This window comes from Castanea sativa, chromosome 1 (genome assembly GCF_040712315.1).
Source record: "Castanea sativa cultivar Marrone di Chiusa Pesio chromosome 1, ASM4071231v1".
NCBI lineage: Eukaryota > Viridiplantae > Streptophyta > Magnoliopsida > Fagales > Fagaceae > Castanea > Castanea sativa.
In genome coordinates, this window is record NC_134013.1 from 42,691,962 (window position 1) to 42,764,050 (window position 72,089).

The 72,089-nt window shown below is 34.8% G+C and overlaps 4 protein-coding genes, 2 long non-coding RNA genes and 1 pseudogene across 12 annotated transcripts in view; 5 read left to right on the top strand and 2 right to left on the bottom strand.

Annotated features, from left to right (window-relative positions):
* Nucleotides 1–17,418: 17,418 nt before the first annotated feature.
* Nucleotides 17,419–20,491, top strand: LOC142608948 (uncharacterized). The gene is made up of 3 exons (XM_075780602.1): nucleotides 17,419–17,591; nucleotides 17,677–17,721; nucleotides 19,527–20,491. The coding sequence occupies exon 3, from the start codon at nucleotides 19,590–19,592 to the stop codon at nucleotides 20,031–20,033; it is 444 nt and encodes a 147-aa protein (XP_075636717.1). The 5' UTR covers nucleotides 17,419–17,591; nucleotides 17,677–17,721; nucleotides 19,527–19,589; the 3' UTR covers nucleotides 20,034–20,491.
* Nucleotides 20,492–22,137: 1,646 nt separating this feature from the next.
* On the top strand, nucleotides 22,138–23,516 carry LOC142642325 (uncharacterized; annotated as a pseudogene).
* A 2,474-nt stretch (nucleotides 23,517–25,990) lies between these two features.
* LOC142616367 (uncharacterized) lies at nucleotides 25,991–29,972 on the bottom strand. 5 transcript variants are annotated; one of them, XR_012840881.1, is made up of 6 exons: nucleotides 29,591–29,972; nucleotides 28,875–28,937; nucleotides 28,708–28,757; nucleotides 28,329–28,570; nucleotides 28,028–28,206; nucleotides 25,991–26,214 (listed from the first exon to the last, which is right to left on the bottom strand). It is a non-coding gene; the product is annotated as an uncharacterized LOC142616367 (long non-coding RNA). The 5 variants fall into 5 exon arrangements; XR_012840884.1 differs by having other exon boundaries at nucleotides 25,991–28,206; nucleotides 28,329–28,350; nucleotides 28,545–28,570; nucleotides 29,591–29,809; XR_012840882.1 differs by having other exon boundaries at nucleotides 25,991–28,206; nucleotides 28,329–28,440; nucleotides 28,545–28,570; nucleotides 29,591–29,809.
* A 60-nt stretch (nucleotides 29,973–30,032) lies between these two features.
* On the top strand, nucleotides 30,033–32,426 carry LOC142616378 (uncharacterized). Its single transcript, XR_012840885.1, has 2 exons — nucleotides 30,033–30,325; nucleotides 32,112–32,426. It is a non-coding gene; the product is annotated as an uncharacterized LOC142616378 (long non-coding RNA).
* A 6,353-nt stretch (nucleotides 32,427–38,779) lies between these two features.
* LOC142640184 (transcription factor MYB3R-1-like) lies at nucleotides 38,780–47,067 on the top strand. Of its 2 annotated transcripts, none has more exons than XM_075814273.1 (12): nucleotides 38,780–38,919; nucleotides 39,163–39,363; nucleotides 39,787–39,841; nucleotides 39,927–39,984; nucleotides 40,255–40,349; nucleotides 40,477–40,580; nucleotides 40,924–41,052; nucleotides 41,238–42,939; nucleotides 43,506–43,795; nucleotides 44,558–44,672; nucleotides 46,089–46,319; nucleotides 46,698–47,067. In XM_075814273.1, exons 2-12 carry the CDS (start codon nucleotides 39,260–39,262, stop codon nucleotides 46,827–46,829), a joined length of 3,015 nt encoding a protein of 1,004 aa, XP_075670388.1. In that variant the 5' UTR covers nucleotides 38,780–38,919; nucleotides 39,163–39,259; the 3' UTR covers nucleotides 46,830–47,067. The 2 variants fall into 2 exon arrangements, with proteins under 2 accessions (XP_075670388.1, XP_075670392.1); XM_075814277.1 differs by having other exon boundaries at nucleotides 46,092–46,319.
* Nucleotides 47,068–68,616: 21,549 nt separating this feature from the next.
* On the top strand, nucleotides 68,617–72,085 carry LOC142631945 (rho guanine nucleotide exchange factor 8). Its single transcript, XM_075806321.1, has 7 exons — nucleotides 68,617–69,102; nucleotides 69,399–69,515; nucleotides 70,177–70,331; nucleotides 70,418–70,492; nucleotides 70,594–70,866; nucleotides 70,959–71,279; nucleotides 71,382–72,085. The coding sequence occupies exons 1-7, from the start codon at nucleotides 68,808–68,810 to the stop codon at nucleotides 71,802–71,804; spliced, it is 1,659 nt and encodes a 552-aa protein (XP_075662436.1). The 5' UTR covers nucleotides 68,617–68,807; the 3' UTR covers nucleotides 71,805–72,085.
* LOC142631955 (uncharacterized) overlaps nucleotides 72,003–72,089 on the bottom strand; it is an 8,515-nt gene continuing 8,428 nt past the window's right edge. Inside the window, exon 9 of one of the 2 annotated variants that reach the window (XM_075806356.1) lies at nucleotides 72,003–72,089. This exon is cut by the window's right edge and continues 36 nt beyond it. The gene's annotated coding sequence lies outside the window, so the exon portion shown is untranslated. The other variant, XM_075806340.1, reaches the window with a different exon arrangement.

Here is a 72,089-nt window from a genome sequence, read left to right on the forward strand (position 1 = left end):
ATTAGGATAGGAACGTTGTCAAGAATTTGGAAGCGGGGATAGAGCCTATTAAAGACATCCTTCGTTATTTTAGGAATAAAGTCGTTCATTGACCAAATAGGTGGAAGGATGAATGGCCTAAAATCCTCACTTGACGAGCTATAGGGTTTCTTTTCCTCTTCGCCTACCACCTCTTCTTCCTCTCCTCTTCCTCTTCCTCGTCCTCTTTTCCTTCTTCTCCTTCCTCTTCCTAGGGAGAATAGGCCAACGATTCCCTTTCTAGGGAGCCAGCCAAATCCTCTGCCATGGGTTCGTATATTGACGGATAGACCTCGTCGTCACGTGTTGTAGACACAGCATTTTGTACCCCTTATGATTTGGGCCCCCATTCCCCATTGATGCTGAAATTCGAAAACTCAAGGTTGGTTTATGGCCCAATCAAATTACAAATTTACTTGAGAGATGTCAAAATGAATTAAATTGAAAAATATCACTTTTTAATGAGATAAAAATCTATTTTTGGAAAATAAATGCTTGCATACGCAGCCTCGTACACAGGAAAAATCATGTGCACGCAGGTAGGGTTTCAGGAGTACCAGAAAGGCAAGTTTTTAGCATTAAAGACTGAAGTTTGGAATGAATCCCACATCATCAGTGAGTCATTCCAAACCCCCATTTTCACAATATAAATAGTCATACATGGTACCTTTCGAAAACACAAAGAAATCCCACGGGAAAACACTAAGATTCACTAGAAATAGTAAATTAAAATAAAAAATGGAGTTTCTCACAAAACATCCTTAAGTCAATTTTATTTGATTAGGGCCTTTTCTGGCCTTGATATTTGAATTTTAAGATTACTAATCACATATTTATTGATTTGTGATAACTTTGACTGAGGGAAGCGGTCAAAAATCAAGCCTAGGAACTTTTTGCTTTGAGGTACTCTTCTAAACTTTTTCTTTTATTTTTTAGCTTTTAATTCCATTTTGTTTTGTTTCTTTACTTGTTTTATGTTTTAGTATGTTCGTTTAATTTAGTTTTATGTGTTTGTATATCTTAAAAGCATGTTAGGTTGCTAGAAATCATGTTTTGAAACCTTGCTTTGTTTGCTGTGTTTTTAGGGTTTCTGGGCAGAAACCCACGTGTGCATGATCAAGGCTGTGTACGTAAGCTTGATTATGCACACGCAAGGTTGTTCATGTGTACGCATGAACCAAACCAGAAACTTTAATTTTATTTCCTAGGTTTTTGCTTTTGCTTTCATGTTTTTGTGGTTTTAAGTCTCTGTTTCACATGTTTGTTTGCTTGTGTGCTCTTCACATGTTAGAATTAGAGTTCATCTTGTGTTTTCCTTGTTTGAAGCCATGAACATGCATTCATATACTCATGCATGATGCCATAAGTGCTGGGTTGCTACAAGGTAAGTGAGGTAAGTCATGCATTAGTATGAACATGAATTTTAATGATGTAATGTGTTTGTTTTATGTTTGATTTCATGTCTAAAAGCTTGGGACACATGTGATGATCTATGTTTGCTTGCCATACCTATGTTGTTGCCTTGGATGGGATACGATGACATAATGATAGTAGTGTGCTGGGGTTTATGTTATGCCATGCTAGATGAATGCTAGGATGATGTGACATGTATGCTAGATGAATGTTAGGATATGCTGTGATTAGATGTATTCTATTGTTTGTGATGTGATGATATGCAATGATTAGATGAATGTTAGGTTGTTTGATATGCATGATAGATGTATGGTTAGGGATGATAGATGCCATGTTGTGTATTAGATGTATGTTAGTGTGTGTGTGAGTATAGATGCAATGTTAAGTGTGCCTTTAATAGGGTTAAGACATAAGACACGATGAAGGGAAGCCAACCTTAGGGTTGGGTAGTTTTGGGTGCCTAACACCTTCCCAAAACTGTACCTTAACTTCAAACCCATATCTCTGATAGTAAGATCAAAAGGTCCTTGAGAGGACACTATATATATGGTTCCTAGACGATTGCAAAAACTAGGTGGTAACTTCATTCGTTGTATCTACACCCGTAACCAAACAGACTAACGACGATTTTTCACTCGTCAATTCTCTATCACCTGACATCCTCTCACTTATAAGTGACGAATGAATGCTAAGTATCTACTCACGCGAAGATTGAACACTAGACCAACGACCTTGGGGTTGAAAAAAAAGAAAAAGAGGTACAAATGAAAAATAAAGAAACCGGCTACAAGAGACTTACTTTGAAAATTGACGGTTGGAGGCTAGTCTCGATGAATGATCCTTGAAAGCGACAGACAAACTGATGGAAACCAATGAATGGATGAAGAAGCCTAGAGCACACGAACAAGTGAAACAAAGAAAAAGAAAGGCTAATGAAGGAATTGGGCTATTTATAGGGCGAAAAGGCATGAGAAACGAAGTGATGCGACTGTTTAGAACAACCAATACAAAAGTGCCACATGTCACCTAGTGTAGGTCAAAGGCATTAATGCCCCCATTAATGACCCAAACCTCTAGACAAGATAGTTAATGCCCCTATTAATGACCTAGAAGGCAAGTCAGTTAATAACCCTGAAGATCTCGATGTACTCAGTGATCCGTTGGCCATCCCGATGAACAATGGAGTAGGGGGCAGCTGATAAGAATATTTTTGGCATAAGTATTTTTTAGGACCTTCAACCTGTCAGGAGGAAAACACGTCACCTCACGTTTGATTGAGACAAAGGTCCTATTCTACCACTGTAAGATCTGTCAGCCTCATGGAGATCTGTTGGTTACCAAGCAGTTGGTCCTGATAGGTGGTAAGTGCATAAAAGCCAATAGATAAGTACACCATACAACACGATGGGGGAATGATACCTAGACCGACGGATGGGTTTGTATGAACCTAACGACTGGATATGTTGGGCCCCACAAACCTTTGCGTGTTCTCCACTCATAAACTCTTGCATGGAAGTAACTTGCATACCATGCCCAAAGACCTTATTCCACATTTGTGTCTTCCCAATATGGGAAGTAGGGCCATGAGATCTTGGAGCATTAACTCTGTATCCTCCATACAAGGAAAAATCTCATGTTCATGGGATCTTGGTTAGCCCTTCACCACTATATAAGCATCAAGCCTCCTCATACCTAAGGTATGTTGAAATTTTCTTAGCTCTTATGTCCTTGAGTATTAGAGATTCTTCCATCACTGACTTAACCTTTAGAAGGTCTTTGGCCCACCGGTGCTCTCTATAGGTTCTTCAACCTTTGTTCTTTAGGTACTCGATTGACGCGTGTTTGGACTATCAACTCACTGACGATTTTTGTGTATTATTATAAGTCAACAAAGTCCATCAAATGTCATTTGGACACACAAACACACACACACACACTTTCCTTGCCAGTTAAGCCAGAAAACCACACTTTACTTATCCTTGTATTGTATATAATGGGAAACTAGTTGATAACTCTTTATATATGCATGGCCACATTCATGAATAAATATGACTAGTTGCTAAATCGTGCAATGTACAGGCTAATTCAATATTTATTTATATATGATTCATGATTAATAATAATTATAAATTAATTCATAAAACATGAAATTAGAAAATTTGTAAAAGAAAAATAACTTACCTAATTTAATTAAAATATATTTTCAAAAATTCAACTCTAGTTTAATATGAATTTATTTAGTGTTTGATGGCTTTATTATAAATTCTAATTTTTAATGCTTTCTGTAAGGTTGAATTTATTCAACCATTTGTTGGTTTCATTCTGTGTCAAATTTGCTTGTAATTCAGCAATTAGATACCTTGTATTTAGGTGGGAATCATGTAAGGGTTGTGTGTGTGACAGTGTGAAAAATTCAAGTGTGTGTGCAATCAAAAAATTTCTCTCGACTGGATCTCACGAGTGGCTCTCGAGTGGTGACTTGCCAGAAATGCCACACATGCGAAGCATGCAGGAAACTAAAGGGTCATGACAGCTGGAGCACTGCTAGACAAAAAGTACAGTCTGGACAATCAGTTATTTCACGACTGAAACTCGCGACTAGTTCCAGTCGCTAGTCAAATTGCCAAAACCCCCTGTTATGCAGAAAAATAACTTTTCACATTTCTTCTCATACCCTACTATAAATACCCTTATACCCATGAAATGTAGAGAGCTTCCAGAGAGAATTTTGAGAGAGAAACCCTAGAGAAAAACAAGATTGACTTATCCATAATCTTAGACATTTGATTCTACAAATTCCTTTACTCTCACTCTCTCCATTGACATACCCTTGAGAGGTTCATTAGCCAAATCCTTATCTCACCATACCCATATCTATGAGGAGGTTATTTGGTGTTTGGGAATTTGGAGATGACCAATTTATTTGGTTGATGCAATGGGCATATTGCGGGATCCAGAAAGCTAAAGAAGACACAGTTAGGCTTAACATTGTTGGAGCAAGAAGCTTGGAGGGCTTAGGTGCATTGGGTAGATTAGACTTGGAGGGTCTATTGCTATTCGTGTATCCCAACTTTATTCTTTAGTGGATCATTTCACCGCTTGAAGGGTGGCGGAGAGGTTTTTCGCTGAGTTCTTCGGCTTCCTCTTCAATAACACGTGACAGTGTTATCTTTGTGTTTACATCTCCCTAACCCTTACTCTTGCCTTTTAATTGCTGCTGTGTTGTGATTAATTATGGTTTAGAGTTGTTCATTTATTTGGGTATTGCTCGTACTTATCATTCCGCACATCTATTGTTTAAGTATAAGCTTGTGTTGGTTATTTTGAAATTGGGGGTCTAAACATTCACTAGTGCTTTACACACTAAGTGAACTTTCACTTTCAATAAGATGATTTTGGAGAAGCCAAATGACAAAGAGAATTAGACAATAAAAAATTGTACTTGTACTTGTATATAATAGCTCGTGTGCTTGGGTTGTAACTTTTTTTTTCTTCAATAATCTTCACTCAAAAAGTACTGTTTCTTAATTAATGTCCCATCATATTCACCAAAAAATCCTCCATAGTTTCACTCCATACCCAAAATCCTCACTGAGACCCATTATCAAACACCTTATAGGCACTATTGAAAAAAAAAATACGTTGATAGTAAATTTATATGTTAAATAATCATGTAAATTATGATTTAATCTATAAAAAGACAATTTTGCATCAATATAATGTAATTTGTATACCGTACATCGCTTTGTCTATGATGAGAGTGTATGCGTGCATTCTTGTGCTCTATTGATGAGAGCATATAAGATGTTGTTGAGACTGGATGGACTAGGCCGGAGACAACCAAATCCACTTGGGATAAGGCAACCCTTGCACCGGCCAATGCTAATAGCAAAGCTTTAAATGCTATATTTTGTGGTGTCTCACCCGATGAATTCCACAAATCTCCCGTGTGACAATTGCCAAGGAAGCCCGGCAAATCTTGGAAAGCACTTATGAAGGCACCAAGAAAGTGAAAGACACCAAGTTACAAATGCTCACCACTCGCTTTGAAGAACTAAAAATGAGCGAAGATGAATCGTTAGACTCCTTCTATGGGAAGTTGAATGATGTGGTGTTTGGAAAATTCAACTTAGGTCGAAAGACAGAGGACTCCAAGGTTGTTAGGAAGATCCTACAATCATTGCCGGAGAGCTTCCGTGCCAAGGTCACCGAAATTGAAGAGAGTAAAGACCTTGATGAGATCAAAATTCAAGAACTCATTGGTTCTCTTTAAACTTATGAGCTATCTCTACCATAACAAAGGAAGAGTAAATCTCTTGCTCTCAAGACGATCAATGAGAGAGTCGAAGCTCAAGATTCCTCAGATGAGGATGAGGTTGAAAAGGAGCTGGCGTACCTTGCAAAGAACTTTTGTAAGTTCTTAAAAATCAAGAATGATGGAAAGACTTTTGAGAAAGGCAAATTCTCAAATGTCAAAATGGATAAGAAGGACTTCAAGAAGAAGGACTCCAAAGAATCCTCTTCATCTTAAGTAGCCACGTGCTATGAGTGCAAAGGGCATAGCCATATGAAGAATGAATGCCCCACTTACTTGAAGGCAAAGGGTAAAGTATTTGCTACTACACTTAGTGATTCAGATAGCTCTAACTCGGATTCGGAAGAAAGTTATGATAGAGATGGAAACTACAACGCCTTTATGACTATTGCTCTCGTAGACTCTTCGGATGATTTAAGCACTCTAATGGAAGAGCTCGATGAGCACACCGAAGTGGAGTCTATGGGGGTTGGAGAGGAATTAGAGGATGAAGTTGAAGAATGCAGCTTTGAAGGAACAAAGGGATTGCAAGAATCCTATAATTCTCTTATTGAGAAGATCGGAGAGTATGCTAGAGTGGCTAAGGCAGCCGTCAGAAAAGTGAAGAAAGTTGAACAGGATTACAAGAGCATACTTGTGAGGTATAAAGAGACGAAATTCAAAATTGAGGCGTTGAATGAAGAGCTAACGAATGCCTATTCTAGGATCAAGTTTCTTGAGCTTGAGGTTATTCAAGCCAACGCCAAAGTGGAATGGGTGGCTTCAAAGAAACTTGATGAGGTGCTTACTTGTCGAAAGCCCTCTTTCGATAGAAGTGGCTTGGGATATACTGGTGAAAGTAGCTCAAGCGCTAATGTGTCTAAGGAGATGAAGTTTGTTAAAACCAAGGAACCAATGGTACCAACTCCACATGTTGAGAATGTGAAGGTTGAGAAGAAGCAAAATGTGGCTGTTCAAAAGGTGTTGACAAAGCCTCTAAATCCATTTGTGGCCAAAACCAAGCCAAAGGGGAAGTCACTTCTGAAGGCACAAAGAGGTCCTCAAACTCAAAATTTTTGCCACAATTGTGGAATCTGAGGACATACTAGGCCAAATTGCCACAAACTTCAAGCCTTGAAGAATGTCAGTCCTCATAGGCAAAGAAGGCAAGGAAAGGGGAATTGGAATCCCATGCATTCTAAAGGGCGAGAAGTAGATCCCAGTGTTGGTGAGGTGATAAAGATGATAGACACCATCACGTCGTGTTTGGCAAACTTCACCCTAAGGATTAAGAATCGCAACTCAAGTACCCAATCCTCTAAGGATATCACCCCAAACATATGTGTCGTGTGGGTGAAGAAGGGTACTCATGCATAAGCTTTGAATGTTTGTTTTCTTTTTGATCAATCTTTACTTTGTGCAAAAAATTTAAAAACACATAAAAAGTAGAAAATCCAAAAGTTTGATCGGCATTTTTGTGTATTGCCAAACACATGTTTAGCCTTGTACCTTCTTACAAATGACTTTGTGCATTTACGAGTTTAGCTTGTTCTTTATACACTCATATCATTGTAGGAAAAATCTTGACATCTATGTGACTGTTGTGAATAGATTTTCAAATTTGTCATGAATGATTAGCCAATAGTTTTGTTGATCTTGAAACATGCATAGACTTGAGCCTATATACCTTCCCACTCTTTTATGTTTTTACATTATAGCTCAACAAATGTTAAATCTCGAAAAGAGATTATGAGTTGCAAAAGAAACTTGTATTGAAATGTATGGTGTCCAAAAAGCCAAAGGCTTGTTCATCGATGTGAAATATCAAAAATTTCAGGCATCGATCTTCATGATGCATAGAAAATCAGTAGGTTGAATGTTCCGGGCTTCAATAGGCTGGTAATCACTTGGAAGGCCTGAAAAGAAAAAGACACAAGATCAAAGGAGACCGGATTGAACTGGCCAAGAACTCTCCGATGCTTAAGTTAGTTTTTTCTCTAGAATTCAAGAATTCTAACTTTTTAGGAGTAGTGAAAACTTACTTTCATTTGATGTGGATGAGTTCTTATATACTGAGCTTTGGAATGGTTACTTGTTTAGCAACTTCCCTAATATTTGTGGAAGTTAAAAGGTTCAGACTTAACTTCCACAACTGCTATAGAAGTTAGAATGTTCAATCTTATTTTCTGTAACTGTCATTGGAAGTTAAGTACTTAGTAGGAAGTTATAGCGATAAATGAGGACTTCACTTATAATTCGGAATAGTGGAATGTGGTTTAGATTATAAATTTTTAGATATAAACTTATTCTAGAAAATCTCTAAGTGTTGAGGGGTCGTCCATCAGGGGCTTCCCTAATGGATGACCTTCACACTCATGGACGACCTAAATAAGGAGGACCTTCTCACTCTGGGTTAATATTTTTGGCTCTAGATGACATTATGGACAAATTGGAGATAATCAGATTTAGTTCACTATCAGATCTCAAAATGAGATGTAATGAATTGTAAGAAGCCAAATGAAAATCTTCAAAGTTATTTAATCAAGTTTATGTGGGAGGTCATATATGCTCATTTCTATAATTGAGATTGGTCACTTTACTTAGTGTTAATTGTGTATGCCTTGATTGAATTGATTATTGAAACTTCATATTAGACTAGGGACTATCTCACATTTGGTATCCACACACATCACACATGTCTATGCTCAATGAATGCTCTATTCATATGTGTGATTATACTTGATTAAATGTGTTGTACATACTCAATCATATGTTGATCAAACACAAATTTTTTTTTTTTGAGTATTTTAGTTGCTTTTGGAAAGTGTTTTTTTCTTTTTTAATTTTCAAAAATTTCAAAAATTTTACAACTCTGTTTTTGGCGACTCACTCGCGGGTTATGCTAGCTACAAGCTTACTTAAAAGATTTCGCGACTCCCTGGCGAGTGAGGCCCCCGGTAACGAAAAATACTTAGAAAATTTTTCAAAATTTTTGGATTTTGGTCATTTTTGCGACTCAATTTCGTCACTATTTTGTGAGTGGAAGCTCTAATCGCGAGCTTACACAGAAGATTTTGCGACTCACTCACGGGTGGGTCTCCTAGTCGTGAAAAAGACTTAGACAAAATTTTCAAAATTTTGTTCAAGGGTTTTTGGCGACTCGTTTTCACGACTTGCTTGCAGGTCATATGAGTCACGTAAATCGCGTGTTTTGCACAAATAGGGTTAAATTTCAAACAGTTTTTAAAAAAATTTCAGTTTCCCTCGCATCACGTGCATAACTCTTTGTCTTCTCTGCCTCTCCCTTACCCAAAACCGCCATTTCCACTCACAAAACCTCCATTTTCTTCTTCAGTCCTTCATAAATCTTCAAGAAAAGGTATGGGTTTTCTCTTATTTTCACTATATTTCAGGTTTCTAGCCCTAGTTTTCTTGGATTTTGCGTATATGCTGAGATGTTAAGATATGGTTGTTGAATATGGTTTTGTTGATATTTTGTTGAGTATGATATATGGGTTTTGTTGGTTTTGTTAGTATAATGCCTTTTATACATGTTCTCATGTTTGTTCTTCATTTTTTTGCATTGTACTATGCTTTGTGTTGTGTTGTGTTGTGTATACCATATTCATGATAAAATGTCTCTAAGATGTTTTTATGTGTATCTTTAGACTCCATTGAGTACGAAGATTGTGGGGATAATCATGTTTCATTGATTTTAAAACATCAATTGACTATGTGTTTTCACACTTTGCCCTAATTTGCACACTTTTGCATATGATGCACACGCACACACCCTTTGACATGTTGAGTGTATAATGCCAATGATTCTATCATGATGTGATGTTTAGCATCTTCACATGTCAATTTTTCTTTTGAACTGATCCTTAAATTCTACTTTTTAGGGTTTTATTCAACGTTTATGTTTTGGTACTAACTTGTCGCTAATCAAGTGTGTTGCCATTTGTTTTTCATCTTGCTCTTTGTGATTACGTGATCTTTGCTTGAAAATGTCTCCCTTTAAAAAGTCAGCCATTAAAGGAGGTAGCAGCAAGGAAAAAGAACCAATAATTGATCTTAGTAGCTTCTCCCCTAAGTTGAAGAAGACTCGATCTTCGACCGGAGTTTATGACAACACTCATTTCAGTTCATATGCCGCATATCAAGCATATCTGAATCACTTCAAGGATGCCCCCATGTTGATTGAAAGGGTTGTTGAGCAAGCTTCTCTTCTTGACACAAACATTCCGAGATAGTTCGCCTCTAAAGATTGGAACTACCTTGTAATAGCCCAGCCCACATTAAGAGAAGAGAAAAAAAAAAAAAAAAGGTCAGATATTTTTAAGGAGCCACACGTGTGACCCACCTACCCTACTCCCCTTAACCACACAATCTCACCAATATCACCTCATATCTCACCCTCTTGGCCGGCCACTCCTTTGCTTCTTCTTTTTTTTCTTTTTTTTTCCTTTTCTCACCATACAACAAACACTCATCTTCATCACTCTCTCATCCTCTTCCTATGTTCCCACTCCATAGCACCACCTCCACCCTCATTTTCCGGCAAAAATCACCAGAAAACTCCATAGTAAAGGTAAGGCTCACTCATCTCTATTTATTTGTGGTAAAAATTCCTAATCTTTTGGTGGGTTTATATGCTTTTGCTTGAGGTTATGTCTATCTAAGCTTTAATAATAATACCCATGTGATTTATGAGCATTAGAAGTGATATTTATGTGTTTTTATGTATGAGTTTTGGTCTTGGTGGATGTATTTGATGAGTGGGTTTATGATTTTTACAATGGTGGTTATCTAAGTGGTGAAGATTTGGGGGTTTTGGCTTTTTAATGTGAAATAAATGGCGAATATAATTTTTATGGTTTATTTGGAGCTAGTTAAATATTTAAATTGTTAATTTTGAAGAATATTGTGATTTTGGTGTTATGGGTCTCTTGATGATGTTGTGAAAATCTGGTAGAAACTACTCGTAAATTATTGAGGTTTTGATGTTAGAGATAATACCTTGAATGATTCATGAGTATTATGGGAGTTTATGCCTTGTAATGAAATTGTTGAGAAACTTTGGAAGTGGAATACATTATTTGTGAGGTTAATTACTAGGCTTGCCTAATTAATTGCTTAGTTAGCAATTTCTAATTCATAGCTAAATGCAATGTCAAACTTTATGCTTATTGTGATAGGTTTGCTTGGTATTGTTTAGGTTCTAGCTAATCTCCTTTGGAGCTTGGAGAGTTAAGCTTTTTGAGGGTTGCAAGGTAAGTAGCTTTTAATGGGATTTTTGAAAACATTACCATGTTGCATAAAGCAATATTTTTGGGTTAAACACATTTTGAGAAGTTGTTATGGAAATTATATTTTCCTAGAAAGCTTTATGTTGTAATTAATGTATGAGATTATTTGTGACAAAGTCATCATATTTCGCAATGCATATGGGGAAATGCATGATTTGTTAACATGAAAAATATTAGCATCTTTGATTAAATTCTTGAGAATGGATTTTATTGATTTATTGCATTATTTAAAAATTTAAAGATGCTTTGATAATTGGGAAAGTTGATGCAAAATATTATTGACAAGAAATGATTTTGGAAAACTTGAGTTGGATTTCAGAGTAGGCAACAATCTTTTGAGACAGCTTTTTGGTGGCTAACAGTAGTTAGACTAACTACTGATGGAGGCTGAACTTTTTGAAACGGAGATATTAGATGATGTACATCTTAGAATAGGCTTGACTCATTTTTTTGTATATTATAGTGGTTGTGACGTTATTCCCACTGATGGGACAAGCTGATGATATGTAATTATTTATTTAGACCTCTATTTGTTGTGGCCAATGGTGCTTGTAATTATTGCTTAGAGCTCTGACTTACTTTGAGAGTATATTTAATAAAATTATTATGGTAATTCTTGATGTTGGTACTTGACATGATTTATGTGGATTGAATTGTCAAAAAAGAAAAATCTACAGGTACTTTGAGACATCTTTCTCATGCTTTAGACCCTTTGGGGCTTGGGGCGTGACATACCTTCTGTCCAATCTTGAAGATCCTTATGAAGAGCTGGTGAAGAAATTTTATGCAAATGTCATCTTCGATGGGGATGAGACAAGGTGTTGGGTAAGGGGAAGGGACTTCATGGTCACACCTTCCTATCTTGCTATTATTCTGAATATCAACCGACCAGTGTTTGTCACACCACTGGTGTATGATGATTTGGATCCGAAACTTAACATGCTTCGGGATGCTCTTGGAGAAAACTTAGGGATCTCTCCTAATGGAAAATCAATTAGTGTGTCATCATTATCTCCTGAATTGAGGTTGCTTACTACTATAATGTTTCATAATCTCTATCCTCTCTTAAGCACCAAGCACATGAATCTTGGACGGGCTTTAATTCTTCATGACTTAATCACTGATAAAGAAATTGATATCTGTTCACATATCTTCCACATTTTGTGCAAGAATGATGAGAGAATGACCTCACGAAACTGCCTTCCTTTTCATTGCCTCATTTCGAAGATTTTGAAATTCAAAGGAGTACACACATTGGAAGCTGAGTACCCTTACCCTATGCAAAGTCCAATCAACATTCTCACACTCAATACTATCATTGGCCACACCTGAAAAAATGCCAAGCAAGAGAGTAATGCTCCTCTTGGTAGTTCAAGCTCTAGCTCACAACCCTATGATGAGAAGTTGGACAACTTAATGGTAACCATGCAAGAAATCAGCACCAAGTCGTCCGACCTCGCATCTATCATGCACTCTCAACATACTCGATTTGACACAAAGTTCACCTCTCTCAAAACTCATTTGGATCAAATCCAAAGGAAGTTAGAAGAAAAAGATGATTAGTTATTCCTTGACAAAAAAGGGGAGATGGTTCATGTTTAGGGGAGAGCAATGATAGGGGTAGAAAGAGCTAAATCAAAGGGGAAGCAATGCAAGAGCAAGGGAAGCAACCTACAACAAGCCTTTACATTTTTTAGTTTATTTAATTTTTAATGCTACTTCTAGTTTATGTTCATATTGTTAGGATTAATGCCCTTAAATCCTATTGTATGATGCTATGTATGACATTATGTATGACATGATGTATGACTTAATATTGTAATTGATAAAGTTATTTTATTATTATCTAAAATAATGGTAACATGAATATGGGACATTATCATATAGTCCATGAGATGCATTGTATGTGATTTATGTGAAAAGTCACAGAAGATGTAAATCACAAGTTCTTTGTAAACTCTGAATTTATAGTTCGTAGTCAGTAATGAAATTGGGCATTTCATCTGCGAAGACTATAACGTATCAACTAAGATGATTTGTCTTGATCATGGAAGTGGAGACTTCTAGTTGATATGTTGATATGTTTTAAGAGTTAAGACATATTGAACAGACATTTGTGAGATTTATTATTTTCCTAACGACTATCAAATGAATAATAAATCTCACGACTTCTATTTGCATGAACTCTTAATCCTGAGAGAATAATGGACTTGATCATGAGGTGTAGGTTGCTTTGATATATCAGGAGTGATATCTAAAGTGATGGTCAAAACCTCAGTATGTTAGGCAGCCACATTTAGTGTTGATGGAACATATATTCTCAAGATGGAATTCATAGTCTCTTGATGGAGATATAAAATATTCCCTTGAGATAAGTTTAATGGGTTCAGTTATTCAGAGAGTTAGGCCTAACAACTTTAGTAAGAAATTACTAAAGTATATATTTATGAAATTGGATTTCATAAATATATAATGAATAACTTTAAAGAATTAAACCGGGTACTCAAGGATAAGATGTAATAATTTATAAAGTGACAGTCTACATTTATGACTTTGTGTTACTACGAATATTTTATGAAGGGGTTGCATGTATAATAAAGTCTTGGGATATAATTTATTAATAAGGCCTAGAGTGCAATTATATTTATATAGTGGTATTAAATATAATTAATGGTAACTTTGGACTTGTCAAGAGTTGACGGAAAAGCCCAAGGCCCATTGGAGTTAGTGTCTTATTGGTCCCTTTTGGTCCCACTCCAAGCCACACACTAAAGCCCAATTGGAAAGGTCCAATAGGCCAGCCCAATTAGATAATCAGTTAGTTATAAAGGGAGAAACATATAGAATTTTTATAAGAAAGAAAAGGAAAAAAAAAAAAAACGGTGTGTGAGAGAGTGTGAGACACACTTTCATTCTCCCTTTGAAAAACTAATTGAGAGACCACGCATCTTGGGCGTAAAGTGGAATTGGAGTGAAGATTAAAAGTGTTCCCAAGTGCTTCTAATCTTTGTTTTGAATTTCTCCACACCAAGGTACGTCATCTTGTTCTTAAATTCTGAAATTTACATAGTGCACGTTATCAATCATGAATGAAATAAATCCTTGTTTGTTGCTTCTGCTATGTGTTTTGTATGAGATACAAAACCAGAATTTTTCCTTCACATATTATATGGCCTATGTTGTGTACTTGACAATATTTAATTTGTACCTTTGCTTATGTAGCTTAGTACTTTTAGTTAATGTTATGTATTTTCTTTAGTACTTCACTCTTATGCCCTTGTTGGATCTTGTATCCTTGATGCAATTGCCTTAGCATTATTGCATCGGTTGAGTGTTGGACATGCAAATGATACTTTGCATTGATTATATTAGCTTGCATATTCGGATGTTCGTTCATTGTAATCATTATTTATAGTGATTGTTCTTATTTGGTCAAGCCATATTTAATTGTCATATGCATACTTGCTTGATCGCATTGTGCTTACTCCATATGCATTCCAAGATTTTTGCTTACAATGAACTTATTGTGATATTGTTTTCAGGAAAACTTGTCCGTATGATTCAAGAGCTTCACAAAATCTAGAATTATGTGTGAGTGAGCTTTGGCAACTATTCCCACCTCACATTATAAGTCTAGAGTCTGTTTTAGGGTTTTGCCACGGAATAGCCAAAGGAGGAGATTATAAGGTTGAATTTATTCAACCATTTGTTGGCTTTATTCCGTGCCAAATTTGCTTGTAATTCAGCAATTAGATACCCTATATTTATGTGCAAATTATGTAAGGGTTGTGTGTGAGAGAGTGTGAAGAATTCAAGTGTGTGTGCAATCAAGAAGTTTCTAATGACTGGATCTCACGAGTGGCTCGTGACTAATGACTCACCAGAAATGCCACATGTGTGAAGCATGCAGGAAGCTGAAGGGTCATGACAGCTGGAGCACTGCAAGATAAAAAGTACAGTCTAACCAGTTAGTTATTTAGCGACTGAAACTCGCGACTAGTTCTAGTCGAGAGTCAAGTTGCCAGAACCCCCTGTTATGTAGAAAAATGACTTTTCACATTCCTTATCATACCTTACTATAAATACCCTTATACCCATGAAGTGTAGAGAACTTCTAGAGAGAATTTTGAGAGAGAAACCTTAGAGAAAAACAAGATCGACTCATCCATAATATTAGACATATGATTCTCCAAATCCTTTACTCTCACCCTCTCCATTGACATACCCTTGAGAGGTTCATTAGCCGAATCCTTATCTCACCATACCCATATCCGTGAGGAGGTTATTTGGTGTTTGGGAAGCAGTTTGGAGATGACCAATTTATTTGGTTGATGCAATGGGCTTATTGCAGGATCTGGAAATCTAAAGAAGACATGGTCAGGCTTAATCTTGTTGGAGCAAGAAGTTTGGAGGGCTTAGGTGCATTGGGTAGATTAGGCTTGGAGGGTATATTGCTATTCATGTATCCTAACTTTATTTTTTAGTGGATCATTTCACTATTTGGAGGGCGACGGAGAGGCCAACTTTGGTAACACGTGCCAGTGTTATCTTTGTATTTGCATCTCTCTAAACCTTACTCTTGCCTTTTAATTTCTGTTGTGTTGTGATTAATTATGGTTTAGAGTTGTTTATTTATTTGGGTATTGCTTGTACTTATCATTCCGCACATCTATTGTTTGAGTATAAGCTTGTGTTGGTTATTTTGAAATTGGGATTCCAAAACATTCACTAGTGCTTTACACACTAAGTGAACTTTCACTTTCAATAAGATGATTTTGGAGAAGCCAAATGAAAAAGAGAACTACACAATACAAAATTGAAGGATGGAAAACATGTACTTTTATATAATAGCTTGTGTGCTTGGGTTGTAACTTTTTTAAATATTTTTCTTCAATAATCTTCACTCAAAAAGTACTGTTTCTTAATTAATGTCCCATCATATTCACCAAACAATCCTCCATAGTTTCACTCCATACCCAAAATCCTCACTGTGACCGATTATCAAACATCTCATACGCACTATTGAAAAAAATACGTTGGTAGTAAATTTGTATGTTAAATAATCATATAAATTATGATTTCATCTATAAAAAGACAATTTTGCATCAATATAATGTAATTTGTATACCGTACATCACTTTTGTCTATAAAAAATCATTAATAAGGTGAAAAATCACTTTTAATAATGATGTATGTTAAAGGATTAGTAAATCATTAGAGAAAATAATAAATTTGACATAATATACAAAACTAAGACGAAAGGGAATTTCAGTTCGGAACGTCAATTTCGTCCAGAACACCGAAATCTTGCCCAAAACACCGGATTAGGCCGGCATTTGTCAGAACAAAAAATTCCTTGTATTGTATCATTATTGTGGGATAGTTTTTGGTTATATTATTTGTAATATCTATCTTTTTCTTCTCATAATCTCGAAGAAAAGATCAAAACAAGGCATTGGTCCCAATTTCATCTTTCAGCCTGATGATATTGGCCAAAAACTGGGATCGTGAGGGATATAGTTTAGACTATGATGAGGGAAAGTGAACTTGAGAAGTATGGGTTTTGTCTTTCTCTCCCCAAAGTCCCAAATGGAGACAATAATTGAGAGATTGAGGTCTTTTTGGGATCTACTTATTTCGCTGAAATTAAAAACTTTTTGTTGAAAGTATTATAGATAAAGGTAAATGTTAGTTAAAATAGTACAGTGGGACCCATGAATAGTACCAAAAAGTGCAATCAGACCCATAAATAGTAGCAAAAATAAGTTGAATAGTAAATAAGTTGGCAAAAAATAAGCTAGCCAAATAGACACTGAGTTTGAGAGAAGCTTTACACGAATAATCGGGTAGAAATCGAGGAAAGAAATAAGAAAAAAAAAATCAGTTTTTTCTAAAAGTTAAATATTGAGGTTTTATGTGGAAATTTCTAAGGTTTTGGGTATTGGGTTTGATGATTTGTTTTTGGCATCGGGTTGGATTTTCACAATTTAGTTAGAAAAAGTTTTTTTTTTTAATTAAAGCTGATATGTAAAAATTTGGTAGCTCTCAAAACACTTAAATATTAGTCAAAGGTTTAGGTTTTATAGTATACTAGTCGCTAACCCGTACTATGCATGGGAACTTACCTATTTGTGAGGTAGATTAAAATAATTTTATAAAATCTTAAATTGATTAAGGGCCCGTTTGTTTAGGTGTTTACACTGCACAGAATGGCAGTTTCACGAATCGCGATTCTAAGATTGTGTTTGGCTAGGCGATATTTGCAGGATTGCGTTTTCAATTCCGTAGATTTTCGCGATTCCGAAAACGAAATTTTCTACTGCTTTTTCAGCATCGTGCGGTTAGGACGATTGGGAAACCGCTAATTGTTTCGCGCGATTTAGGAAATTTTTACCAAAATCCCAGCCTATCTCTTCTCCATATATATATATATATATGTATATCTCATCAGTCTTGGTTCTCTCCTCGTCATATGCTCCCTATTCACTTCTTTCTTCTCTGTTTTTGCTCAGTTGCTCTCTCCGATTGCCGTCGTTGTTCTGCATCACGATTTCCAGGTAAACATTCTCATATCTCATCAGTCTTGGTTCTCTCCTCATCAATTTCATGATATTCACTGATTTCTTCTCTGTTATTGCTCAGTTGCTCTCTCCAATTGTTGTCATTGTTCTGCATCACGATTTCCAGGTAAACATTCTCCATTACCCATCCCTGAAATAATTATATTGATTTGGGCTTTGCATGTTAGTTTATATGACTGAATAAACTCAAAATATTAGAACTTACAAGTCTAAGTGATTTGTTGTTGCTGCAGTTGTTTCTTTACTGCTTGTGACGTTTTTAAAACAATTTCAGACAGATGAGTTTGATCAAAACCATTTGGATTGGATGGGATTCGTTTTTTCTTGTTGAAAAGTATATGGGTTTGAAGAATATTACAGGTTGTTGTTGTTGCTGTTGTTTATTTACTGGTTGTGAAGAAAAAAAAATTCAGATAGTTTATTGTGTGAAATTGTTTGCTTTGGGCAGCTAGTTTATTTACTTGGCACTATTGTTGCTGCTGCTGTTTGCTTTGGGCAACTAGTTTATTGTTTTGTTGTTTCTTTTCAATTTTACGATTCAGCCAAATAAAGAATAAAAAACAAAGATTGGTTGTGAAGAAAAAAAAAACAAAGATTGTTGTTTCTTTTCCACAACTTTTTCGTGCTAGTAAGCCTTCTCTTCTTCATTCTCATCGCCTTGTCGTTTTGTTTCTCTCAAACAAACTCTTTCTAACTTAGTTCCTTCTTACCATTGGTTGTAGAGCTATTAATATGTTTATCATTAATTGAAACAAACTTTTGGTAATAGGAAATAGCAAATTGAAGACCAAAAAATGTGAAGGATGAAACTCATATTATATATATACACTATATAGAGGACTATCACCATGATTGTCAAAACTCAGATATAGCAGAACCCTTAAGAAAACATGGCTTGTGTGACCAGAAATATAAAGTGGCCAATTGTATAAAATTAACTAGGATTAATTTAGAGGGGCTTTCCACTGTATATAGAATCACTGGAAATTTATTATAGGGGTGAGGCATAAAAGAATTGAGGTAAGAAAATTAACAAAGAGATAAGCTTTCTATGATGCAGATGATATATTTGAAAGACTTAATTTTCAAATAGACTGTTTATACCTACTGACTGCTTAAACAAAGAGATAAGTTTATAGACTGTTTGAACAACTTAATTTTCAGCTTTTTTGAAAACTAGGTAGCTTGAAAAATTGTACCTTGAAAAAACCAGAATTTAAAAAATTGTACTTTGAAAAAGTGTGGTTTGAAACCGTTTTACCAAACGGGCAAGGGACACACAGAAAACAGCTTCACAATTAAAGGAAATGACTGTGTTCATGTAAATTGTTATACTCTACAAAAAGACTTGTATCAATAACTACTAACATTGCCATGGCATTGTTGTTTGGTTTCCCCTGAAAAACTCCCACCCTTGCCTCCTAGTCCCAAAGAAAAGTTGTACCATCAACAATAACCTCTGGTCCCAAATATTAGAGTTTGCTAAATGATGTCATTATTTGTTATTCATTATTTTTAGGTCCTTTAAATGCTTCTCTTTCATGGAAATTTCAAATACGGGAGTGCTAGATAGATTTTGCACATATAATTGCTAGTATAATTTCAGCTATTTTCACTTTTTAATTCATTTGTCAATGATATTTGTATAGACATGATTCTTCTTTTTTTGTCCTTTCCATGGCTGGTACCATATCATTCAATGTGATTTTGATTTTAGCTCAGGTGACTTAGTTTGACATCAACAAGAAAGTTCCTAGAAATGCTTTCCATTTTTTGTAATTTTTTTTTAAACAATTGGATTTGAACTCTAGCATCTGGTCCATAATGGCTAAAACTATCCATTTGGTCCATGCTTTAAAATATCATAAACCATGCTATTTGAGTTATTAATGAAAATATTCAAAATTGTAGGAGGTTCCCGAAGTTGCAAAATTCCGAGAGAAAGGTTTGGAGAATTTTGACTTATTAGACATTATGTTTAAGGACATTGCGGCCACAGGAGATTTAGCATGGGCCCCCACTTTAGGTGTGTTACCTGATGATCTTGAGACACCTAAGGAGGGGTTAGGTGATACTTCTACTGACTCGTTTTCTCCAAATGATGATGACGACGTTCATGAAGATGAGACTCCTAACCTCACACAACCACCTAACCCAACACAAAACAAAGGAAAGAAGCGAGTTTTACCATCATCCACACAGAGCAAAGGGAAGAAAGGAGGAACGGCATTACAGTTGACACAACAGCTTAGTCGTATCTGTGATATTGTGGAGTTAAGGAACTCAGTTTTTTCAGTGGAGCCAAGTAGTACTATTCGGAATGTCATGGAACGCGTGTGCACCTTAGATGGCATTGAGAAGGGTTCCGAACTCTACCTCATGGCAACACGTATTTTTCAGAAACTAGAGAAGAGATAGATGTTTGTCGTGATGGAAGAACCGTATTTACAACTTCAGTTTCTACAAGAGGAGGCAAGATTGTTAGGAGGGCACTACTTTGGCACTTAGGGTGTTTTATGTTTTATCCTTTGAATAATGTTTTATGGAAGAGAGAGATGTTTTTCATTCTATTGTTGTTTTATCCTTTGAATAATGTGGTTGTTTGGGTGTTTTAACTTGTTGGGCTGTTAGGGTGTTTTATCACCTTATTAGGATTTTAGTTTACTAGTCTAATTAGGAGTTTGTTTACTAGTCATAGTAGGATTCTAGTTATCTTAAAAAAAGATAAGATCTAGAGTCTTATGCATCGTATTGTACTGAGTTGATTAATAAAAATATTGAGCATTTTGAGTATTAAGTCACACTAAACTTATTGTTCATTTTCTTCTTTTCTCTTCTTTTTTCTTATTATCTTTCTTGCATTACTATTCATGAGTACTGCTGATACAGCCCCTGAAGAGTATAGATTTCTCACTTTCCCTTCTTCCTTAGTAGAATATAATATATTGGAAAACAGTTTCGCTTAGCTTATGTCTATGGTAATCTAAGACAATGTAGTGTCATTCGCAAACCAATCCCTTGGTCCAGTGAACAATTGTCATGGTTTATGCCCTATGTCAGGGTTTAAAATAACTTAAACAAAAACCAAGCATCCTACATCTTTTGGCTTCGTTAGGGCTCATATCTTTTGGGTTGTGTTAGGAACTCAAAGCAAGATTCCACAAAATTACTAAATTAATGTTACTAACCAAAGGAGGACAGCATGTAGTGTACTGATTTTTGTTTTAGATTTTAATTTAAAATTTAGTACTATTTGTGCCAAGATTTTATACGATATTGATTTAAGAGTGTGATTCACAATGGAGTGTTTCTAATAAACTCCATTTGTAATTGTGTGTGTTCCCGACCATCATTTGACAATATATATATAGTTTATCTTTTAAATATGTGCCTTGAGATTCATTTCTGCTAGATAAATGTGCAGCTTTCAACCATGTGCAGACATAGTCATAACTTGCCCATTAAGTAACAAGACCTCAATGCTCAATCTTTTCTTGAGTTTTTTTGTTCTGTCCTTGATTTTCATTTCTCTCATCTTCTTCGATTTATTATAAAATGTTTTGATATATTATATGAAGTAACAATACAATGACTGTATTTTTTTTATAAAAATTATATAAAAATTCAACAATTCAATTACCAAAATTGGTTTTGCTTACTTGATACATGATGGAATTCCATGACTGGACAGACAGTTACTAAATCGCTTCTCCTTTGATTTGCTAACCTATACCTGCTAAAGCAGTGACTTCATTGCAAGCAAAGCTTACAATAAATTCTCAATTGTTCTCAATTGTTTCAGTGATTCTCAATTGTGTGAGTAAAATATAAATTTAATGGGATGCTTTCATGGAATGGAGATAGACGCCATTGAAGGAGCATACTATGGCCCCAAACACACACACACACAAAGGATGTATACTTAATCTTGTAGCTATGAGTTTTCTAGTTTCTTTTAGCTATCATTTGTGTTAGTATTCAACAGAATAGAATATTTTAACTTCCTGAGGCAAAGCATAGCAAGACGAAAGTTCTGGTGAGACACAACAGTGGCTGAAAGCCAAGATGGTATGTTTTCTAAGTGTAAGCTGTTGGCATTTTTTTTTTCTGGTAGCAAATTTTGACTGCTGAGAAGCATTTGGGACTTACCAATGAGAATGATAAAGACTATTATGAAGAGGAGAATGTAGCATATGAGACTATTGTATAAGGTATTATTATTGGGAGGCTCTGGTAGTAGTATTATTGCCATTTTGTATAAGGTGCTCCTAAAGTACTTTTTACTTAAGAACACATCCACTATAAGGTGCTCTTAAGATAAGTTGTCTTTGAGTCTACCTAGGGGTTTTTGTCACAGACTAACTATGGGTAGTCATGACTATTAAGTAGATACTTTTGTGGGCTTTTGTTGTATGGTAGATACTTATTTTGATTTATCCAGTTAGATAATTTTAAATGTTTACTCATTTTCTTTATTGTGATATATCTAAGTTATTGCTATAATATTTTAGATGATATTCCTATGGATTACAATGATCATATTGATTATAGTGATGAAGATTATTCTTATGATGTGGAAAACGATGAATATGATGATGAGGAATTATATGATCTTGCTGTTGCTAGATGTCATGTTGCAGTGACATATTATATGAAATATATTGATAAACAACCTTGTAGAGATTCTGAACAAACTGGCTATATGTGGTTGATGGATTGTTTGACGGGTAATGAAACGAAATGTTTAGAATGAAGCCACATGTTTTCCTTCAATTGTGTAATGTTTTACAACATACATATGGACTTCAGCATACAAGGCATATTAGGCTTGAAGAGTCAATAGGTATATGTTTAATGATACTTGGACAAGGAGCTTGTTATAGGATGGTTCAAGAAAGATTCCAACATTCTGGTGAGACTATACACAGACATTTTCGTAGAGTTCTGAAACGCCTTAACATAATGTCAATGGATATCTTCAAGCCTTCTGACCCTACATTTAGTGTAGTTCCAAGACATATACAGAAGAATCCATTGTACATGCCACACTTTTCAGGTATTCATTTCATAAATTCTAATTTGTTTCTAATATTTGTTAGGATGATTTTCTAAGTAACTAAAATTTATATTCTATTTTAGGACTGCATTGGTGTCATTAACGGTACACATATCCAAGTTCTTGTTGGAGATGACAAGAAAGCTACATATTATAATAGAAAGGGTGTGACATCTTTTAATGTGATGGCAGCATGCGATTTTGATTTACTTTTCACATTTGTTATGGCTGGATGGGAGGGTGCAGCACATGATACACATATTTTCTTAGATGCTATCCGTCGACAATCTGTCAACTTTCCAAAACCACCACCAGGTATATATAATTTTTATATATTAAATACGTATGAAGGATATTATTTATGTACATCTTACATTTTTTTTCTTTTACTAGGAAAATATTATTTAGTTGATGCTGGATACCCCTTAAGGAAATGATATTTACCACCTTATAAGGGACAGAGGTATCATCTTTTAGATTTTTGATGAGCTGGTCGAGGGAATCACATAGAAGAGAGATTTAATTATGTTCACTCATCACTTAGAAGTACAATTGAGCAAACTTTTGGAGTGTGGAAGAATAAATGGAAAATTTTGAAGCAAATGCCACCTTATGACATTAAGCACTAAAGAAACATTATAGTTGCTACTTGTGTTTTGCATAATTTTATTAGAAAACATGATAGGGAAGATGAGGGATTCAATTGGGATGAATGTGACTTGGACAGACCAAGAAGCAATAGTAGTGGAGAAGGTAGTAGCAGACAGGCAAACATTGAAAATATACAAGATGAGGAAATGAAATTTGTTCGTGACAAAATAGCTCGATCCATTTGTGGGTTGTAAACAATATTTTTATTATTTCTGTTTTGGTTTTTAATTTTTTGGATAAGAACTTTTTTCTTATTAGGATTGATATTGTTGGGAATTAACATTTCAATATAATTATTTTCCTAATCATTTTAATATCTTTTTCTTGATGAGTTATTTTTAATATTTTAAATTTGATAAACTTCTCTCCATGAATTTCAACAACAAAAACATCATTATTGTTGTTATTATTAATTTAATTGTTAAGCTTAATTACATATTTTCAATAATAAAAGAACATTGATCATAGGAAAAATGACAATATAACCTTCAAAAAGTAGTTAAGTCCTTTTTAGGAATTTACACTCAAAACAGCTATTTTTAAAACAGCTTATCCAAACGCTTAATATGACTTTAAAAATAGAAAACGCATATTTTCACATTTTAACCAAACACTTATCTATGATTTTTAAAATGGAGTTTTCAAAACGCACGTTTTAAAAACGCTAATTTTTAAAACGCACATTTTGAAACAGCTTATCCAAACAGGCCCTAAGAAACTACACCATTGCATGATTTGCTCTTGTATAACTTCAATTTGTGTTACAATTTGATGAAAAATTCATTGCTTAAACGTGTAATTGCTTACAAAAAATTTGTCAAACAGTTCCAGATACTATAAAAAAAATAACTCAAAAATTAAGATATTAAAACTTCTGAAAAACAAAAAAATATTAAAGAATCAGATGATTAACTGCTTAGAAACTATTGAAACAAATACACACACACACACACACACACACACACACACACACACACACACACATATATATGTGACTATATAATAGAGAAATATAAGAGAAAGATGTATTACCATTAAAAGAATAATTCAGATGTTAAATCTTTTGAAATGCCAAAAAATATTAAAGAATCATAAGATTTACTTCCTGTAAATTTTTTAAACACAAAAATAAAAAATGTATAGGATTACACAATAGAGAAATATAAAAGAAAAATTGATTACATTCGAAAGAATAATACATGGTATAATCATTGAAATTTGCTAAACATATTCAAATATTGCAAAAACTAACACAAATTCAGATGTTAAAATTTTCAAAATGCCAAAAAAGATATATAATTAAAGAATAAGTTATTGAAACAATTCAAAAATTATATGACTATTCAAAAGAGATATATAAGAAAAAAAAAGCACACGAACCCATAGAGCAATACGTTTTAAATTTTAATAGGTCTAAACTTTAAATGATGAAAAAAACATATACAGTCACAGGCGTAAAGTTTGGTGGTTCATGTACGAAAATCACTTTTTAAAAAAAAATATATATATATGAAAAACCATAATTTTTTTTTTTTTTTTTTTTTTGATACTATGGAAATCAAAAGCAATACTCAAGTGAGCCCCCAATTGCCATCAAGTTGCAAATTTGAGCTCCTAATTTTTCTTTTTATTGAAATGAAGAAGTTTCAAATGCTCATGTTTTGAACATCATCAAGTATCAGGCAATTTACCTGATTTCTATGCAAACTTTAGGAAATAGGGTACATATGGATCGACTTAATGGTTTTTCCCGTCTCATGATAGTTTCAGATCTTAATTCTACAATGATAGATTTCCTGTTAATTTTGTTTATCATCTTTTATTGATATCTTCATGCTATCCCTCTAGTGATTCAATTGGATATGTGTTTGCGATGCAAGTTGATCATGATGATCTGGATAACCTCTCTTCTTAGATTTAATGCATTATAGGAAGTCTATTACTATCATGATTCTTTGCTTTGTTCTCAACGGAAGGTCACCTACAAGTTACAAGAAGTTGAGGAAGAAGAAGTTTGAGTTTAAGTTGAACTTGTTAGAGAGATAAAGTTTCACTCCTTGTTAAATTTGGATTAAACAAAAATAATTTTATTTTAAAAAAATGATAATGATGAGTTTGAATTGAATTTGTTAGAGAGATAGAGTTTCACTCCTTATTAAGTTTGGATTAAACAAAAATAATTTTATTTAAACAAAATGATAATTTTATTTAAATACATTTTATTTAAATATTGTGTTAATGTGAAAAATTATAAGAGCTTCAGAAGTTTCGATTTTATATATACTAGCAATTAACTTGCGCAATGCACGGGATCATTTTATAAATTAGAAAACAATCAACTTAATATATTATACTTAATGTTATGGTAAAATATGGAAGGGGGTGGATGGTTGGTTGTTCAAATATTTACTTTGCTTGAAGGTACTACGGTTTTAAAATGGATAAAATGACTTATTTTTTTATTTTTTATAAACAACAATCTTTACTAAAATGTATCAAGTACGCATGGAATATCAAACAAAGGGGTAACTACACTAAAAATACATTTGTATGAAGGTATCTACATGTTTGGAATCTCTAATCATACATGCCTAAAAATTTTTCTAGATTGTTGGAAAAATAACAATATTTTGAATTTGCTTAATAAAAACACCTTTTTTTGTGTGTGTGAGAATAAAACTATAGTGTATACTTTATTAATAATATTATCATTAAGTAATAGGTAAATCACTGTCTATTAGACTCATAATACATGGAAGGGACTCCTCTAGCCAATATATTACATCAATATAGTTCTTTGCTTCATATGTTGCTTCGAGGAAGATGATAAGAGAGACATATATTCTTGATAGAAGAGTCAAGCCCACTACTATCATTAAGGATCTGGGCAATCTGCAAATTAGTGGACCAACTGACTTTAGTTCATCTATCAATTTTTTTACTACACACTCTACTTCAACTTCTTCAAGCCCGAAATTCACAAAGCACTACACTTTGTAATCTTAGAGCCTCACTTCAATATGGTCATTCCCTACTTCTAATTTTACACACATTGCTCATATTACATTGGCTTGCACTATCATAACTACCCCTAATCCATACAATCTATTGTTATGCGGTCCACACAAATATTCTACAAAAAATTACAGCAAGCTCATATGACATCAAGTGCAACCAATCAAATAATTCAGTAATTTAGGCTCAACAAATAGCACTCCAAAGCCTTTCATTTGGGAGGGAAAAAAAAACATGACAATAATAAAATGCAATAATAAAATGCAGGACCCAACATATTTTATCAAACATGTAAAGATGATGCAAACTCAATAAACACACAGTAAAGTCAATGCTCATTACACATTACACAAACACAATCTCTAGATAAATGCTAAGATAGATGACCTATCTTTTTCTTTTTCTTTTTTTGGCTAATAGATTTATCCTATCCTTTTATGGCAATTTAATTCATAATAGAATATCAAATGGCATTCAAGATGATCAGTGTTAGATTGCTATAACCTATAACATTAATACTATTTAAATACCATCTCTCGTAACAAAATAATACCTCGTGCTTTATGATGCCAATAACAGTAGGCCTTAAAATTTGATATTCTAGACCAAACTTAGTAGTTGTAAAGTATCAAGCTTTCTTTTTTGTTCTCACGGTTCTTGTTTCTTAAATGCATTTGTTAGTGTAGAATTACTACTTGAATAGATTATTTTTTCTCCTCGTTAGATAAATCACTCTCAACAATACCCAATTCTAAATTTTCAGCACAAACTGGTTAACTTTGTGGATCCTATATCCAGTGCAATTCACTCTTCAAATAGTGCTAACTACTAACACCTTCAAGACTAATTTATTTTTAGAAAATCCAAAACTTAAAAGGCATAAAGAAAAACCAAACATTAAAGAAAAATACTTCAAAAAGTAACTAAAAGTTACAAACCATGCTTTCTCATATTATAGTCTGCAATCATAGTCTTGGCAAATTATATGACAGGAGACTATGTAATCTGTATTTTTTTTTTTGCACTTACTGAGATAGCTTACCAATATGTTCTTAAAATACATAGGCATCTAAGAAGGTTATAATTGAAGGGAGAAGAAGACAAACTGAGGGTGAAAGACTCAGAGCAAGATAACATAAAGAAACTCCTACAAAGCTTTGGCAAACATCTCTGGGCTGAAGTGATTGCTGGAGACGACATTTCAAGGCTCCAAAAGCCATACCAAATATAGATAGTTCCAAATTTTAGTAGATTTTATAACTAAATGGGATAACTTGCAAAAAAAAAAAAAAAAAAAAAATCTTGTTCTACATATTAAACTTTCACAACAAAATAACAATATAAAAGTGGTTCAATATCAATGGTTTGAGATTAAATTTAACCTCCTTGGTGGGCTAACAAAAAAAATTTTAAATAAAGGAAACTACAGCTACAACTCCTTTTTAATGTGTGTATATATATATATTTGATAAGTTATATATATATATTCCAGTACCACTCCATTGAGGAATTTTATCAGTCATGTTATACACAAACCCTTCCCCCAAAAAAATTCATGACCATTGCTAATATCAATGCAATAAACTCTAACATGAAAGAGTTGGGAAAACCATCAAAACCAAAAAATAAAAAAATAAAAAACAACCCATACTCCTTTCACACCCAACAGAAGGTGGAAACCTTTTATTACCTTAAGCAAGAATTTGAGATGGACAGAAAGGTAATATGGAATACTGTTGCTCCAATCACCTCACAAGTCACAATCGTCCTCACTAACCGTACATTGCCACCAACAATGGCCAAGTTGCTCTCGAAGAAGCTTTCATGTGAACCCAACCATTAAATCACAATGAAAGTTGTCAATACCACCTACAAATAAATAAATAAATAAATAACTCAATTTATACTGCCGAAATATCTGAGCTTTTCTCTGTGGCCAAACACAACAATAAAAAAGAAAAAGAAAACATGCCGAAAGAAAGAAAGGGAACCTTATTGGAGGCAAATTGAAATCTGAAAAACGAACAAACAATTTAACAAATTCTTAGGTGCAGATTAGAGTCTTATAATCCAAATTGACTTTTGAAACCAACAATGCTCAAACTAAAAGTAATTTGAAAATAAACAAATTAGTAAAACTAAATAAATATTAAAATGATTCACAAATATACGATTTGATTTTTTCGGAGAGAGAGGAAAAGAGTGACCTTCTTGAAGGAGTTGGTGTTTTGGGCTAAAGTTGGGTCAACAAAACATCACATGTAAGAGAAACAACACTTAATGAATCACTGAAAAATTCAAATGTAACAACAAAACGTCCTAAACAGGTATGTATGTTAAAATGAATCACTTATGTGATTTTACACTTACAACTTAGTAATTCCAAATTTGCAATTGGAGCCCATATTCGATCAACGTTGCTGGGACAATATTCAAGTGCACATTAATATTATAATAACATGTTAAGAAAGCAATAAATTGGATTACTTAAACAAACAAAGTCCAAAAAGAAAATTTTAAAAAGATAAGAGATGTACATATTAGAATCTGTGCTAGGACGACAACTTGCTGTAAGCTTCATGAGAAGAGACTTCTGTTTCCTGAAAACCAAAAAAGAAAGGTATATCTGAAATGAAGAAAACACAAAACAAATTAGAAGTAGAAAGTAAAATGAAAATAAATAAATAAAGTTTGTAGATTTTGGTTTACAGATGGTTCTAGGGCTTTTATGCTTTGAAGTTCTGCCTCCAAAACCAAACACAACAATTAAAAACAGAAAAAAGAGATTAAAAAAACAGAGCATGTCAAATTAATAACCTTTCACACATTTTTTACTGTTTAGTTTCTAACAAAACCAAAAACTCAAACTTTGCTCATTCAACCAGTCCCCAATTGAACCAAAAACAAATTCCAATTTCCCTCATCATTCCCTCACTTAATCCTCCATTTTCTCAACAACCAATCAAAAACCTCATTGTTTCTAATTACGCAAACTGAATTATCCCTTGAGTTATACTCTTTAAAGAAAAATAACCAATAACAAAGCATATATAATCACAACTTTCATGGGAAAGAAACAGAGATGGAAAGCAAGAGAGAAAAAGTGAGTTAGGGCAAGAAGGAAAGAACCAAACAAACAACATCAAAATCTGAAATCTACAAACCGTAACAGAAAATCCCAAAACATCAAAGCAAATATCTAAATCAATACCTATCCAACCAAAATACCAAAAAACTAAGTCATATTAAATACCCAGATATAAGAAAGGGGGAAAAAAACCGGTGGCAGTTTCGGCGATCTGATGATGGGAGGTAAATGGCCTGATCGACGGAGTTAATGGCACTTAGATTTCTCTTCCTCAATCTCAATTCCTGTGTGTGCCTGCGGTTTTGGGGTTCTGAGTCTGGCGAGGGAACAGTTGGCGGCGGAAAAACTGACAGGAATCGTATTTTGATTTCTAACGCCCAATCGATGTAGCCTTTACCGTTCTACCTCTTTCTCTTCTCTGCTTCTCTGTCCATGTCCCAGGCTTCATCGCCTCCCTCTATTTCTCTGTTTCTCTTCTTTCCCCGTTTCCTCGTCGACTCTTTCCTTCTCTCTTTGTATTTGCGTTTTTTTTTTTTTTGGGGAGTATTAGAGCATTTTAACCAGTTTTTTTTTTTTTTTTTTGTTATTTATAATGAGAGGCTTTTGAATGGGGATCCGGATCCTCTCCATTTCTCTTTGAAATGGAGAGTATCCAGTTAAAGGCTGAGATTGAACTAAAATCAATCTATGGCTTGAAATATGCCACATCATTTAAAAGACGCTAACCAAACAAACGCCAGTTTCAAAGTGTTTTTTCATTCGACTCTTTGGGGCTCTCTCCTCTCCTCTCAACTCAGTTTCTTTCTCACTCTCAGCAAAGCCCAGCCATGGCTGACTTCTCCTTGCACACACATCTTTGCGACTGACAGTTCTTATGACCGGAATCGCCCCGAAGATTTGGTATCAGCTTTCTAAACCCCACCCAAAAAAAAAATCTTAGTTCAAATTTTGATATCTGATATATGGTTTTGTTCTTTCTTATCTTGTTTTTCTTTGTCAAAGAGCATCCTTTTCTTTCATTTATAGCACTAAAGATTATTCCTTTCTTTGATTGAAAATTTTTCCTTTCCTTGCTTTAGATCTATGGTAACTGTAGTAGGTGTATGAGTCTCTCCCATCTCAGTGTCTCTCTTTTTATCCTTGGGTCTCATTTGCTTTCAGTTTTGATAAGTTTGATAACTGTGTTTTCTTGTTGTGTGTAAAGCTTGATGATTGATTTGAAGTTTTTAATAATCAACTATAAGCGTAGGTTTGCTTGGAATCAGCAACATCAAGCACCGCAAGGAAAATCGGATATCCCCATCCAAAATTTTTGTTAATCTCTATTATGCCTTCTACAATAGTTGATTTGGGTGTAGCCGTGTAGGTTGTACTTGTGCAAGAATGTAAAGAATAAAGATTACTATACAGAATCTACTTTTGTGCAGTTTCAGGAGAGTTTCTGTTTCTGTTTTTGATACAGATTAGTTCTGTTAGTTTGGGTGTTAGTTTGCTCTGTTTTTTCTTTTAGCAAATAGCATATCAAGCAGGAACAGAATAGGAATTAAAGAATGAAAATTTTGCACCTTTGGCCTTTCCACAGGCTTATGAACAATGTTGACTGTCTTAAGAGCATTCATACAAGGTATGAATGCTTGTATGAATGCTCATTAGACTGTCAACATTGTATATCAGATGCCATATATGGGAACTTGTTTCAAGGAAAGATACTAGAAAAATGTTAAGTATTGGTAAAAGTTCAATTTGGTCGCTCAACCATTAATTTCAAAACCAGTACAATGTCAACCTTGTGTCCCCCACCTATATATCTTTAAATGGAACTAATAGTTGAAATTGACTTGATTTTTGAATTTTTTTCATGAATAACCTTTTCACGTGTGCTCAAGTTACCACAGTAGCTAGTTTTGTATAAACTTAAAAGGGAGAGAAGAACTAAGAACCCGAATGCCTATGCTTATAGTTGATTATAGTTGATTTTGCTTTGATTTGAAATTTGGGGTTTATGGGTATGACCCGAATGCCTGTGATTGAATAAGTGACCTGCTTATAGTTGGAGTGTGATGGGTCTCTAGGTTTTGGCATTAATAAAGAGTAAGTTCCAATTTAGTTGATGGAAACAATCATAAAATCTTCTTTTCCAAGTTATATATTTATATTATTATAATAATAATGATAATATGTTGATTAAATTGTATATAAAAGTTTATTTAATTTTGAAGTTTCAAATTATGTATCACTTGTCAAATAAAAGAACTTATAAAAATAAATAAAAGATGCTTAAAGGAGTTACTCTTCAAATCTATGCTGGCATTTTGGTTTTGTGTTTACAAGAATTGGTTATTAAAGAATTCTCTTGGGATTGATCGAATTCATCTTGTTGCATTATTATCAGCCTTTTTACAGTTGAGCTCAACACTCTTCTAGTATTTAGTTAATTTATTGACAACCTCTTGGTATAATTGTTGGGGAGTCCAGCCATAAAAAATTGTCTAAATCTGCAAAACCTTCTTAAAAAGTAGATCTTAAAGGATGCAAAACTTTTTTTTTCTTGCCCCATTTTCTATGAGAATCATGTGTTATAGTGGTGAAAAAGGTTGTTTATTGTCACAATCATTTTGTTATGGCTTCAATGACTATAAATTCATAGCAATTGACATGTACTTTGATTTCCTGTTTTGTGTTACAGGGCTTGGATTTTGTGGTGAGTGAAGTGAAGAAATTAGGCTCATATTGTCATAAACCAACAACTAGGGTGCATATGGTGGCAAAGCCTTAGTGGGAAGTATAAAAGAGATCTAAATGAAGATGGAGAAACTTCCCAAAAGTTGAGCAAGTATTTGTAACTCCGCAGGAATTATTATATGTATTTGATTTGAAGATTGCTTTCATTGTTGAAAACGTGAACCTTGAATGGTTTCATGTTAAATTTCTTTTGCAACTCTTGTATGAGCGATAAGAGGTTCTTATCTTATGTATTTAACAGGCAAGATTTCTGGTAGTAGCTTCTGTTGTTTCCATTCATGAATCTTATTTGGAGGATTTTTCTTTTTATGGTCATCTTGTGATTCAAAACAAGCTATGAACCTGAAATGTATCCTAATTCCATAATTTCAAATCTACAAAGTATACTCAAAACACTAGTACACCATTACCAAACCAACTGGTATATAAACAACCATTTGTCCACAACTTATGTCAAAGATTACAAAACATGATTCTAAATTAGAAAAACAGCATCCTAAGCTAGAAAAATGGCTTGACTATGTGCACCATCCTATGCACTCCACTTAAGACTAATTTCACAGATATTTGGCTCAACTGGTAGAGAGTTGAGTTCAACTGCAAATTGCCAGTCATGCAACAAGATGGATCCGATCAATACCAAGAGGATTCCTCAAATAATCAATTCCTGCAAAAACCAAAACCAAACCACAAAAGAGATGATACCTGTAAGCATTATTATTTGACAAGTGAATCAAGTGATACAAACTGTATTAGTAAACAGGAAAATTTATATACAAGCATCATGCATTTTTTTTTGGATAAGTATATACAAGCAGCATACATAGACTCCCTCCCTCTAAATAATTATTTTCTTTATAAGAAATGAAACTTCATTAAACTGAAAAGGTGTACAACAAAGCATCCAGAAATACAAGCACTAGGAGCGGTCAAGTTGGATAAGGTGCTGAACCATTGGAGGGCTGCATCTTTTCCAGACTTGATCAATCCATTACATTTCGCAAATTGAGCAAGAGTGTGAGCTACATTGTTGTAATCCCTTTTCAAGTGACAAATTTTCCAGCTACAAAAAGGCTCAAGAAGGGAGCCAATGCCTTGATATAAATGGCCTAAGCTGCCATTGAATTCCTTTGTCTGAATGTCTTGGACAACTGTGAGGGCATCTGATTCAAAGATTACATTAGAGAGCTCCATTTCCCTAGCAAGCAGAATTCCATGTTCCAGAGCAAAGATTTCTGTTTCCAGGCTTGAGAATTCCCATGTTGTTCCTTATCACTACTCCTATACCAGAGGAATGCCCATCTCCTGATGCAACACCGTCCACATTAACCTTGTACACACCCACGGGGGGAGCTTCCCATCTGCTAGCTTCATCACTTTGGGAATTACTACTGAGTGCAGCAGCTTCTCTATAGTCCAAACTGATGGAGTTAGCAGAAAACCATACCTGATCAAGGGAATGGCAAACATCCTCAAAGACTTTTTGATTCCGGTTATATCAAATCGCCCAAGAAGTTACAAAGAACCTTTCAAGATCAGTTACAGCACCATTATGCAGAAATTGCAATGCTATATCAGTAAAGTCCATCTGACTTGCTGTCAAATTTATAGGACACCCATCCCACTTGCCCCAGACTTGTTTAGCTAGATCACATTGGAGGAATACATGGGTGATGGCCCTCTAAATAATTATAAACCAAACTTACATTAGCAAATCAGTCCCCCCAATAACCTAATTTTAAAACCCAATAAAAATCATCAATCTTTATACTTAATAATAAAACTAAATCATCAAGCCAATCAAAAGTGAAACAAAAAGAGATCCAAGGGGTTCGGTAAACAAAAATAAAAATTAAAGAAAAAAAATAGAGAGAGACTCATACACCAATTACAGTTACCCCAAATCTATAGCAAAGAAGGAAAAACAATTCAATTAAAGAAAAGCATAATATTTCGTGCTATAAATGAAAGAAAGGGATGATCTTGGCAAAGAAAACAAGAAAAAAAAAAGGGAAAAAAATACATAAATTTGATATCAAAATTACCTTTAGAAACAGAGGTGGATGGCTGAAACACAGTTAGTGCACAACTGTGAGTGGGTGCAAGGAGAACTGGAGAAGCTTAACCATTGCTGGGTTTGATGGGAGGCAGAGAGAAACAGAGAGGAGAGGGATAGAGAGTTAGAGAAGAAAACCTAGAACTTAAATCTAACGTTAGTTTAGCTTTTTACTCGTTAAGTCTCCCGTTAGAGATTTTAAATGACATGGCATATTTTAGGCCATGGATTTATTTTAAATCAATCTCAGCCCTTAACTGGACACTCTCCATTTCTAATGAAATGGAGAGGATCCGGATCCTTTGAAGGATTCAGATCCTCTAAAGTTCCTAGGGTACTCTACCAAGTAGAGTTCATTAAATCCTAATCACTCTTTAACGATTTAATGGTTTTCATGCATATCGGCGATTTCTTAACAATCATCTTAATTGTTTTGTTTACAACATTATTTTATTATTTTAAGAATATTATTAATAAAATGACGCTACAGAATCTAAACCATTAAATCATTAAAGAAAAGTTGTGATTTAATGGACTTCTACTTTGGTAGCTCTTGCAAACTCTAGAGGATCTGAATCCTCCTTTGAATGGTGTGTAGCATTGTCAATCAGTATGATTTGTTGTTTTTTAACTTAAATGTGACTGAATTTTAGATGACTTTTTCCTTAATGTGGTAGCACCCTTAAAGATTTCTGCTTTTATATATAGTATTATATATATATATATATATATATCATTATGTATATTATTATTAAATACTTACCTAATTAATAACATTCTTATTATCTCTCTATTTATTAATTACACTCACAAATCTACTAGCTTTTAGTGGGAGAGAGAAAACAAACAGCAAATATGGCAAGCAAAATTTTTCATTTCAATTATTAAATTGCTAAAATTTTTATTAAGAGGAAAAAAGATGAATGATAAGAATCAAATTAGCTGCACTCCAAGCAAGCAAAGTGATCTCTTTGTTATTCAGTCTCCAAGCCAAAGTCCATTTACTCTGCCTATTCAATCTTGCTCCTCGTTGAAGACCACTTCAATGGTGTGGAGAGCGAAATTTATCTATAAACAAATCAAAATTTTTAATATGAATATGAGCGAAACTTACCCAAATTACTTCCTTTGGTACTACTTCAACTTCTATTCTACCCTTTTATGTTTTATATTTCGCTAATCCATAACTATGTCCTTAACTGTGTCGAAAACCAAAAAGGCGAAACTACACTATTGGTCCTTAAATTTTATCTTGTGAGCGCTATTGGTCCTTAAATTTTACCTTGTGAGCGCTATTGGTCCCTTAAGTTTCAAATAAGTGCTATTGGTCTCTTTAGTTTAAAAAATGAGAACCGTTAATCCTTTAGTTAATTGCCGTTAGCATTATTGTCTATGTGGCTAACGGAAAAATGATGTGTCATCTTTTAACTTAGTGTAAGCCTATATGGCAATAGCCACGTTGATGAATTTTCCAGGCTAGCATGTGAATCATTATTTATTTATTTAAAAAAAAAAAAATTCTACATGTGTTCTTGTGACTTCCCCCTACACTTTATCTTCCTTCTTTCCCAGCTAGTGGTGCTGCCACTATTGCTACCGTTGCTACTGCTTCAGCCACTACCATTAGCCATTGGCGATTCAAATTGTCATCATTGCCACTACATCAGCAGCACAAAACATCTCTATGTCCTTCGCCAATCACCATGGATCTCCACGGCTAATCTTGAAGGATCTTTATGTATCTTTGTTCTTAAGATTTGTTTCCAATGGATCTATAAATAAAATAAAGACGTTTAGGTATTATATTCAGATCTATTTTTCTTTGCAAAATGTTAAAGATTGTTTTTTCCCCCCGGTCCAACCAATCTTTGTGGGGATCAACGGTTGCCTTTTAACAAGAAAGATTGTGTTCATTGAATCCTTTTGTTGGGTTTCTTGCACCCAATCAATAAATATTTGTGTCCAATGAATCTTGAGAGAGAGAGAGAGAGAGAGAGAGAGAGAGAGAGAGAGTTTTATAAGACTTTGTATGGTCAAAGGTGGATCTACTTACTTTGCCAGTAGATTTGTGTTGCTTTTGATGTGATTTGGTGACTGGATTGGAGGTTTGGAAGACGGCGGAGGAGAGAAAGCGGAGGGAGGGAGGGGCTGAAGCCAATCTTCTATTTTTATTTTTTAAATATATAAATATTAATGAAAGGTTACCAAGCAAAATTAAATAGCTAACATGTCATTATATACCCATCAGTTTTTGTCATTACATCCACCTAGACAATAATCTTAACAACAAAAAGACTAATAGTCTTCATTTTTTAAACTTAAGGGACTAAACGTACTCACTTGAAACTTAAGGGACCAATTGCGCTTATATGGTAAACTTCAAGGACTAATGGTGTAGTTTTGCCAACCAAAAACAATATAAAGAGAAGTGATTACATAAATACGTATGAGAAAGAGAGAGAGAAATATGTATACCTTTTTTGGGTTTAGAGATAAGTATGTGGAATGTCATAAATAAGGAATAATAAATGAGATCCTAATCTCATTATTAATGAGTGTTTCTTTTAACTGTTGGATTTAATTAAATCTAATGGCTATAAAAAAGTGTAACTCTTATAGAGTTACACCAGGTGTAAGTTGAACTCATCTCATATATATATAATTCAACAAAATATATTCATATATGCTAGAGTCCAAAGCTTTTTGTCCAAATTGCTTAAAATTAACCACTATTATTGCTACCTATTCTAATTTGGCAAAATTGAATTGTAGACAACATGTTCATGAAGAAATTGTTTGTAAAATCCTCGACAAGATTTCTTTTTTAGTCTTTTTTTTTTTGGCTAAATGAAAACTTTCATTAATAAGAAATAAAGGATACATTTCTTAATCAAACCTCCCAAATGAAAGAGGAAGCGAGGAATTACTACAACATAAAGACAAACTATTAGTGGGTGCAAATTTTTCTGTCGTCAAAAGATCATTGGATTTAAACTTTCCTTTGTCCAATAATTGAAATTGATGATGCCAAGAAAATTAGTAGGCTGGATGCTTCGGACTTCAAAGGACCACTGGTTCTCTCTACGGCCTGGAAAAGAAAGAAAAGCGAATCAAAGGCGACCGGGGCTGCCGGCCAAAAATCCTCCGATGGCAAAGTTAGTTTTTCTCTCTATGTTATCTGAGTTCCAACTTTTTTGGAGTAGAAAATGAACATACCTTGGGTTTGTCTGAAACGGCCTTTATATAGTGTTCTCATAGGCGGTTACCAAAATTGGAACTTCTCCTGACTTCAAGGAGAGATAAAAATCGAACGTAACTTGCATAACCGCTTGGAAGTTATGTTCTTGTTTCACAACGGATACCTGGCGGTTATGCGTGGGATAAGGGATTATCACATCTTATTCGGAGATTTTCCTAAGTGTGATACCCTCGTCTTGGAGTTCCTCAGTTGGGTGTGCTTTGTTACACGCGCAGGGGCTGTTTCATCTATCGGGCAAATTCCTTCAAGACGAGGCTGTCGGCGCTCTGGACGAGCGCATCACTGGTGGTGCTTACCTCGTCCAGAGTTCTTCCTACCTGGACGAGGTAGCTGAAGGTAGGTCAAGAAGGGTGCTTACAAGTCCAAACTGGCCATGGACGACCTTTATGGACGACTTGGAGATAGGCAAAATCAGTACCCCATTAGAAATAATTATGATTTTTTTTCGACAAACAAGGGTGCCTAGACAGACCTCTTCGAATATCTGACTATTCTCTTAAGTGTATGCAGTCCCCCCATCACACTAGATTATTACAGATAAGAATGAATCCCATGGGTGCCCTAAGTTGCTGGCAAGAAATTTCAATCCCAGAATCTTATGGATATCATAAGGCATTAGGAATCACTAAGCCAACTTCTTGGGGTCAATTATGATACTTTTTGGCTTGATGAAATGGTGTAAATGTAAATTAGACCCAATTTTATACCAAATAAAAAAAAATTGTAGTAATTGATTATGTTAATTAGTAAAGTGTTTTTGTCGCCATCAAATCTCAATTACTTTAGTAAGAATATAAGTGAAAAGATACTAAAAAAATTGAATTTGAATTACTATAGAAGAGATTTAAGTGAGAGGTTAAACTCCTAAACTTGTAAAGACAAAATGGTTTTTTGTTTTTGTTTTTGAAACGACAAAATGGTTTTTCAACAATAGAAGATTACTATAGAAGATCAATTTTTTGCCCCAACAATAACAACCAGTAATAACCTCTCACTTAAAATTTGTTGTAAAAATGTTATAAAAATATTGTGAACATATCATTTCTATTCAATAAATCTCCAAAAAAATAAGAAAAGAAAATAAACTTACATTACCGGCTAAAGCCGGTGAAGGAGCCGTTAGGATTTAAAATATAAGGTATGTGTCATCTTTGACTCCAGACTTCACCCTCGGTTTCCCACCGTTCGATGCAGCGCAACTTGCTCGACATTTAACCCACATATATAAGTTCTCCTTCTTCTTCATCATCATACACTTCCATTTTTCAAATTCCTCTCGACCGTTTCTCTCTCTCTCTCTCTCTCTCTCTCTCTCACAGTGAAGAACTCGTAGTGCATTTGCAGGTCCTTCTTCACCGTTTCGTCGATAGGATCTGCAAATTGCACGCAAAGACACAATTACTCTCTGTCTCTCTGTGTATTCTGAAACACTGTTTGGTGAGTATATACCGTTACCAACTCTTTTGGGAATTTGAATTTTGGAAGTTGCATTTCATTTCCATCACTTTTTTTTTTCAAAAAAATTAAAGTGAAAATTCTTCTATTTCGTTTGTGAATTTGGATTTTCTGTTTACACTTTACTAACCAAGTCAAATTACTTAGGGTTCTTAATTTCAACAAAGAATTACTTTTGGTTGTTTCGATTAACCAAGTTAATTGCTTTTTCATTGCCCATTTCAGTCTGTGATTTGGTGACGGTGTTTGTGCAACTAGAACCTTCTAGAAAGGATTATAATGTTCTTGGGGTTTGGTTTCACTCTTTTATTGGTAAAGAACAATGTCAAGGTTTAGCACTACAAGTTGTAAGCGAGTTCGACCTCCTGTTAATACTGCCCCTCGCCGAGAAACTGATGCTTCTCAGAAAATGAGGCCTATTATCGGGTAATTCAAACTGTTCCCTAATCAATTTCGTAGTTTGTAGTTTTGTAACCCTTGTTATAGTTGTAAGTATAATGGTTAAATCATTAAATTAAATTCACTCCTTTTTATCGGCTTAAGCTTTTTCGGGTTAGTGGTAGTTTATTATGATATCAGAGTAAGTGATTTTGACTTGAGAACTTTTTAATTGGGAGTATGGACCCACATGTGAAGTTAGTGTTAGATTATGGTTTAAATGATTAAATTTACATTTTCTTATTACTTTTTAATTGGGAGGGTTTAAGTATTGAACATATACTCATCTTTCTAGTACTTGTATGTCCCTCTTTCTCTCTAGGAAATGAATTGTTTTATCATCAGTCAGATTATGCTTCATTTGTTTTAGAAATTGGTTCTTATGGAGTACTAAAAATGTCTGTATTTTAGGAGGACTAGTGGCCCCACAAGACGCTCAACAATGGGAAAATGGACTGCCGAAGAGGTACTTTTGGGATGAAAATTTTGGTTTACATGTGTCCTTTCGTTTATAAGCAATTTATCACCACGGTTTGTATCTTTATATACAGGATGAGCTATTGCGGAGGGCAGTTGAACATTATAAAGGAAAAAGTTGGAAAAGAATAGGTAATATGAAGCATGACAACATTCTTGTAAATGTTGCTTGTTCTCACTTCATCACTTTTATGCTTTCACTTCCATTAATTATCTCTCTTTTGCCACTGCTTCTGATAAATTTAAATAATCAACTTGAAGAAGCTTGAAATAAAATTCAAATATATGTTATTTTCTTTCCCTGATAAACAAAGTGGGGCTTTGTTAGCCATCGAATTTTAATGTAAAGATAGTTTCATTGCAAAGATAATTTTTTCATGCGAGATATTGTGTAATATGCAGCGGAATGTTTTAAAGATCGGACAGATGTGCAGTGCCTGCACAGGTGGCAGAAGGTCTTGAATCCTGAACTCTTCAAAGGTCCATGGTCTAAAGAGGTGAGTTGCTTCCACATTGTCAGAATGCATTACAGTTCCCCCTTCAAAGTGCTCGTTTGTAGATAGTGACACTGTATAAGTTTAACTGATGCCATATAAGTGGCTGGTTTCATTGCATCATAAACAGGAGGATGAAAAAATAATTGAGTTAGTGAATAGATATGGGTCAAAGAAGTGGTCAACCATTGCAGAAGCATTGCCTGGACGTATTGGAAAGCAGTGTCGAGAAAGGTATGATCATTAATTTGCTCATTCTCTTCAAAATCTCAAGGTAAGGACCTTCATTAGCACATTTTTATCTTCTTGTTTGCAAGATTTGAATTATACTAGGTTGCTTCTTTTTTATATGTCTTTTTCTTTACATAATCTTAATATAAGTGAACTATATATACTGGAACTCTTTCATGAAGGCTTATTTACACCCAGCTTACAGAAGCATAAAAGTCGAATACTTCAAACTAATGCATTATCATAACAGAAGAAGCTACTAGTTTAGGAGAACAACTGAAGCATAGGCCTTATCAGTGCTGCATTGTAGGTTAGTTTTATATAATCCTTTTTTTTTTTTTTTCAGGTGGCATAACCATCTTAATCCTAACATAAGCAAGGAACCGTGGACAGAGGAAGAGGAGCTGGCTCTAATTCGTGCTCATCAAATTTATGGGAACAAGTGGGCTGAGTTATCAAAATTCTTGCCTGGAAGGTAGGCATCTCATTAGATAATCTAATGCTTAATAAATTTTCATTGTATCTATGTGGAAATGTGTCACTACTTTATCACAATTGAAGGTAAATTTAGATTGCATATATACACTATGATGAATTCAGAAATATATGTTGACAAAAATGAGAATGGTTCTGAAACATCATTGTGCTTGTTTGCATCAGGACGGACAATGCAATAAAAAATCACTGGAACAGCTCTGTGAAAAAGAAATTGCAATCTTATTTGGCATCAGGATTACTTGAACAGTTTCAAGGTCTGCCTTATGTAGGAAATCCAAGTTCATCCTCTGTGGGTGTGCAGCAGTGTCAAGCAGATGTGTTTGAAGATGAAAATTCAGATTGTAGTCAAGGATCAATAGCTGTCATTTGCTCTCAATTTGATTCTGGAACAGAAAATGCAACACAGAATCTTAGGACTGAGGAAACAGGTTGTAGAAAGGGGCATAATATGGAGAAATATTCATTTCTGGAAGCTGAAACTCCTGGACATGAGGATTACCACTTTAGTTCCCATAATCTGCCCAACAGCTTTGTGGATGACTCGCAGGAATCATCAGATTTTGGAACATCTGAACATAGCAATTATGTAAATGAAAGCCGTGACAAACATTCTATTCTATCACGGAGTTCTGTGGGATTCAACACTTCTGCTACAACGGAAAACATGAACCTATTGATATCTGAGAGTGATTTTTTTGAGAATGCATTCTCAGTTACAAGAATTCCTGGATTCTTTTTTGATGGCAATGTGACAGAAAAATCAAATAATCTGGATGCAAGAAAAAATTCAGTGATTTGCCAATCTGACTCTCAGAACTCTGCAACCACCAGAATTTTTGCCATGGAGTCATGTGACCCTCTAAAGGATGTACCAGGAGAGACTTCAGAATTTGAGGCCATTACAAGTTCAAGAGATGACTTCATCTATGTTGATTCTCCTGATATTGATGTAGATGAAAAAGATGACCCTATGAAAATAGATGAGGCAAAGAATAATCCAAAACTCGTTCCTGTTGATATTTTTAGTGCAGTAGTCTCAGATTCTATGCAAAAATTTTCCTCCAATGATGAGAATGCAAAACAAATTTCAAAGTCAGATGAGGCAATGGTTACTTCTAAGCTGGCTCCTGCAGATTTGTTTGGCTCAGTGAACTCAGATTCTATGCAACTCCTTCCCTCAATGGATGAGAATGGTGCTACTGCTTATAAAGATGGAAGGGGTTCAGGATCTCTGTGTTATGAGCCTCCTTGTTTTCCAAGCTTGGATATTCCTTCTCTCAACTTTGATCCCATAGCATCTGGTGGTGATATACAGCAAGCATATAGCCCTCTTGGGATTCGTCAACTACTTATGCGTCCAATGAACTTGTCCTCACCAAGCAGCTTATGGGATTCACCAAGTTACAAAAGTACTCCAGAAGCTATATTAAAGAATGCCAGTAAGAGCTTTACATGTACGCCAACCATCATGAAAAAGAGACTGCGTGATTTTTTGTCACCAGTTGATGAAACAAAGGGAGACAAAAAACTGGGAAAGGCCACAAACATGAAGAAATTTAGCTTGGCAAGTCCTTTTTCTTCCCTGGAATCTATTTTAGATGAGAATGGGGCTTTGGCAATGTCCATATCTTCTATTGAGGAGATGCTCGATTGTGTAGTTGACCAGAAAGTGAACACTGCAGAATCAATGCATGATAAAGCTAATATGGACCATGCTTTTGAGGAGAATAAAGAGAGCATTGCAAAGGAAAGTAGAATATTAGAGAAAGATGTTGGAATCACTAATTCTCTAGAGAAGATTAAGAAGAGTACCTTGAATATTGATCCTAAGGCCAACGTAGATGCTGACACTACTTTCATAATCGTGAGTTTTTGTTTTGGATAATTTAATCATGAGTTGTTTGATCATTGTTTTTTCATTGCATTAGGGTCTTCTCTTTCTTACTACAAATTTGATTTTTAGTTAGATGCAATTCCTAGAATAGTTAAATGTTTTTGGTAGAGCTTGATCCTAGTGGTATTTATACTATTAGGTGTTTAGCCTTGAACTGTGAAACCTTTGGCGTTTGGCACAGTTTCCACTTTATCCTGTTCCTCTTGTCTTGTAATCAGCTTGATTATTTAATTTTTCTTGGCTCACGTTATGTAAGATACTAAAAAAGTTTTACAATTTTATACATTCTATTGTATAACTTAAGTGGAGAAACACTTTTGTGCATCATATGGTATTAATTATCAATTGATCCTATAACTTTTGAGTTGGAAATAAAATACCATGTAAATTAAATTTCCACTTGTATTATAGAAACATGTAGGTTTCAAATCACCAGATGGTTAGCTTCTGGTCTGCGACATCTCTTAGTTGTTGATCCATGTTTGTTTCATTTACTAACTTCCCGGTTTATATGGATCCTTTTAATGCTTCTACAGCCTACAGGACTGCTTGTTGAGCATAATTCAGATGATCAGCTGGTCTTTTCTCCGGATACAGATGAACATCAAACAACTAGAGCCTTGAGTATGGCAATTTTGAGTCCCAAAGGCCAATATGTTATAAGGTTGGACACCAAGTCATACCAGGATGACAATATAGAGTCATCCTCTCTGAAAAATGAGAAGTGTATAGTTCCAGCTACATCTTCAGAATGTGCACCATCATTAAGGCCTCTAGAAACCAGTGGAAATTATGGAAACGTTGCTGATATTCAAAGCTTTGGCATGTAAGTTACATGCTTATGGCTTTTCATAGGACCAATTTTTATATATCATTTATTCTTTGATCCATTATTAGATACAAGGCAATGATAAATTATTGTTGCAGAATTCAGAAACTTGTACTTTCTGAAATTTTCTTAATCGAGCAGAGCACATTGTTATAGTTTTTTTGGATATACGCATAAGGAGTAACATTATGCAATTCATGAGCTTCTTTTTTAGCTGTTGTAACATGCAAAGCACATTTTTTTTGATGAACCATACAAAGCACATATTAGTGAAACAGTTTTGGAGCCATTAAATTGCCGTCCACTTTCATAAGAAGAAAAGTGCTTGCACATGTATGGTCATGAAAATCTACATAAATTACATTTTCATGAACTTTGACATCAAGCATGGAGCAGGACTTGCCATCTTAACTTGTTCACATGTAGTTTATTTAATTTTGGGTATATCTTTAAGCCCATATGTATGTTTGCTTATATGTATGCATATAATTTCAATTTATTGTACCCTTTTATTTTCTATTTTTTATACTTTCATAAAATCATTGCACTAGTGTTGAACAATAGAGAACCCCTAAAACATTCTGTGACTATGGATTTTTCAGTCTCATTGGTTGAAAGTCTTGAAATTAGTCAATGTGCTTTATTATCTCTTTTTGAGTAAACCTGTAGTTCTGTCAGCACAAATTTCTCCTTTGTTACATTCTGAGATCCTGATTAGATTTCTTTGTTCTTTGCTATTTTCTATTCCTCAATTTTTAGATTTGACGAGACTCCAGATAGAAAAAGAGGAATTGAATCTCCATCAGCATGGAAGTCTCCTTGGTTTTTAGGTACTTTTCTCCCACCAAGAGTTGATGCAGACATGACACTTGAGGTAATTTAAAACCCAATAGTTGCTCATATACCCCCCTCCCCTCCCTCATTTCCTTTATGTTTTCTGAATTTTGGTAACATGTTAAAATAACTTTTTTTTTATTATGAGAAGATGTTAAATAACTTCTGAGAACCTATAATGCACAATTGTTTTAAGCCCTGTGGAATCATCAAGCTGTACACTGAGAACTAAGCAAACTAGTAGCCATAAATCCTAGCTTCTCATAAAATTTGGAGCACAACATATATGGCCAAAATCTTGAAATTGGCATCCTTGCAACTAAAGCCAAAAAATCAGAGAATGAAATCTTGAAAAAAATTAATGTAGATTTATATGATTGAGCCAGGGGCGGAGGCATGTATAAGGGTGGGGGGGCCAATTTTAAAATTTTTAAAAATATATATACAATTTTTTTTAAGTGCAAGCCCAATTTAGTCTACAAAAATCAGAGTTGGTACCCCCAAATTTTTGAATTAGTCTAATAATGCTCTTAAACAAAATAATGGGTTAAAGTTTAGTTGTTTGATAAATATGTTTAGAGACTATCTTATTCCTCCAAGTTTTGGATCATTCATGTTTTTGAAAATTTCATTAGTTCAATTGAAATATTTTTGCTTACGTTAGCATAAAATTTGGTAATTTGTATTTAAAATGAAACTTTTTAAGAATTTTTGACTACGAAAATGGAAAAAATGAATTTTATTTTATGAAAGATCGCCGTCAAAACTCTTTTTTTTTTTTTTAGGTGTGTGTATATATATAACTTATCAAATAAAAAAGTGTGTGTATATATATGTCAGTGTGTGTGGAAGTTGTATTGATAAATATATTAGCGTCCCAATTTGGCCCCCCCAAACAAAAATTTCTAGCTCCGCCCCTAGATTGAGCACCTCTAATGCAAAGTAGATTGTTGTCATTTGGACTAAAACTTGACTAGGATGGGAACGCTTTTGTAAATTTTATTGGGAAAAAAGTTCAAAAATCGCTCAAATCATTGAATCTACGGGTCTAATTTCTTGGTTTTGGAACAGCTTACTTCAGGCCAAGAAACAATTTTTTTAAAAAAAAATCTGTTTTACTCATGAATCTCTTGCTCATGCAGTTTGATGAGTATATTCTTAGCATGACACATGATCTGAATATCACATGGCATATGCATATTCTATATGAGTTGTGAATAGCATACTTTATCAAAAGAGGAAAAAAAAAAAAAAGGGAAAGAAATATTAAAGTGGTCGGAACTATGGATCTCATTGTTGAGAATTCTGACCACCTGCTTAAAGAAAATGTAACATATTATAATTGACCAGACAGCAAAATGTAAATTTATGGGTTTTTTTTTTTTTTTTTTTGTCATGCTTGTTTTTGTTGTATTTTCTATGACTGTAAACTGTATGGCATATTAAAATACCTCAGCAGGATTTGGGATACTTCTTGAGCCCTGGGATGAGGTGCTATGATGCCATTGGGTTGATGAGACACCTAAGTGAGGATACTACAGCTACATATGCCAATGCCTTGGATGTTTTGACAAATGATGATCCTGAAATGCCCTCAAAGACATTTTGCTCCAGCGACAAGAATTTATCTGACCCAGACAATTGTTTTCTTCATAACAACCAGGAGAATATGCCTCCTGGTTTCTTGGTAAGGAACATTTCTAAGGAATGCAGTGTGGGTGTGTGGGCTCCTTTATTTCCATCAGCACTTCTTTTGTAGCTTTAGACCTTGTTGTGTACTAGTCTTTCCATTGGCATTTCTACTAATGTGTGCTGGACTAATTCTGGTCAAAATAAAATGGACATTCCTCACAATTATTACAGGATGTTATTTGAACTATATTTGCAGACACCCCCTTCTAAATTGAGTGCCTTGGATCAGTTAGTAGAGCAGGTTTTAGTATAAAGTATTGTATAAACTGCCGTGCCTGCCCTTCTTTTCATGTTGTTTCTTAATGAATCTACTATTTCCAATTCCTTACATTTATTATATATATATATATATATTTGTTTTGTAAACACACAGACGGAGCAACGCGTTCTTGATTTTAGTGGATGTGGGACGCCTGGGAAGGGTACAGACAACAAGAAATTTCCTGAGACAAGTGCCAAAAGCTTTTCAAGCCCCAAATCCCATCTGATGAGGAATTGCAGATAGTGTGTTTTAGTACTACTGTGAGTATGATATATATTATATACATGTGTGCATTTTTTATGTATTTTCATCGGAAGTGGCAACGCTTTATGAAGAGTGATTGTATAGTTTGTTCAATACATTTTAGAGTTGTGCTTGATCCCATTGTTCTTGTTTGAACTTGGGGGGTGACAAGTATATGTCCAATTCATCTGTAGACATTTCTCTTTGCTTTATAATAATTCTGATATATTGGACAAAATTATGCTCTGTAATCTTGGATCGTAAATTAGAGGACAACCTTTTTTAAAAATACTTTTTTTAAGATGGATCTTCCTCATGTCCTCTTCTCCTTGTAATAAATCATTTTGCCAAAAATACAAAAAAGGTGTTAAGCTCTCTCTCTCATATTGGTGCTTTAAGTTGTAACTTAAACGTTATCAATTGTAAACTTTTCTCTCCTTGGCTCTCTGTAGTCTTGGAAAGTAAAAGGAACAAACTTGCGTTCCCTAATGCAAGATCTAAACCCCTCCGGTCTGCATTGCCGAGTAGGGGATTCTCTTCTCTTACTTTCTTCTCTTCTTATCTTTTCTGGTCTTGCAATTCCTTTCTATCTGAAGAGGAAAAAGGTGTTTTGGCCATGAGCTCCCAGGATGTATCAAACTCTAAACATCAAGCAAAATTCAGTATCTTATTCAAGTTACAAATCAACAAGGAGTTTAACAAGGAGGTGTTTAAATCTACTATCCAGAAACTTTGGCAGGGGTCACATGGTGTTACCATTAAAGAGGTTGGCAATAACCTCTTTTTGGCTATTTTTACGAGTGAAGAAGACATGATGGAGGTCTTAGATAGAAGTCCTTGGTCCTTTGACAAGAGATTGATTTTAATGAAGCAAGTCAATGGTGATCTCAGTCCAGGTAATGTTTCCTTCCAATACTCCCCTTTTTGGATTCGGGTTTTCAATATCCCCATTAAAAAGTATGACTCCGTCATTGGTACTAGGATTGCCAATGAGATTGGTGTGCCAATTTTGATTGATGCTCAGAAAAGTGGTTTAGCTTGGGATCCTTTCCTTAGGATTCAGGTGGATATTGATGTCACCAAACCTCTTATGAGAGGAAAAATGATTCATGTTGAAGGAGCGGAAGAATGTTGGTTTTTTTTTTTTTTTTTTTTTTTTTTAAGTATGAAAGGCTTCCCACTTTCTTTATAGATGTGGTATACTTGATCATCAAAATCGGAAGTGTCAAAAGGCTGTCTTTCAACGGACGAGGGTGAACTTCAATTCAGTCCTTGGATGCGTGCAGTTGCTCCAAAAACTGCACAAAGAAAAGGAAGCCTTGGCCAGTCCAAACTTAGTGAGGATGATGAGGAGGATGCTCAAGGGTCTAATGAAGACAACAAGGTTGCTCGACAACCTATCATTCACCATCAACCTCCAACTGTTTTGATGACCGCTAGAGCTAACATGGAAACTGTTCAAGAACAACTAGAAAACCCAAAACAATTGACAGGGCAGAATTTTTTGAACTTTCTGAGTTCTATTCAAAATTCAAATTTGGAGCAGGATATTGTTGCATCTAAAACCACCCTTGTCAAAGTTCCAGATTCTTTTTTATTTTCAAAATCAAATCCACCCAACAATCCATAGATAAGTGATTTGGAAATCGCGAATTCTTTAAAATAAGTTTCCTCGGTTAAATAGGATCATGCTTGTGGGGTTTGTATTCTAACTAGGACTCGTTTAATTACTGAGAATCCTTCTTTGGGTCCAACTCTACTCATAGGCAACAATTGGCATCTGATAAGGAAACTGGTGGGCTTTTCATGATTGAGGGGAATATCTTGGCAGTTACGGATAGCAAAATTTCAAAGGAAGAGAATTTGATTTCTGATATGGAGGTGGAGATTAGTTCTAATATCCCTGAGAATTTATTGGGACAAAAAGAACCAACCCTGATATGGAGGTGGAGATTATTTCCAATAACCTTGAGAATTTATTGGGACAAAAAGAACAAACCCTGAGATTTGGAAACGTATGTTACGGAGGTCTAATATTCAAACATCTCATGAGAATTTGCCAAAGTCTCAACTCTCTGGAAAACGTTCTTCTTCAGCTTCATCAACTTTGGACCCTTCACTTCATAAAAAATAGGCTCTCTGCTTGGACAACTTGAGTGCTTCTCAAAAACCTTAATTGCCAAGGGTTTAGGATCCCAGAGGCAGTTGAAGAACTCCACTGTTTGGTGAGAGAAAAAGTTCCCAAAATCCTTTTCCTGTCTAAAACTTGCCTAGACACGGATGGTTTTCGTAGGTGGTAGAGGAAATTGGATTTTTCAGCTAGTTTTGCAATTCCCATAATTGGTTTGGGTGGTGGTTTGGCTCTTCTTTGGGTAGATAATGTGGATTTGAACATCAAAACATCTTCCCCACATCACATTGATGCTCTAATTAATCAAGATGGTGTTGTTTGGTGCTTTACGGGTTTTTATGGACATTCTGAAACTTCAAGAAGAGAAGAATTGTGGGACTTGATGCGTCACCTCCATGCATCATGATTTTAATGAAATTTTGGCTTTGGAAGAGTATTGGGGCAGTGGATCTCGCCCTTTCAATTAGATTGCTAAGTTTAATAGGGCCATGGCTTTTTTTCCCCACTCTAAACTGTCATGCATTCCGTTTGGATTCTTTAATCACATGGCACTATTGGTAAAGGTCCAAGCTACCTCTAAAGTTAACCCTATGAAGAAACATAGATTTTTTTTTTCTTTGGAGCTTTTTGGATGCGTGATCCAAATTGTAAAGATATAATTAGGTCTAGCTAAAATTCTTATTGGGGCACTCCTATGTTTAGACTCATGTAAAAAATCAAGGCGAAACTACACTATTTGTCCCTGAAGTTTACCTTGTGAGCGCATTTGGTCCCTCAAGTTTCAAGTGAGCAGTATTGGTCCCTAAAGTTTAAAAAATAAGTGATACTAGTCCTTTGACTAACTTCTGTTAAAAATATTCCTTATGTGGCTAACGAAAAAGTGACGTGGCATTTATAATTTTACTGCAGACACTTATAAACTGATGTGGCAACTTAAGTGTCCTATACCATATCAGCTATTTAATTATAAAGTTGTCATATAATCTTTAATTGGATTTTATTTATTCTTACGCCAAAAAAAAAAAAAAAAAAAAAAAGAAGGATAGGATTGGCTTCAGCCCCTCACTCTCTCCTCCCCTATTTTCCCTTTCTTCGCTTCACCGTTTTCCAGTTTTCTAATCAAGTGGCCAACCACCTCAAAGCCAACAATAATTTACTAGAAACTCTCTTAACAAAAATCCAAATCTGAGTTGAAGAGAACCGCCTTTGAGGATACAAAGTCTTTTATGTAACTCTCTTTCTAATCTAGATTGATTGGCCACAAATCCTCCCTTGTTAATGAGAGTAGTCTAGTGTCAGGAGCAAGAAACCAACAAATATTTTGAGAGCAACAAAAGTGATAGGCAACAAAGATTCCCACAGTGACTACCATTGGTTCATGGCAGAGAAAGAAAAAGGACCAATTTTTTTAAGGAAAATAAAACTTGAATATAATACTTCAAACATTTGAAGATTTATAATGAAACAAATTTAAACATTTTTTCATGCTATTTATGGATCCTTTGGAAACAAATCTGAACAAAGAAACATAAAGATCTTTAGGAGATAAGCAGTCGATGGACATTCATGGAGAATGGCGAAGGACAGAGCTTGTGTTGGCTGCTGCGGTGACAATGAAGGCCATTTGGAGAAGTCGCTACAGCAGAGGAAGAGCGGCAGCTGCAGCCACAATGGTTGGGAGAATGGTAGGAAAGGAAGATGAAGTGCTTGGGTCACAGGAAGATATTGGAGAGTCTAAGATTTTTTTAGCAAAATAAAAAAAGATAATGACTCATATGCTACTCATCGGTTTGTAAAAACACTTGTAATAAACTATAAAAGATGTACCAGTTGTAAATAATTTTGTAATTTACTATTAAAAATGTCACATCATTAAAAAATAATGATAACTCAGTATTCCATTAACCATGTAAGCAATACTTTTAACTAAAGTTAACCAAAAGACTAGTACCACTCATTTTTAAAATTTGAGGGACTAATAGCGCTCGCTTGAAACTTGAGGGACTAATTGCGCTCACATAGTAAACTTTAGGGACCAATAGTATAGTTTCGCCAAAAATCAAAGCAGTACATGTGGCTCTTCTTCAGTGGGGTGGTGGTAATGCAAGAGGACTTGTCAAGTCCATTGAAGCAAAAAGAATTTTACTTACCAAACTTGAACTGGATTGTCAAGCAAATCCTAGAAATCAGCAACTCTCCCATTGTCAAAATAGCATTTGAGCAGAGTTTAATGAATTAATAGCTCAGGAGAATTCTTATTGGCACCAACACGAAGAATTTCTTGGCTCAAGGATTGGGATTGAAACTCTAAATATTTCCATGTAGTGGATTCTTAGAGGAAACGAAGCAATGAGATTACAAAGCTATGAGACTCAACTGGTACAAGGTTTTCTAAACAAGCTGAACTAGAAAGGGTGGCAACTCACTATTTACAAGGAATTTTTACAAGCATTTCCATCAACTCAGTCCATTGGGTTACCAACCCTATACGAGGGTTGGTCACTCCAGAGATGAATGAAATGCTTCTAGGAACTATCACACAAGAGGAGGTTAAGCAGGTCCTTTATTTTTTTAGAAATATTGGTATATTGTGGGTTTTGATGTCTTTAATGCTGTTTTTGATTGTATAAATTCTAGAAAATTTTTACAAAGCATCAATTTCGCCCATATTACTCTTATCCCAAAAAGAAAGAATCCAAAGCTCATGTCCCACTTTCGACTTATCAACCTATGTAATGTCATTTTCAAGCTGATCTTAAAGGTCCTAGCTAATAGGCTCGAAAGAATCCTGGGAAGAATTATATCTGATTGTCAAAGCGCGTTTGTGGCTAAGAGAGTGATCACTAATAACATCCTTATTTCTTTTGACACTTTACATTACATGAAGTCAAAGCGCTAGGGCAACACAACACATATGGCTTTGAATGGACATGAGCAAAGCTTATGACAAGGTGGAATAGAACAATTTGAAAGCTCTCAAGTTGAAGATGGGGTTTCACCACCGTTCGGTCGATCTTATTATGGCTAGGATTTCATCGGTGTCCTATTCAGTCTTGGTTAACAAAGTATCATCGGGCTATATAAAACCTTCCAGAGGCATTAAACAGGGGGATCCTATTTCACCACATCTATTTTTATTATGCTCTGAAGGTTTCTTTGCTCTCTTAAGACATGTAGCACAAAAAAGACAATTACGTGGAGTCAGCATCTCTCGAACTGGTCCTTAGCTCACCCATTTATTATTTGTAGACAACAATTTTCTCTTCTGTCAAACCTCACTATCTGAATGCAGCATTATTAAAGAGATTCTTTAGACTTATGAATCTGCCTCAGGCCAGAAAATTAATTGTGACAAAAACTGAGGTTTTGTAGAACCGCTTGAGAAATACCTTGGGCTGCCTCCAATTATTAGTCGAGAGAAGAAACAAGCTTTTGCAGATATAAAGCTTCGGATTCAGTCCAAACTAAATGGGTAGAAGTCCAAACTTTTATCCCAGGTGGGTAGAGAAGTTTTAATCAAATCAGCGGTAAAAGCAATACCAATTTATGTCATGAATTGCTTTTTATTGCCATCTGGTTTTTGTGATGAAATCAACTCAATGATGGGAAAATTTTGGTGGGGGCAGAAAAATGATGAGAAGAAAATGCATTGGCTAAGTTGGAATTAATTGTGTTTGGCAAGGAAGGATGGTGGGCTAGGTGTCTACATCCTGAGATGCTTTAATGTCGCTTTACTTGCAAAACAATGTTGGAGGCTTTTACACTGCCAGGATTCACTTTTTCACAAAGTCTTCAAAGCCATACTTTCCCAACTCTTCCTTCCTAGAAGCAGTCGTTCCTACTCATTCATCATATGCTTGGAGAAGTATTACACATGGAAGGGACCTTATCATTCAAGGTAACAAATGGAGCGTTGGTAACGAGTCTTTGATTAGTATATGGTCTGATACTTGGATTCTCTCAAATACATCTCATAAGGTGTGCTCTCCTCGAACCATCTTTCCTGTTGCTGCAAAAGTTTCTGATCTCATAGACTTCTCATCACCCCAACTACCCTGGAAATCCACCCTTATTGATTCCATCTTTTTCCCTCTTGAGGCTTCTATTATTAAAGCCATTCCACTAAGCACTTGAAGACCTGATGATGTATTGATTTGGTTAAAAACTAGATTGGGTTGTTTCTCAGTCAAGAGTGCCTACTTTTTGCAATTAGAGAATGAGAAAAATTCTAAGGGTTTTTCAGCCTCAACTTCTAACCCCTCTCAGTTGCAATCTTTCTTGAGAGGTATTTGGTCCTCAATGATCCCACAAAAAATCAATACATTTATATAAAGAGCAGGCAATGATGCGCTTCCCACACAAACTAAGCTTTTTGACAGGAAGATTTTTAATTCCTTCTCTTGTGCATTGTGTGTCAATGAAGCTGAGACGTGTAGCCATTTGTTTTGGAGGTGTTCATTTGTGCAAGCTATTTGGCAGCAAACACCATTCTGGAAGGACCTCAGGCTACCATAACACATCAACTTCATTGATGCTTTGGAGGTTGCTCTCAAGAAGTTATCTCATCCAGATTTTGACACCCTCTGCACAACATGTTGGATGATATGGAATTGCAGAAAAAAGTTGGTTTTCGAGAAAAACAAAATTCCATCCTTCAAGGATCTGTGGTCATGGCTTGAATTATATAGGCTGGAATATGTGGAAGTTTAGCAAAGAAACGCCGAGGCTCCAACTTGTCTTTTACTAAAATGGCAGCCACCTCCCTCGGATTCAATTCATAAATTGACTCTGGCTATTTCACAATCAAGGAACAACTCATCTATTGGGGTTGGATTGCTTATTTAGAATTGCAAGGGAGAAGTCTTAATGGCAACATGTCGTCAAGAACAAAAGAACTTGAATCCTCTCTGCATAGTTCCTTCAATGATGAGAGTGGCTCTGTTGTTTTGTCAAAGTATCAGTTTCTTCAAGTTGTATGTTGAATGCAATTTTGCTGAATTGATGGACTTGATGATTTCGGATAGAATTTGTTTTCTTGAGGTCCCTTGGATACTTGAAGACATCAATCTTATTAAGGATAGTTTTGCTTTTATTTCTTTTCATAATATTCCTTTACAATGTAATCGTGCTGCCTTAACTTTGGCTAGTATTGCAAAAGAGGAGGAGGCCATTGTTTGGTTAGAAGAATACCCTTCCTTCCTCTTCCCCATTTTACAACGTGATTTCTCATAAATAAAGTCTATTGTCATTTTTACTCAACAAAAAAAAAGTTGTAACTTAAACGACTACAAATATCTTGATGAGTCCTCCAATATTGGAACAATCGTCATCAACTACATTGCTATTAATTAAACACTGTTGTCACCTGTAGTTTTTGAATATAGTGAAAAAGGCAATGATTGTTAGAATAAAATCATATTACTCCTCTAGAATCTTGTAACTCAACTAACATTTTCTAATATTTTCAATGGATCCAAATCCCCCTCTCCTAACTATTGAGTTATCAAGAAAAAATGGTATACTCTAAACAACTACTTACTTATTAATTTATATTTTACACTATCATGATGTGTTGTATGGTTAGGTAGTGTAGCTACTTCGTTTGTTTTATAGAAAACATTTTTAGCAATTTATCGTATTTATTTCATTGTAAAATTTGGTCAAACTTGAAAATGTTTTTTGTTAACTGTAAAATCCTTTTCAAAACTTGGTAATTTTTTATTTATTTATAAAAACACATAGTAGCTGTCAAACCAAACACCTAAAAATATTTTACTAAAAAATTTTCAAATATAAAATAAAACATTTTGCTTTTGAAAACATATTACGGTGAAGCAAACAAAGTAAAATTGCAAATGCATATTATGACGACTGTTGAAGGTAAGGGTGTTCACAATGTGGTTTGGGTCCATTTTTATCACCTAAGTTGTGTAGTTTGGCCAGAATCATCACTACACCGCACCACACCTTAGTTTTTCAGTCACACGTGTGGTGCAGTGTAGTTTTTTTCCAAGTATCATAATGTGGTATGGTCAGTTTTAGGCTGGTTTGACCTAGTCCAAAGCTAGTTTTGGACTTTGTTTTGTGCTAATTTTTTAAAAGTTGTGCTAGTTTTTCTTTGTTTTGGGGTGATTAAGAGTAGCCTAACAAGTTTTAGGTGTGAAAGACCTCATATTTCATATATAAAGGATGAAGTGATCAACACCTAGTTTAAATAAGACAAAAATACACTTTTACTCCCTACATTTTGGGCTGATTCTCATTTTGGTCCCTACATTTTTTACGCTACTTTAGTCCCTAAAAATTGAAAATCATTTCCATTTTGGTCCCTAACATCATCTTATTAACGGAAATATCCCATGTGGCGAATGGAGTGTATTGTTGTCATTTTAGATATTGACGTGGCAAATAAAATTTAAAAAAAAATTCATTTGGCATTTAAATAATGCCACATCATCATTTTAATTTTTTTTAAAAGCCATAAAAAATAATTAGTTATAAAAAAAATGAAATCTATTTAAAAAAAAACGTCATTTTCCTTTTGTTTTTCTTAAGAAACAAACACTTAATTAAGAACCCACAAATCTATTATTTATCCCTTCACAATCTTAAATCACAAATGAAATCAACCAAATTTACAACCAACACAACAGACCCACACTTCTTGAATCACCAACCCAATCGCCTAAAGCCTTACCAGATTGAAGATATAGCGAGAGACCAAACCCACACAAACCCTAAGTTCTCTCTCTCTCTCTCTTGATTGTTTGATCGGTAGTGGTGGTGGTGGGTTTGGTTGTTTGATAGGATGGTGGTGGTGGTGGTGGTTGAGATTTTCTATGTTTGTGTATTGGGTTTGAGATTTTTTGTTTGGGTTGGTTGTATTTTTGGATTGATTTGGTACTTTGTCGCTTTGGGATTTGATGATTTTGCTATGGTTTGAGAAAATGGAGGCTTTGGGATTTATTATTTTTTTTTAAAGCTGAATTTGGGTTTTTTGTATGTTTGTTTCCCAAGAAAATTTTTGGGTTATGGGTTTGCTGGAAATCAGTTTGTTTGTTGGGGAAGAACATAAAGTTCATGTTCTAGGAAAAGAAGAACATGAATGTTCTTACGTGAAAAATAATGAAAAGTAACCCAAAAAAATTAATTTAATTTGATTTAAGGTTTATTTTTTGAATTTTTTTGAATTTTTTGATATGGATTTTTTTTATTAATTTAAATATTGACGTAGAATTATCTAAATGATAAAGAATTTTTTTTAATATTATTGTAATGGCCACGTCAGTATCTAAAATTTCAACAAAGCACTTTGCCTACCACGTAGGATATTTCCATTACTAAGATGATGACAGAGACCAGAATGGAAATAGTTTTCAATTTCTAGGGACTAAAGTGGGTGTGTCAAAAAAGTAGAAAACAAGAGTGCATGTTCACCTTTATATATATATATATATATATATATATATATATATATATATATATATATATATATATGGGTGGTGCGGTCTTCTTAACACACAACTGCAAATTGCATGATTTGTTTGTCCATATGTAGTGTGGTATGGTTACTCTATTTTGCTGATGGTTTTGGTCGATTTAAGTGAGGTCGTGTGGTTTGAGTGGTTTCACGTGGGGTTGACATTTTTTAGTGAATTAATGACATTTTGTACAGTACACAAGCTTGTGCAAGTGAGTATATCGACTTGGCTACATCTTGGCCCTCCATATGGACAACTGATAGGTCATGAATGTATTGACCCCCTTGTGATGAATTAATTGATTAATTAATCAGATTAACATACAATATACATGGCAGCACAAACAAATCACCAACAAAAATAAAATGTAGCTGAAAATAAAGTTGACACGGTGATTTTTTTACGAATAGGAAAAACCTCTAAGATGAAAACCCCACCGAGTGATTTTAAGGTCACCACTCCTGAAAATTCACTACTACACAACAAACGGTTACAAGTAAAGGGATCCCAGTACCTTATACCAACCTACAGTTGAACCCTTATCCCAATACCTAATTGGACTTGTTCTGTAGTAACAATCTCTCTTTTTAATGCACGGCTTCTAGTACGTGACTAACCAATAGATGCGCGGATCCCAATACGTGACTTAATCACCAACTTAAGAAGGATGTTGGCTGCAAAGTTCTTCAATTCATCACACGATGAAGATCACGAAGCTCCTTAGTAAGAAAACCCTACAGTGTACAAAATATAGCAGCTTCTTCAAGAGAAAGAAGAACTAGGGCAAATTAGGTTTCCGGTCACAATTAACATGAACAACACTTTACTTCACACTTGTGCAATTGTGCAACCTATGACGGCCTTTAAAATAATCTTTATATATGTTTAGGGTTGTTAGAAAAGAAAGTCTAAACATCAATTCACGGATTGGATGACAATCAGAACTGGAAAAACTAACTTTCTTAAATCTCAATAGATACCTTATCTATTAAGCAGCTGTCGAGCTTTGGGCTTAAACAACTTATTAAACCTCGATAGATACTAGCTGTCGAGATTTAAAATCCAGCACTTCATTACTTGATTTTTGGACAGATTTGCATGGTTTTAACACTTGAAATTGAAACTTTGTTCCTTGAAGCATTAAACACATCCTAGATCTACCCAAATACAAGTAAAGTGCATTTTGTCAAAGGATTAGACAATTCTATATTGACATATGTTCCTAACATGAATCACATTTGGCAATCTGTGACAAAACCACGACAAACAAATGAACATATGAGAGGAGTTATAAATCACTCAACTCATACTCACTTGTTACATACAACAAAATCTATCCTAACACAAACTCTTAAAAAACTTTGTAAGAAAAGAGTTTATGGCGAAGAAGACTTTGACAACTTGTATTTCTAAAACACGTTAAACAAAACTCATCAAGGCATCTTAGTGTGAAACAGAAATAAAAGATTGCATACAATTAATAAGAAGCATGTACATAAAGAGAGAAAAGAAACAACACATGTAGAGATAGGTGAAAGAACTGTAATAACAACTGCTAGGATTAGTGCCCTTAAATCCCATTGTATAATGCTATGTATGATATAGTATATGACATTATGTATGACATGATGTATGACTTTATATTGTGATTGATAAAGTTGTTTTTATTATAATATAAAATAATGGTAACATGAATATTGGACATTATCATATAGTCCATGAGATGCATAGTATGTGATTTATGTGAAAAGTCACAGAAAATATAAATCACAAGTTCTTTGTAAACTCAGAATTATAGTTCGTAGTCCTGATGAAATTGGGCATTTCATTTACGAAGACTATAATATATCAAAGATGATTTGTCTTGATCATGGAAGTGTAGACTTCTAGTTGATATGTTGATATGTTTTAAGAGTTAAGACATATTGAACTGGACCGCTGTGAGATTTATTATTCTCCTAACGACTGTCAAATGAATAATAAATCTCATGACTTCTATTTACATGAACTCTTAATCTTGAGAGGATAATAGACCTGACCATGAAATGTAGGTTGTTTTGATATATCAAGAGTGAGATCTAAAGTAACGGTCAAAACTTTAGTATGTTGGGTACCCACATTTAGTGTTGATGGAACATATATTCTCAAGATGGAATTCATAGTCTCTTAATGGAGATATAAAATATTCCCTTGAGATAAGTTTAATGGGTTCAATTATTTAGAGAGTTAGGCCTAACCACTTTGATAAGAAGTTGCTAAAGTATATATTTATGAAATTGGATTTCATAAATATATGTTGAATAACTCTTTAAAGGATTAAACCGGGTACTCAAGGATAAGATTGATGAGAATCAACAAGCATTCAAGGATCCATTGCATGTTCCAGTTGGGCCTATTACAAGAGCAAGATCCAAGAACATCCAAGAAGCACTTAATGGGCTGATTCAAGAGATTTGGGCTGATTCTAATGCAAGATGTTCCAAGCTTGGCCCAAAGGATGATGAAAGTGTAGTAAATTTAATTCAAGCTATTTAGGGCTGATCTGACTTAATTGGGAGTGATTTATGGCATGAATTAATGGCTGATTGACTTTCCAGCTCTGTATCAGTTAAGGCAGATTTTTTCCTATTTTGGATCTGCTAATTGCAGACCAAATCAGCTTTTATTTAGGGTTTTATTATTTAGTACGTTTTTTAGGTATTTTCCCTATTTTTAGGTGCATTTAATGCTTTTTAGGTCAAACTTGATTCCTGATATGGTAAGGTATCAATTAGGTGTTATTTCAGAATATATTTTCTTGTCTGTCAAGTTTTGTGGAGTCCTTAAATAGGCTCTGAAGTCTGTAAACGTTTTTCAGATTATTGTTGAATAAAATTCAGAAAAGGTGAGGCTTTGCTCTCTTTTGGTTCTTCAAGAACTGTGAACTTATCAAGGATTCTTCCTTGTGGCGTTCAAACTTTATACCTTTGGTTCGTGATTCTTTATAATCATTGGGTCAAGGTCAACTTATACCTTTGGTTCGCGTTTCAATTATAAACGTTGGGTCAGGGTTTCTATCATAAATCTGATTTTTAGCTTTCCTGGGTTAAATATTCCAATATTTTTGTTGGGTCTCAAAGCGTGTCGATTGAGGTTCGCATCAAAGATGTAGTAATTTACAAAGTGGCAGTCTACATTCATGACTTTGTATTACTACGAATATTTTATGAAGGGGTTGCATGTATAATAAAGTCTTGGGATATAATTTATAAATAAAGCCTAGAGTGTAACTATATTTATATAGTGGTATTAAATATAGTTAATGGTAACTTTGGACTTGTCTTATTGGTCCCTTTTGGTCCCACTCCAAGCCACATACTAAAGCTTAATTAGAAAGGTCCAAAAGACTAGCCCAATTAGATAATCAGTTATAAGGAAAGAAACATACAAAATTTTAATATATGAAAAAGAGAGACATCATTGTGAAATGGTGTGTATGTGAGTGTTGGACACTCTCTCATTCTCCCTTGAATTAAAACTGATTGAGAGACCACACATCTTAGGCATTAGTGGAATTGGAGTGAAGATTAAAAGTGTTCTAAAAAACTTATGATCTTTGGTTTTGAAATTCACTGCATCAAGGTACACTCTCTTGATTCTATATTCTGAAATTTACATAGTGCATGTTATCAATTACGAATGAAGTAGATCCCTTTAATTTTCCACTGCGTACATGCATATTTCCATCAACAACCTCATCAAATATATATATATATATATATATATATATTAGTAAAGAGTACAAGGTTTGCTATCACAAAGTGGTCACAAGACCAAAGGTACATGAACTATTTATCTAAAATATAAAAGGAAAGAAAAGATACATAAGTCATCATTACATCCCTCAAAGTATAGACACCCTCTAACAAAAATCTCCTTTGTACTAACTTTCCCTCTATATACATGACTATTCTCATTCAAAAACTACTCCCCCTTTTGGTCATGAATGACCAAGGGAAAGTAACTCAGGCAGTCATCTCATCAGCATCATCACCATTAAAGTCACCATCATCATCCTCGTCTTCAAAAGCCTTTGGAGAAGGAGAGGGAGATTCGACGAAGCCACCAAGGCGAGCTTGTCGTCGTGAAATACGACCAACATGGATGTTCACCTGACATAACTCATCATTGAGAGTGTAAAGGAGAGCATCCATGTGCTGAAGCTGCACCATGATCGCGTCAAGAGTCACACTGCCTGCAGAAGAAGAAGGAGCAGATGTGGTGGAGCTGAAGAAGTCGGAGGAATCGCCGTCCCGATTTGTGTCTACCTCGGTTGAAGCTGCGCCTTGCTCCATTTAACGGTAGCAGTGTCTATGGCACGCATAACAGAGAAGTGATCCGACTTGGGATAGGAGACAGAAAAATGGTGAATGATTCGCATGATAGCCGAAGGAAAAATGAGCTTATCACAGGTCGCCGTATCCCTATAGACATCTATAAGGGATAGAATAAAGTGAGAAGGGAAGTCAATAGAAATGTGCTCCAAGAGGGATAACAAAAACCGAGCACGTGATAGAAATATAGTGAGACAAAGGATGGAGAACGAATTTCATCACCATGTTAATGAATCTCAGATCTTTAGCAAAGGCCGAGCAAGGGGTGTTTTGACGGTCACCCCAAGAAGAAGGTGTCTCACAAAATAAAGACTTGAGTTTGTCTTTAGAAACTGTCTTTAGACACAGTCTTAAGATGATCACAGCCGCGGTAGTCAGGATGCGCTACTCTCGGGACATGTAGCACCTCAGATATAATATTTGGAGTGACTACGATGCGCGTACCTCGAACGCAAGTGATAAAATAAGGTACAGAATAGTCAAACTCGTGCATATTTGAGTAAAACTCTCGGGATGCCACACAGTGACTCCCAACCCCTAATGTACCAACACAGATCAATATCAAGATAACGATAAATGAAGGTACGTATGCATGGAAAATACATGAACATGTGACATGCAAAAAACAAAAACATCATGGGCTCAGCCCAATCTAATTCTACCAGCACACATGTAATAAACACATATAGCACATATTTATAATGCATGAAACATTGTCTTAATGCAAATGTGATGCAATGCATGAGCAATTTAGACCATTTAAACAAATCCCATCACAAATTTTACAAAAACTTCATCAATTTTGAAAAACCCCAAATTTTTTCAAAAACCCCAAAAGTTTGGTCAGAATGCATGAAATGTATGATAAAGAGATAAAAATGAGATTATACCAGTGAAGAATGCACGGAAAAGAGCGAAGATTGAGTGGGGAAGATGAAGAGGTTGAGTGAGAAGTGTTTGGGAGAGAGTGGAGTGATTTTCTATCGAGAAAGATCAGAGTGAAATGAGAGAAAATCGAGCTGAAGGCTTTATATAGGAATTCATAATTCTTGACAGATCGAGAGGTGTCGAGAGGTGTCAAGGTTTAAACTTTGACAGGTACAGCTATCGAGAAGGTATCCAGATGTGTCCATAGCAAAAGGGGCTTGATGGATCGAGAAGCTATCAAGGAGATAGAAAATTTCTCGATGGATCGAGAAGCTGTCAAGAAGCTATCGAGATTGCGATAAAAAGAAGTTGAAAAGCTTGATAGATAGCCTAGCTGTCGAGAGGTGTCTAGCAGCTGTCGAGATTGCTTAAAAACAGTTTTTCAAGAAGAAAAAAACACAGACATGAATGTAATCAAGCATGCTACATAACCAAGGATCCAATCAACAATTTAAGCTCTTAAAATCATCTCTCAACAAAAAATTATTAAGCACATAGATCCAAAAACACACACACATACTAAACAAGTCTAACTAATTTTATATTTCAAAAACAAGTTAAAACAGTTTAGTGGGTATACATTAACACATGTAAACCTTGTGATGGCCAAATCACATTGTACCTGTACATGTATCAAAAGTAGCAAAGAATGTTGCATGTTGTGTGTGAAAAACATTGCAAGATTGCATGAACGTCTACATGTTATGATGATTTGAGATATAAGCATATTAATTTAACTCACACACAATCATAACTGCTTGATGGGGACTATCACCTTCGAGGTACATCCTATAACTCCTACATTTCCTAGAAGACACGTTTGCAATCATATATATAAAGCATTTTGATTCTTTTTGCTTTAATTTCTCTTTTATTAAGCATATCATGCATAGACATATAAGAAAGAGAAAAGAAATACCCAATTATGTTAAGTTTTTGACATTACACTTTTGCTATGCCGAAGCATACAGATGTCATTTCATGATTGGCGGGCAACAATGGTGAGATGGTTATTTATGCCTTTCTCTTACAATTTTCTAATCCTTCCCGTTAAAAAGAGTGATATGAGTGTTAAGTACAAGAGATTACTTAATCTTACTCATCACAAACATGAGTCACAAAGCTTACTTGCTTAGTTGTGCATAGAGATGCTCATCTAAGTTACAAGAGATGCAAAGTTTAAAAAACTTTGTTTCATTGGCCATTTAAGGTACACAAGTACCAATGTACATAAACATACTCTGTTTTTGTATTTTTCTGATTTTTCAATTTTTTTTTTAAAATTTTTTTAATGAAAAACAAAATAAAGTAAAACTGAAAACACACAAACAAAAGCATGTTAAACAAAGCGATGCATAAAGGCTGGACTGACTCAAAACAATAAAGCAAAACACACAAGTAATGCAAAAACACAAAAAGAGAGAGAGAAAGAGAGAAAAGTGACTAAATCACTTAGAGCCTTTTTCCTTTCACACCTTGGAAGAACCTTTCCTTTTAGCGAACCCTTGAACTGGTGGTGAGGGAGAAGAATTGCAACCATTCAAGTTCGAAAGGAACATGAGGGTTTTGAGGAAATCTCCAAGAGGAGCAAGAGAGGATTGAAACTGATTCTGGTTTCCTGAAGAGATCATACCATTGCTCTGTTGGGTGACTAGCCACTTATAACAATTAGGTCGAGTATGTCTAGCTGTTCCATAGTGATGACAGAGATGCTGCTTCTTTTGTTTAGACTTTTGAGCATTACTCTCCTTAGCATTAGGGTTTTTAGTTTCTTTCTTAGCAAGTTTAAGGTGTGCTTCTAAGATAGATTTACCCTTGTTTATGTTCTCACTAGCTAACACATTTTTGACATCATTGTTCTTTGATTCAACATTATTAGCAAGAGAAACAAAAACAGTAGTACTAGAGGAAGCAGTAATAGGAGAAGAGAAATCATACCCTAAACCAATTTGATCAGAAGCAGATTTCTGAAGGCTGAGCATCTCATCAAGCTTTGCACTCGAAGTCCTTTCCAGCTGAGCTCTGACTTGAAATAGTTCCGCTTCAAGCTTCTTAGTCTTCTCAGCTAAGAAGTTGTTCTCAAACCTCAGTGCTCCAATAGTCTGATTGGCTTCATCAAACTTTGTGGAGATTTCTTCTCGTTCAAGCTCCACATCACTGAGCTTCTTCGTGGCCAACTTATACAACTTCTCGTGATTTTCAGAGACCTTGTATAATTTTGCATAGGTTGTGTGTATGTCATCTTATTCACCCATCTTCTCAAATTTTGACTCCACCAAGTCCTCTTCTTCATTTACATATTCTACAACCCCCTCAGTAGGATTGACAGTGGCGGTGAAGGCATTTAGGATTCCATTATCTTCATTTTTGAAATCATCCTTAGGTTTAGTGTTGCTCAAAGTAGCAGCAAGTGCCTTGCTCTTTCCAATGGACTTGAGATAAGTAGGGCACTCTTGTTTCATGTGATTGAAACCTTGACACTCGAAACACTTGGGTCCTGATGGAACAATGTACTAACCGCCATTCTAGCATCCTTCTTCCCTTTGTCTTGGCTCTTAAACTGAGAAGAACTAGATTGTCTACGGTTCCTGTCGAAGCCCTTCGCATTGGCATTCTTTATGAACTACTTGAATTGCCTAATAATGTAGAACTTCATTTTAGAATCTTCGTCGTCTGAAGACTCATCTGTATCACTACTCTTTTCTTTCAATGCCATGCTCTTACCCTTAGTTTATTTCCTAATCTTTGTCAAACCTAACTCATAGGTCTGCAAATTGCTAACTAGCTCTGTCAAAGGAATTTTGTCAATGTCATTTGATCCCTCAATAGTGGTGATCTTGGCATGAAATCTCTCGAGTAGAGATCTGAGTACCTTTCTCACAATCTTGGGTTCGAGAATGGTTTCCCCAAGATTAAAGGCTGAGTTCACTATGTTCTTAAACTTGGCATAAAACTCATCAAACGACTCATCCTCCTCCATCTTGATATCTTCAAAGCTTGTAGTAAGCCTTTGAAGCTTTGAATCCTTCACAGCCTTTGTTCCCTCATAGGTTGTCTAGAGAATGGTCCATGCTTCCTTTGCAATTTTAGTGGAGGATATCCTCTTAAAATCCTTTATCCATGACAAACAGGGGTCAATAGATCACACAACAAAGATTAAAACCTAATCAGAGTGTGCCTGCTCTGATACCACTTGATAGGCCATGAATGTATTGACCCCTTGTGATGAATTAATTGATTAATTAGCCGAGTTGATTAAAATCAGATTAACATACAATATACGTGGCAACACAAACAAATCACCAACTAAAATAAAAATGTAGCGGAAAATAAAGTTGACATGGTGATTTGTTTACGAATGGGAAAAACCTCCAAGGCAAAAACTCCACTGGGTGAATTTTAAGGTCACCACTCTCGAGAATTCATTATTATCACAACAAACGGTTACAAGTAAAGGAATTCCAGTACCTTATACCAACCTACAGTTGAACTCTTACCCCAATACCCAATTGGACTTGTTTTGTAGTAATAATCTCTTCTTTTAATGCACGGCTCCCAGTACGTGACTAACCAATAAATGCGTAAATCGTAGTACGTGACTTAATCATCAACTTGAGAAGGATATTAGCTACAAAGTTCTTCAGTTTATCACACGATGAAGATCACAAAACTCCTTGGTCACAAAACCTTACGGTGTACAAAGCACAACAGCTTCTTCAAGAGAAAGAAGAGCTAGGGCAAATTAAGTTTCCAGTCACAATTTGGATGAACAACACTTTGCTTCACACTTATGCAACTGTGCAACCTATGACGACCCTTAAAATAATTCTTATATATGTTTAGGGTTGTGAGAAAAGAAAGCCTAAACATCTATTCACGGATCGGATGAAAATCAAAACAGGAAAACTGACTTTTTGAAATCTCAATAGATACCCTATCTATCGAGCAACTATCGAGTTTCGGGCTTAAAAAACTTATTAAACCTCGATAAATACTAGCTGTCGAGATTTAAAATCCAGTACTTCATCACTTGATTCTTAGACAGATTTGCATGGCTTTAATACTTGAACTTGAAACCTTGTTCCTTAAAGCATTAAACACATCCTAGATCTACCCAAATACAAGTAAAATGCGTTTTGTCAAAGGAATAACCAATTCTATATTAACATATGTTTCTAACATGAATCACATATGTGCTAACAACAACCTTGAGATACAAAAGCAAGGACTTTGGTGAGGGGAGCCACACCTTTGGCTCATGCCAACAGTGTGATAACCATTGGAGGAAGAGAGATGCATAGTTTGGCATGGACACCAACACTACCATGAGAGAGAATTCTGCCCTTGTTGTTCAGAGGTTACAGGACACCCCTCATTGGTTAATACTAGGTTGGACCACTTCCAAGGACACCTGCAATGCCCTTAGGCCTCACGCTTCCCTCTCCTTCCCTCGACTTGTCCTTCATGATGGTACAAAGCTGCCTTTTAATCCACTACCTTGACAGAAACAGTTTTTCTCTCTCTTCTAGTCGCATAATAGTACTAGTGGCTGTATTAAGGTTTGCAAGAGAGAATGAGAATGAGACACTTGTTCTTGTACAACTAGCAACATTCCTCGTACTATAAGAAGAGAATGTTGCTGAGCAAAGAAAAAAGAGACAGAATAAAAAATCTAGGTAGGGAAGAAAGGAAGAAAAAGTGTAGTGTTTTGGGAACAACAATGCTGTGTAAACCTTAAATTTTCTACATATTACATAGCTTTTAAGGGAGAATGATATTTTATCCTTCACCCACTATGGTTTTTCATCCCTTTCACAGGGTTTTTCACGTATATCGTTTGTCATTCTTTACTTTTATGTTCTGCCATTCTTTTCCCTTATATGCTTTAGTGTTAAAAATGACATTTTTGATACTCACCAAGCTTGAGTGTCTAACTTGCACTTACACAGTTCAACTAGGGAAATGTTTGCTAGAAAACAACATGAATATCAACAGGTAGAATTTCAAGTAAAGAGGTTAAAGGTTTGTAAAGATCACATATACTATTTGTTGGTTAAAAATTCCATTCTCTCAAACTTCCAATACAATATCATTAAGCAACCTTTTAAGGAATCAAGTCCAACAATCCTTAGTTTCAGCCTCCACTATAGCAAATGCAATTATGAAGATTCCATTTATTAATATACTTTCCAAATGCTATTAGTAGTTGACCAAGGTTTTTTTTTTTTTTTGAAAATATTAAGGTTATATTTGGTAACAGTTTTTGTTTTCTATTTTCAAAAACTTGTTTTTGAAAATCTAATGAAAAAACAGTTTTCATTTATTTTTAAAATCAAAAATATATTTGGTTAGTTGAAATTACAAAAATAGTTTTTTGAAGGAAAAAATAAAAAATACTAAAATATGTTGTTACTGGGATTTAAACTCTAAGACTAACCCAAATGAGACGAATTCATTAAATTAAATGTGCGTTTTCATTGACTTTTGAAAATTAGAAACTGTAAGCAGCCTTTTGCATATTTTCAGTTTCTTCTCAAATTGAGTTTTAAGAACAATTTTTGTTTTCAGTCCATTTTAGGTTTCCAAACAAATTTTTTAGTCTCAAAAATAGAAAATTGTTTTTGAAAACAGAAAATAAGAGAAAAAAATAGTTACCAAACATATCCCAAGTGTTTTAATGTACACGTGGAATTCCAGAGCTGTGTCTCACCCCTTAAGTGACAACCATTAAGATTTAAGCCTGATGAATGGCCTGTAAAGATGCTAAGGCTGATTCTTACATCCAAATACGTTACACATAAAGCCTCTGAAATGCTGGTGGCAGTCCAATGTCAGGAAACCCACGAAAGATTGTCCCCTTACTTTTTGTTTAAAGTCTTGGTTCTTACCTGCCTATTTTGTGTTAACCTTTTCTTTATTAGCAAACCCTTGTAATTTGATGCAATAAAAACCAAGCAATAGACAAGAATACATCAAGGGTTGAAGCGTTTTAATTAGAACGTGCAATGAGTAATGTAGGGTATGTAAAGTGTACCTTTTTTTTTTTTTTGAAAAGAAAAGTGTACATTTTAATTAAATACACGCTAATATTTTTTAATTAAGGTAAATAGTTTGTAGTATTCAAATTTTCAAAGTTTGCAATACCATTTACAATTAATCTAAAATAATTCTTGTTATAAATAAGCTATAAGGAGAAATTCTAAAACCCTATACACACACACATATATATATATTTTAGATAAACGCTTGAAAGCCAAAACCTTTAAAAAGCATTTGACTTTTTATTATATATTTATACAAGTCAAATAGAAAACATAAATTATAATAACCTTTAGACGACCTACATTATTCCAAAGAGAGTTTTAGAGGTTTAATATAGATGCCAAATTTAGAGTTTATGGATATGAACGAAGCATGTACGTTATAAGTTTAGAAAGCGATATTTGTTGAGACTTGAGACAATTTTTTTTAATCCTAATTATGGACCATATTAATTATTTAAAAATAGTAACTTTGAGCCCTGGTTTGGTTATTTATGGCATTTTTGTAATGTGATAAGAATAGAGGAAGCAATTGTCAGTTAAATTTGTATGTCTTTCCCGGGCTTTAAGCCCAGCATTGACCTCGCAACCACTCATTCCCCAAACAAAAGCACAATCTCTAAAAAAACAAAAAACAAATTAGTAATTACCATACGCGTTTTATTTTTGTATTTTTATTTTATATTTTTATACTTGTTGCTTACAGCGACCCCAACTTTTTTGTTGCTCGAACATGCACCCCACGTTTGCCAAAAACAAAAAAAACAAAAAACAAAAAAACTTGAACTCAAACCACTAAAAACTCTCTCTCCCTTCTCTATCGTCAACTTTGCAAAATAGTTAAAACCGTTCCATTTTTTCCACCTCTAACTTCTCTCGTTTTTGGAGAGGAATCTCCTCTTTCTTTCTCTCTCTCATACAACACAACAGCAACAACCATTAACGGTTTTGTAACTTGATTAAGGTTTTCTAGTAAACATAGTCAGGTTTGTTTGTTTCCTGACTCATATTTATTTTGTTATACAATGGTCCGAGCCTTTGGACGCCAAAATACCATACAGAAGTCAAGATCTTTCAATCTAAAAAGGATGTTTGAGATTCCGGGAAGACAGATTCAGAGTTTGATATTTGAGAATGGACATGATGGAGGTATTGTAGAAGAGAAAATTATTGCCAAAAGTTTTGATGTCAAGCGTGTAGCTAGTCCATTGGAGCCCCAACACATAGGCTGGTCGCTTAATCATGACATGGGTCCAGTTTCCCGCTTGGAAATTGGAGTTCCAGCCAAGGTTGGAAGTCCACATACCAAGGCAAATTCAGGTAAAATCATCTTTATTCATATTACATGCATGCACTTTAAATTGCATCAGTTCTATCTCAATCTCATTATCCCAGTACAATGACATTTTCTGTTGTTTTTAATGGATATATTTAAGGTTGGAATCTCCCTTCTCCTGCTTAAAATGTATTAAAAAATTTCTCATTACCCAATATGCGAAAAATAAGATAATGTTCTTGGGTTATCATCATGCTGGTGCGATTTATGGTGTGGTCTAGGAAATAATTTCTTTAGCCTAATGAGTTGTTTAATAAAATTTATATGCGGTTCTATTCAGATATAGAAATGATGAAGGAAAGGTTTGCTAAGCTTCTTCTTGGTGAAGATATGTCGGGTGGTGGAAAGGGTGTTTCTTCGGCTTTGGCTTTGTCAAATGCCATCACAAACCTTGCTGGTACTTTCTTTTTCTTATATAATATTTGTTCACAAAAGAAATGCTATATTATGACAACTGGAAATGGTTTCTTTTTGAAGAAACAAGATTTTTTTTCCTTCCTAAATTATGTATATCTTAAATTCAAACATTGCCCTAAAAAAAAGTATAACAAATACACTTCATGCATGGGGTTCTTCTCTATTGCATGATGCTATCAAGGTTTTAGGGCAAACAATGATTTTAGTCTTTAAATTATGTGTTAGAGTTTTAATTTGTTCCAAAATTATCGTTTGTGTTAATTTAGTCCATAAAATTTTGAAAAAATTCAAAGTCATCCTTACCTCCAATTTTCTGTTAAAATCCTTGAAATCACTTTATAAATTGAGTGATTCATCTTGTTATTAACGTTGATTTGTAATAATATGAGACCAAAGTGCTTGAAAGAGACATGATTTATGAGATTTCAATAGTTTACTTTGATGGCAAGTGGGGAGGACGGGTAATATTGAACCATTTTTAACAATCTATACTTCGTAGACAAAACTGAATTATAATACATAATTTAGGAAACAAATTAATAGTTTTTCCTATTTCTTAAGATTGATAGGGAAGAGTACACTTAAGGGATGGGGATGCTAATATATATGCTATTTTCTCTTGTTGTTTTACAACAATGCAGCATCTATATTTGGTGAAAAATCGAGGCTAGAGCCTATGTCTCCAGAGAGGAAAGCAAGGTGGAGAAAAGAAATCGAATGGCTTTTATCTGTAACTGATCACATTGTTGAATTTGTTCCATCACAGCAAAAATCCAAAGATGGAAAAAGTATGGAGGTGATAAATCTCTCTTTATCTCATAACCCGTGTAATTTTGACCATGTTGATTGCCTCTCAAATATTTTTCTATTATGATTTGATAGATAATGGTAACTCTCCAAAGAAGTGATCTTCTAATGAACATCCCTGCCCTCCGAAAGCTTGATGCTATGCTCATTGTAAGTAATAAGTACTGCTCCTCGTTTCAATATATAGAGGTTTATTCTTCCATCATATAGCCTAGATTTATACCTTTTGCTGATGAAACTATAATGAACAGGACTACCTGGATAACTTTGGAAACCAAAATGAGTTCTGGTACGTGTCTAAAGACGCCAATGAATCTGAAAATGGTAATGTCCCAAGAAATGAAGACAAATGGTGGTTACCAACTGTCAAAGTCCCACCAAATGGGCTATCAGATATATCTCGAAAGTGGCTGCTCTTTCAGAAGGATTCTGTGAACCAAGTACTAAAAGCAGCCATGGCTATAAATGCTCAAGTACTATCAGAAATGGAGATCCCTGAAAGCTACATTGAATCCCTACCAAAAGTAATTAATAAGAGGAAAGATTCATTATTGATTAGCTTTACAATATTGGTTTTGTTACTTTGATTTTGATTGTCTTTGTTATGTTTCTACAGAATGGTAGAGCAAGCCTTGGTGATTCAATATATAAGAGCATTACAGTAGATTATTTTGATCCAGAGCAATTTCTCTCAACCATGGACTTGTCAACAGAGCATAAAGTACTTGACCTTAAGAACAGGATCGAGGCTTCAATTGTGATTTGGAAGAGAAAGATGACCAACAAGGATGGCAAGTCTTCCTGGGGTTCAGGTGTGAGCTTGGAGAAGAGAGAACTCTTTGAGGAGAGAGCTGAAACCATCTTGCTCCTACTAAAGCAGCGGTTTCCAGGAATTCCACAATCTGCACTAGACATATCTAAGATCCAATATAATAGGGTAATAACAATACTGCAACTAACCCCCTTTTTTATTTTTATTTCTAAATGTTTCTCAAACTACTTAAGACTCAGAAACCTATTTTCTGCTAAATATGTGCAGGATATAGGACAGGCTATTTTAGAAAGCTATTCAAGGATAATAGAAAGCTTGGCATTCAATGTCATGTCTAAAATTGAGGATGTCCTTTATGCTGATTCTCTCACTCAAAACCCATTACTAGCAGAATCCAACAGGAACCGTTCAAGGGATCCTTCAACGTTGTCTGGTGAAGAGGCAGACAAGTGGTGTGCTGCTGAGACACCAAATTCGAAGACACTCTCGGATTTCATGGGTTGGAATCTGGATCAGGGAGCTACTGACATGAAGAAGAATGACTCAACAGGTTATATGGACAGCCCAGTAAGAGAAGAAAATGATACCCTCAAGAGCAAGATAGCAAACATTGTGACCACAAAGAAAATATCCTATTTAGAAAAGCTTGAGAACCTAAGTGGTCTAAGAAGTCCAACAGCTCGCCATTAGTGCTAGTAGCATTAGAAGAAACAAGATGAAAGAGAAAAGGAGGAAAAGGTAGAGAAAGATAGTAAGAGGGCTATATATCCTGTCAATGTAAATAGTCAGACCCATGTAGGATTCTGTTGTGTTTGTAATTCTTGTATCGTGCTTCCTTCCTGATGTAAATGTGGAAAGGGAAGTCAGCATTTGATTAATGGGTTTGATGCATTTGGAATGTGCTCTAGCTTTCTTGACTTGTAGCCCACGTACTCTTTTATTTATGTACTCTTGGTTTGATTTCATCTTTACTCT

What these genes read in the sequence shown, in the direction of transcription:
- LOC142608948 (XM_075780602.1), top strand. Translation starts at nt 19,590, where the DNA reads ATGTTTAAGGACATTGCGGCCACAGGAGATTTAGCATGGGCCCCCACT.
- LOC142640184 (XM_075814273.1), top strand. Translation starts at nt 39,260, where the DNA reads ATGTCAAGGTTTAGCACTACAAGTTGTAAGCGAGTTCGACCTCCTGTT. An exon ending in GGAAAGCAGTGTCGAGAAAG is followed by an intron (nt 40,581 to 40,923) that starts GTATGATCATTA and finishes TTTTTTTTTCAG; the next exon opens with GTGGCATAACCATCTTAATC. An exon ending in CTGACACTACTTTCATAATC is followed by an intron (nt 42,940 to 43,505) that starts GTGAGTTTTTGT and finishes ATGCTTCTACAG; the next exon opens with CCTACAGGACTGCTTGTTGA.
- LOC142631945 (XM_075806321.1), top strand. Translation starts at nt 68,808, where the DNA reads ATGGTCCGAGCCTTTGGACGCCAAAATACCATACAGAAGTCAAGATCT. An exon ending in AAGATGGAAAAAGTATGGAG is followed by an intron (nt 70,332 to 70,417) that starts GTGATAAATCTC and finishes ATGATTTGATAG; the next exon opens with ATAATGGTAACTCTCCAAAG. An exon ending in CTAAGATCCAATATAATAGG is followed by an intron (nt 71,280 to 71,381) that starts GTAATAACAATA and finishes AAATATGTGCAG; the next exon opens with GATATAGGACAGGCTATTTT.